We start from the raw sequence: 72089 nt of genomic DNA, 5'->3' as shown, positions 1-72089 counted from the left end.
AGCCAAATAGTGAAAACTCTTTTTTTAAAATGTGTAATAACACACCCAGTAAATTGTTTAAAAGTCAGAATTTGGATTAATTACATAGTCTTTGGATTAGTATTAATGTTTGATCTTAGATGTGTATTCATCTAATTGCTCTGAAATTGGAGATTTTATTGTGATGTGCATGACAACATATTTTATATTCTCTAAGAGCCACTATGGTTAGGTTTGATGGTAAGTATTATTTTTACTTAGCGAGTACAAATGGATGTGTATAGGAAGTGAAGGGAGTTGTCCAATATCACATACAATCACACAAAAGCTATACCACTGGAGATAAGAACATCTAGAACTTACTGTCAAAGCATAGCTAAATAAACACACACTTGTGATCTCATTTTTTTTTTCTGCACTCACATGATTGCTTCACCAAAGAAGCAAGAGAATAAGAGAATCATTTGCTGCCTTCACAGGCCTTCAGGCAAAGGGAGTAAAGTGATAATTACACACAGTTTATATAAAGAGTCAGTCCAGTCTTCCTGGTAGGCAGAGTAGGTGCTCACATATGTTGTGTGATTTGAGAGAGAGAAAAATTTCTCCTTGTTATGTATCCTCTGGGCTGCTTGTATCAAGGGTAGACAGCTTCAACAAAGGGTGAATTCTCTTCACAGTTTTCTATCACTCCTCATTGCAAGTCATCCTGGAGAGCTCTCCAGTCCCCTGCCCCATCGACTCTGCCTTTGTCTGGTTTGGTTTGTTCCTGGCTCTCAGATCAGGTTCTCCTTCCTCACAAGATCTTCTCTTTGCCCTCACTGTGACCTTCAGCAAAAAAAAAAAAATGAGTTTTACATTTTTAAATAGTTGGAAAAAAGGATCAAAAGGTAAACATTTCATGATATATGAAAAGTATAATAAATTCTAAATTCAGTGCCCATAAATAAAATCTTTTGTTTACACATTGTCTATGGCCACTTTTGCTATGTAATGACAAAGTCAAGTAGTTGTGATATTCTGTGTAGCACCAAAGCCTCAAATATTTCCCATCTGGCCCTTTTAAAAAAAAAGAAGTTTGCTGACCTCTGCCCTAGACTCCACAATCAAGTAAACTGATGCCCTTAAGTGCTCATAGCAGGACAGTGGCTAACTGTATATCTTCTCTACTACAGTTTAAGCTTCATGGGGTAAGCTTATTTTGCTCAATATAATATCTCCAGCACTTACAAGAGAATGCCAGAGCATGCAGTAAGTGCTCAATAATGAGATGTCAAATTAACCCTTCCTAAGAATGTTCTAAGAATGACTTTGTAAATAATATGATTTATAATGAGTTATTCCTTTATCAGTCAGTTAAAAATTATTTTGTGGGTAATTCTGTACCTGGTTAAAACAAACAACAAATAAACCAACCAATTACAGATAAAACAGGTGGTAATTTCAAAAAGAGCTATTACCTAGAGTGAATCTATAGCTTATTTCTTATCAATGACCAAGTGAAACAGGGTTAATAGTAGGTATCACCCCTTTTTGAGGATTGAAGGAAGAACTAGAATTTAGTGTTAGAAGTTAGTGTGTATTTCTGGCTATCTTGGAGAGTATTCTAATTAAAATACTGTTTTACCCCTTAATAAACACAGAGATTACAACTTTTCTAGATTCATGACATTGTTACTAACACACAGAAAGAAGATGCATGTGGTCTGTAACTGACTTGTAGGATGGCTAAGTGGCCACAAAACATGAAACCTAAAGGTAGTAGGTACTAACTGTGTTAGTTTGTAAAGGCTGCCATAATGAAGTAACCCAGACCAGATAGTTTCAATAACAGAAATCTATTTTCTTACAGTTATGGAGGCTAGAAATCTGAGATCAAGGTGTGGCAGGGTCAATTTCTTCTCAGGTCTCTCCCCTCACTTTGTAAATGACCATCTCCCTGTGTCCTCACATAGTCCTTCATCTGCATACATATCCTATTCTCTTCTTACAAGGACATTGGTCATATTGGATTAGGGCCCACCCCAACGACACTTTATCTTAACTACCAATTTAATGACCCTCTCTTCAAATACAGTCACATTCTGACATTCTGGGGATTAAGACTTCAGCATATGAATTTGAGGTGGGCACATCTGAGCCGATAATGCCAACTAAAATGTTCAAGAAAATCTTCATCTACAGATGTTTGTCGAGCCCAGAAAAGAGCACACCAGTAAACCACACCCAAACTCTACTACTTGGGATAACAATCCTTCTGATAAAGAAGAAATATATCTTGGACTTTAATGTGCAATACAAAAATCTGTTTACTAATTCAGGTTTAGAGTTTTTGTTCATATTTGCCCTCCTTGCTCAAGTAATTGATTCTTTGATAAGCAGTATCCTAGTAAATGTAATGGTAGCCTATCAACATGCACAGTATCATATCATTTCCAAGTATCTAAGTAACTTTAGTGCCTCAATGAAATACTTTGGTTCAGTATATTCACTCTCTTATTCATCATGACATTTAAATGACATGGTTGTGTGAGGTCACTCAAAGGTATGATTAAGGGAGGGATTTACTGAATAACTCTCTTCAGTGGGACTTTACTTTTGTTGGCATTAGCCCTTTGCCATGTAGATATTTTTCCTAGAGGATGACTTTTCTCTTTTCTCTGCTCTTCAGTCCCTGGGGCTTGGGTCCTGATTTGACTAAATACTATAGTATAAACTCAAAGCATTCTGAACACCTTTTGATTTGCTAGAATTGCTTCCACAAAGTTTACATTGATATCAAGTTGACCTACCTGTTTCCCAAAGTTTGCAGTTAGTTTCAAAGAATGTATAACTAAACTTCAAACTTCTAATAAGGTCCTTTCAAAACCTTGAAATTTAAAGCTTTCTTCTATCTCCTTTCTCAACAAAAAAATCCTTATTTCTTCTCTCTCTTTCAATCTCTCTTCTGTTTGGAGACCTAAAATAGTTCTTAGAAGAATTCTGAGGCTTAGATGTTTTAGTAGGCCTCTAAAATGGACACATTTTCAATTATGCCCAGAAACTACCCACCAATGTGTCAATTATCCAATGATGTTTTCTTCCTTCCTCTTTCCTGTCCTTTTCCTCCTTCTTTTAAACAAATTTATGTTTTTTTAAGAAACCCATGTTTCTCATTTCAGACAATTGTTATTTCATTTACTGATTCTAATATGTAATTAAAATATGTGAAAAGAAGAATTATGGATAGGATACACATGAATACATGCATGGCTAGTACACAGACCGTATTGGAATATTGAAAATTAAATAGCAATGAAGGGTTTGGAAGGGGCTTGAACTCTGTGGCTTTTTAGTTTGTTTTTTTTTGTTTTTTTGTTTGTTGTTTTTTTGTTTTTGTTTTTAATGAGACAGCTCTAACTCAAATACAGCAAAATATGATATCTGTTTAACCTGTGTGCCTATTATATTATGTACTTTTCTCTATACTTGAGTTCTTTTGAGCATGAGAGTTGAACTGCATTCTTCATTATCTTTCCTTGACTTTGGGCCATCTCTAAAATCTCTCCTGTGCCAATGACTGGAGCACCATTCAGTGTTGCTGCTGGACTGAATGAGTGGTCAGTCTATTTGGGCTTTCCTGTGAGTTGTATTTTTTTTTCTTTTGGTCATCAATAATTCTGCCAATGATAACATTGTGTCTTTTAAATGGAGAGAAATGAGTTTGCCAGGAGGGACACAGTGGTTCTAATGAAGGCGGATGAAGCGATTATGTCTCATAGAGTCAGGACTGGCCACCAATAGTTATCTTCAGTTCTCAGGGTGAATCATGAAGGTTTTCTAATATTGACTCAAGAATAATCCTGCTTTGTTACACAATATTTGAGATGGAAACTGTTAGCATGAAGTTCATTCCACAACAAACATTTCTCCCTCCAGTACCTACAGAAGCCCTTCCTTCATGGTCTTAAATGGAACCTTCCTGGCAGTCTTTGTTTCTAGACATGCCACTCTGAACAACTATCTGTGCCCTTTCTTGTCTCCTAACTGTAATGACTATTCTCACCCTGATATAAAGCTGCATTATGTTGTTAACTTATGCCCAACACAAGTCTGTAAGTGGGATGCCAATGATTAGACAAGAAATGTAAACTTTTTTTTTTAATAAATCTGGCATTTTCTTGATTAGCAATGGAGAAAGACTCCAGGCTTTACCACTTGGGCTTAGCACCCTGAACTCTAACTGGCTGATATTCTTAGAGTTATATTATAAATCTTTTATTATTATTATTTTCAATCCTGGGTAGATAGTAGGTCCCTGGTGGTATTTGTTCATTGATAGATTCAATGTCATAAATACATATATTCTTTCTTAAATAATCACCAATATTTCTTTGCTTTGTTCACATACATGTTATCTTAGGATGTTTTACATACAAAATTTAATGTAAAATTTCAAATATTTCAAATAAGATTAAAATAATAGTACTAGTAGCAGACATGGCCTAAAAATAGAATTTGAAATTTTGTTCTTGAATAAGTTTAAGTTGTATAAATGCCATGTTAAGTGTTAAGAGTGAGCAAGTGGGTGGCTTAGTGGTTAAGCATCTGCCTTCAGCCCAGGGCGTGATCCTGGAGTCCCAGGATCGAGTCCTGCATCAGGCTTCCTGCATGGGGCCTGCTTCTCTCTCTGCCTCTCTCTCTCTCTCTCTGTGTGTCTCTCATAAATAAATAAATAAAATCTTAAAAAATAAAGAGTCAGTAAAAGTGAGTAAGTGAACAGGTAGTATAATTTATTTATCTGGAAGTTTTCAATTCAGATGATAATTCTAGAATAAATTTTTCTTTTTATTGGGAAATCAGAAGATTAAATATGAAGAAAATGTGCACTTTTAAACAGTTCTTTTCAAAAAGCATAAGTAAAAAAACTAATACAGATTTTATTATTGCATTTTAAAATATTGACTCATCTGTTGTTAAATCTTATTTTCTCTGAATCAGTCCTCTTGATAGTCTGGCATTAAGATTTGCAACAAAGACTTTAAATTGTTTTGCTTTAAATGGATAGGAATATGGAAACTGAAATAAAAGCCTTTCTTCAAAGCCCATGAAGCATGAAACCATAATAGAATTCAATCTTACTTACTGAACACTCTCAATGCTGATTTATAGGAGCTTACGTTTGTTCAGTTTATAAAATTATGATTTTGGTGAGCCTGAGTTGTCCCAAAGACTTTCAAAATCATTGTTCTTTTGAATGAAAAATTAGTCATATGATTGATATTTCACTTAAATGATTTCTTGGGAGCTTGGGTGACTCAGTGGTTGAGCGTCTGCCTTTGCTCAGGGTGTGATCCCAGAGTCCCTGGATCAAGTCCCACATCAGGCTCCCTGCATGGAGCCTACTTCTCCCTCTGCCTATGTCTCTGCCTCTCTCTCTGTGTCTCTCATGAATAAATAAATAAATAATCTTTTAAAAAATGATTTTTTAATGTTCTTAATGAGTAATTGACACAAGGCTGTCCTATGAGATGTAGTCCTTTTCAGTACTCTTCCTGCCTCATGCATCTAAAATATTCTAATCAATGAGCAAAGTAAAGTCATCTTTATTTTGTTTTTTCTATTGAACTTCAAAATTATGACATACTGGGAAAAAGGGTATTCTAGAGATATATTTAACAAATACTTGTAAACTCACTATTTGGCTTTAACAAACCTTAACATTTAAAAATATTTGCTTCAAGGCCAACAGATCATAAGCCCTCTAAGTTTTTGAGAGGAACATACTGCCAAGAACATAGTGCTAAATCATGGACTATTTCAGATATAAAGCAACCTTTGAGCCCCTAAGAGTCTTCTCGAATGCCAATCTCAGGGGCACCTGGGAGGCTCAGTGGTTGAGCATCTACCTTCGGATCAGGTCACGATCCCAGGGTCTTGGGATTGAGTCCCACACTGGGCTCCCTGTAGGGAGCCTGCTTCTCCCTCTGCCTATGTCTTTGCCTCTTTGTGTCTCTCTAGAATAAATAAATGAATAAAATCTTAAAAAAATAAAAAAAAAATAAAAAATATTTGCTTCAGACCATGTTTCTGATTCCTCATGTTTGTTCTTGGGTTTTATTATTATGTGGACATATACCTAAAAGCAATGCTTTGCAGGTTTTAAAGTTTTATATGAATAGATTTGTATATCTTACTGTAGCCTATTTTTTAATGTACATTTAATAGATACAGTTCTACTTCATTTATCCCCACTTTGTAATATTATACTTATTTTATAGTTCAGATTATTTAATTTATTCTACTGTTGATGAATATTTAAGTAATTTATAATTTTGTGAGTAAATCATTATCATTGTAAAAATTATTTGTACATACCAAGGGTTTTTTGGGAGGGTAGGGTTATAGTGGAGAGTTCTATTCCTAGAAGTGGAATTTACCACCCCCACACACATATCTCCATGTATTAAAAGTTGTCAAATTCTTTACAAAGTAATTATAACAACAACAACAAAGTAATTATAACAGTTTCTATTCTAAGCGATAAACTTTTGAGAATTACCATTTTCAAATATTCTTGACAACATTTGATATTGGTAGGCTTAACATGTTGCCAATTTGAAAGATTGCATCTTCTTATTATTTCCCTATGTATGGGCCTGATTACTTATGACTTTTGAATATACATATTCTCTCTCCATATATAATCAACTTTTTATTTATAAGAATTATAGCTTTTCAAAACTTTGTCCATTTTATCTTTTTTGGTTGTTTTATGTATTCCTTATATATTCATTTTTATGCTTAGAATTATTTTTTCACAATTATTATTTTTACATTTTACTGGTAGCTTATTTTGCTCTTCAAGATATTTTTGTTTCAATGCTATCGAAGTTATCAATAGGAACTCCTGGATGGCTCAGCGGTTGAGCATCTGCCTTCGGCCCAGGGTGTGATCCTAGAGTCCCAGGATTGAGTCCCACATCTTGCATGGAGTCTGCTTCTCTCTCTGCCTATGTCTCTGCCCCTCTCTCTCTGTGTCTTTCATGAATAAATAAATAAAATCTTTGAAAAAAAGTTATCAATACTTTCCTCTGATCTTTGTGCTTTTATGAAATTTGTGTCTAGGAAATCTTTTTCTAGCCCAACATCATATTCAATATTGTCCTATATTTTCTTCTAAAAGATTTAAATTTCAGCTTTTTACATTCATAGGTTAAATTCACTTCAAACTTAATTTTTTATACAGTGTGAAGTAGTGTTTTAATTTACATTTTCCCACATAGAAAAATATTGTCCCAGCACTGTTTATTTAAAAGTTCCCAGTGACTATTAATGCCACGTCTGCCATATATGTCTACTTGTGTGGGTCTATGTCTGAATATTCAAAGGGCGGCTGCTATCAAAATATCTGCTTAGGTCCTTGACATGCCTAAGAATTAATAATTAATTTTCAGATTATTGGTTTATGGCTACATTGCTTGGCATTGACTTCTTCATGTGTTCCTCAATTCCAGCTTATTCTGTTTCAGGTTCATTTTGTCCATGTCATTTTTGAGCTTAGTTAAATTTACTTAATTTTTTTCTTTCATATTTTTGTTCATTACTGTGAGTCAGAAATATTATATAGTTATTGCTTGAACCAAATTATGATCACTTGAGGCTGATCCGAGATGAGTATTGTCATATATTACACCCAGCTTTTTCTGTAAGAACATCTAAAAAATGCACAGGAATGCCACCCTCTTCCCCCTCCCTGCCCTCATCTTACTCCTACACATTCCTCTTGTGGCATCAGCATTTTGCTAGACATGCTGTTCTCTGCTGTTGACTGCCATGGCCCTCACTGCTCTTTGGGGGAAGGTACAAAGTGCTTTTTTCCTGAGCATGCTCAGGTTCTCACTGCATAGCCAAGGTAGTCATGGTTAATACTGTGGAAGTTGGGATCCCTGGGTGGCGCACCGGTTTAGCGCCTGCCTTTGGCCCAGGGCACGATCCTGGAGACCTGGGATGGAATGCCACGTTGGGCTCCCGGTGCATGGAGTCTGCTTCTCCCTCTGCCTATGTCTCTGCCTCTCTCTCTCTCTCTCTCTCTGTGTGTGACTATCATAAATAAATAAGATTTTTAAAAAAAATTTAAAAAATACTCTGGAAGTTTTCAAGAGGATGAAAGAGAACTTCACAAGTCTGTGATCATGGCTTGGGATCTCTCTCTCTCTCTCTCTCTCTCTCTCTCTCTCCTTTTAGAGAGGGAATGAGAGAGGGAGGGGAAAGGTAGAGGGAGAGAGAGAATCTTAATCAGGTTCCACATGCAGCACAGAGCCCAACTCAGGGCTGGATCTCATAACCCTGAGATCATAACCTGGACCAAAATCAAGAGTCAGATGCTTCACAGACTGAGCCACCCAGATGCCCCTTGGGATCTCTTTTCAGGCATTTCTCTGCCTCACTCTGGGTCTAACTCCATGATGCCAGAGCTGCCTTACTTTCCACCATAGAGGTGTTCTGCTTATCTCCATCCCATGGAATTTAAGATAGGAGCTCTGGGGACTCCTAGGAAGATGAGAAATTTGTAATCCAGGCTTATCCCTTTAGTTTCATCTTCCTGCTCCTTAGCTAACTATCCTTTGGTTGATGGTCTTTAGTAACCCTCTACACTTGAAATTGTATAAGTTTCCCTTTGCTGTTGTATCAAACTACATAAAGTTAGTGGCTTAAAACAACATAAATTCATTACATTACAGTACTAGAGGTCAGAAGTCCAAAATGTTTCTCAGTGGGCTCAAATCAAGACATTGCTGGGTGGCATGGCTTCTAGAGTCTCTAGCAGATAATTGGTTTCCTTGTCCTTTCCAGTTTCTAGAAGCTACTTGCATTCTTTGACTTGCAGTACCTTCTTCCATGTCCAAAGCCTACAGTGGTGGGTTGAGTCTCTCTCACGTCATACTGCTCTGACACTGCTTCCATTGTCACATCTTCTTCTCTGGTCCTCTTCTACAATTAAAGGAGCTCTGTAATCTCATCAGATCCACTTTGGCAATCCAGGATAGTTTCCTTAGTTTAAGGTCAGCTGCTTAGCAACCTTAATTCCCCCTCATCATGTAACAAAACATATACATGGGCTCTGGGGATTTGGACCTGGACATTTTTGGGAGCCATTATTTTACCCACTGCAGAGACAAACCGTGCTCTATGCCCAGGATTATAATGTCTGTAAAAAGGTCTGAGAATATGATTGTTTAGTATCAGTACTAAAGTACCTAAATTTAGTATATTTACCAAATTCTATGTTGTTTTAAATATCTTTACATGTGAGACATCCCTAGCTCTGTCCAGGTGAGATGAGTAAATGTCTATAGCTGATGGCCATAGATGAAGGTAACATCAGATCATTAAGTCTTTCAGATTTCAGGGTCTCCTCACCTGTCATCAGTAGGTAGCTGCTTCAGCAAGAGAACCTATACATACCTCCTCAGAGCAAGACACAATACACATGTAGAAGCAGTCTAGATCGCCTTTTAGAAAAGGATATACATGTATCAGAAATAAGATTTGTAGAGAACTACAGCTCCTAACAACACACCCAATTTAGAACTTTAAACTGAACAACCAGCCATTATGTTTGTAGGATTTATATTTGATTTAATTCTTTGTACCTGGCTCTTCCCTAAGGCTATGAATGGTGGTTGTTCATTTTCCTTCTTTCCCTAAACTATCTACTTCCAATGTTATGGGTTTTTTTTACAGTACAATGAAAAAAATCTGTTCCAAAATTATATTCAAGTCTTCATTTTAGAAGAGAGAAGACAACTTACATTTAAATGACAGGTTTTTTTTTTTGCTTAAAAATTATTGAGGTACTATTTACAGTGTACCCAATACATATATATACCTATACATATGTGATAGGTTTTTAAGCCTTCCAAAAATTGTAAATACCTGCTTTCGTTCTCTATCTATGTCTAGACCACAGGCTCTGAACATGTCATCTATTTATATCCTATCTTACATTTCTTTACCTTAAATATTGTTAAAAAGACTTGCCAATGAGTCGACACAATTTCTGTCCTCCTCTTAAAACCCTATCTAGTCTCTCCTCAAGGTTGTATAAGCTTCTTTCATACCCTATAAGGTTTCTCTCTCACTTCCAGCTTTTCCTCAAGTGAGTCCATTTTGCTCATTCAAGCTATTTTTTCCCTTTAATGCCCAGCCTGAGCTGCTATCTTTTGTCATATTAAAACCAATACTGGGAATACGTACCTACCAAGAATACATTTGATCTAGCTGCCTTTCTCTTTTTGCCTCCCACAGAAGCTATAAAGAACAGTTTATCTTAATTGTCTAAAAATATAAATTGCATGAGAGCAAGGATTGCATCCTTTTTACATTCTGTAACCTTCAAACAATTGTGTATAGAAAAATGTTGAAGTGCTCAATTAACAAATGAATCAAAGCACTACCATTTCTTCCTTAATGTCACATATTTTTACACAGCTAAAAATATTTTTCTGTGGTCTTGGCATTTTGTATGTGACATGGCATCTGCTCTAAAAGTAACAATAGAATTATAACAGACCTCTCAACTGCTATTTTCAGTAAACTATTTTGTCATTGTAAAATCTTTTGTTAAAATGCAAGAAAAGATAATTATTCTTTTTTTCTTAATACCATTGTGAATAAAAATGCAGGGTACTTACAATAGAAAAATTATCATTGAACTGTCTAATGAGGTTGAGTGGAGGCATTTTTTTTAATGTGTTAATCCTCTTGGGACTACTTTTTTTTTTTTTTTTTTTTTTGCCCAAGTTACTTCTGCCTCAATAACTTAAACATTGCTGCTCTGACCATAATCTGTCCTTCAGGCTTTTCTTTTAAGGGGCACAAATACAAAATCACTTCCTTTCCTGTGTAAATAGAAACTTGGCACTGCAGATATATCTGAATAACAGATTACCTAAACTGCCCCTGGGAAGCCTGGCACAACAGAATCAGACCCAGGGGCAGACAGTGACATTTGTTGAGGTTTTACAAGATTAAAACCCAGGCCCCCAAGTATTTTAATATTTCAGTTGCAGATCATCAAATTCAGTAAAAATCAAACAATGAAAAGTGATCAACTTCATTTGTATATGATGCCAAATAAATGCCTGGATTGCTTTTACTCCTATAAAACTAATGGGTTGGTTAATTAATTAGTAGGTTGCTTGCCAAATCGTAGAAACACAATACAGTTGATCTCAGAATTATGATTATAGAGATAAGAAAAGTAAATAGAAAATAACTAATTAAACAGGGTAATTATGTGTTTAAAAACTGTGCTGGGAAATCAATCAGTTTCTTACCTGAGTGCTGGGGATGTGTCAGTATCAACTGAGTTTGCCATACAAATCCTTGGTTTCTAGTTTACAAAATACCTCTTCCAATTTTTTCTTTTTATTTATTTTTAATTTTTAATTTAAATTCAATTTGCCAACATATATAGTATGACACCCAGTGCTCATCTGGTCAAGTGCCCTCCTTACTGCCTGTCACCCAGTTACCCTATTCCCCCGCTCTCCTCCCCTTCTGCAGCCCTTTGTTTATTTTCCAGAATTAGGAGTCTCTCATGGTTTGTCTCCCTCTCTAATTTTTCCCTACTTAGTTTCCCCCCTTTCCCTTGTAGCCCTTTCACTATTTCCTATATTCCACATATGAGTGAAACCATATCAGTTTTTCTCTTTTTAAACAGTAAAACTAAAAGTGAGAATCAATAATTCTCATTTTCTCCTTTTCAAAATAACATCTTTCCTTTGATTTATGTAGAAGTGATCTCCCTAAAGTGTTATACACATGAGCATGTGTATTTGTATTGTATCTTCTTCTCCGTTTACTTCATCTTTAAAATCTATGCAAATATTTCACTCTGCTCCATAACTTAATCTTTATTTGTGTTTCCGTGAAAATACTGGTGTTCCCTCAAACTTTGAGTAAATTTGATTCTCCACAATAAAGCCCCTATGCTGTGACCTTGTCTTCTACCATCACAATCTGGGGCAGGTGTCTTCTGGATGGGCTCTTTCTCAGCAGAGCTCTCAGGACAGGAGCCTTCTCTCTCACACCAGGGGGTAGCCAAAATTTGATGGCCTTTGGAAAATGGAGCCATGACAGAGGAGGAGGCTGCAATTGGTTTTATATTTAAAGGTTTACAGATTTCCTTTTGTCTGTTTAACAGATAATTAAAATGATCATTCATATACAAAATAAATTTTTGATTTACCCATTCTTTCAAAAATCTTCTCCTCGCCTAGATTTCTCTGAGTCAGTGGAACTACTCAAGTCTTAGAATCTCTCTTCCCCTGACACCCCACATCCACTCCATCTGCAGAGACTGTCATCTCTGCATCCTACACCCACCCCCTTCTCACCAGCCTCACTACCACTCCTAATCCAGCAACCTGAAATACTTTTCCTCCCTCACTTCACTCCAGTCCATCTCAAACAGTCTTCCTCAGCCACAGCTTCCCTGATTATCTCTCTGAAAAAGGGCCCACGCTCTTTTTCTAAGCTCTCACATTTATTGCTTTTCCTGTTAATAAACAGCTTCCCAGTTCATCTCATTGTTTCCAGTTTTACGCCCTTACAAAACATTGTCTTTTTAGCTTCCACAGTGATCCTCCACCAAATAGAGAGCAAAATCCACAACCCTTGCTGTGTTTTTTACTGAGTTGACTGCTAATCCTGGATTTAGTTTGTTGGTTTCTCAGAGAGGTCTTCTCTGTCTTAAGACACCACTTTAGTGTGTCCTTAAGACACCACTTTATCTATGCCCCAAGTAACTCTGTAATACATCGCCCTGTTTTATTTTCACTAGATCTCAAATCCTAATGCAAATACCTACTACTTTGTTTTGCTTTATTATTCAATTTTGTGGTGTTTGGCTCTCCCAAGAGAATAAAAGCTTTACTTATTTCATTCAGTAATGCAAATCTAATGCCTTGTGTCCCGCTCTATAATAGGTGCTTCATAAATAACTGTTGAATGAATAAATGAGTTGATTATGATTCAGTAAAGCAGGGAGGGTATGCCCTCTAAAAGTGGTTTGGGAACACAAAATGACTCAATCACAGGAGTTAAAAACAAAGCAGAGAAATGGTCTATCGCATGTTTTGGGGTTTTGTGCTTATTTTTTTGTTTTATTTGTTTCACATGGAAATTCTGGAAGTGTATTAAAAGACCACTAAACTCTGTCAGAGATGTATGTATCTTATGACATTAAAAATGAGTAAAGTACTTATATTTAGAGATGACCACACATATAGCTTTTTTATCTGAATGCTGGCAAAAGCTTTGTGTGAGACCGACCAAAAACCCCATTTTACAGGTGAAGAAGGTAGAGATTGGAGAACCACCAAGGACACACAGCCTGTTACAGATCTGAACTGAATCAAACTTTTCTAAAAGCTATATACTTTCCATTACATCATATACCGACCAGATTTTGTTTCTTGCAGCTCTGGGAGAGTCACAACTGCATTGGGCCACAACTTCTTCAACAACAAAGAGTGAAAACTAGCCTTGTTTTACAGGATGGTACAAATTTAATCAAGATGAGGTACCTGCTGTGCACAGTACAGGTTTGACACAATGGGTACAAAATTTCGTTGAAATCCATAAGCTACCAGATATAAAATAGTGATTACTTTAAAAATCAGCAAGATAAGTTAACATTGAAAGTACTATATTATTATCTGACTTAAAGCTGTAATTGAATTTATTGTAAAATCTAGAGTAAAGGCCAATGCAATAAAACATTCCAGAAATAGAAAAGCCAGGCTTTCCTTTTCTTTTTTGGTTTAGATGAATCAGCCTGTATATGCCCAAAAAATCCTTTTGGTTTTGCAGAGGCCAGGGTACCTTATAAATGCCATCTTGGCCCAGTGTCCTAGGGGTTGAATAGGAAACTTGGAGAGTTTTGTGGATGATGTCAAAATATTTCTCTTGTCTGGGAATATTCAGAATCCTTTCATAGTATTCTTAATAAGTTTGGTGGATATTATGATACTGTGTTAAAGATACTTGACTTTGCTGATAGCAATTGAGTATGCACCCTAGAATTTCATTTCATTCCCTTTTAAGAGGTGCACAAAGATATACTTGGTTAGCATGAAAGAAACTCATTTTATTTATTTATTTATTTATTTATTTATTTATTTATTTATTTAAAGATTGTATTTATTTATTCATGAGAGACACAGAGAGAGAGGCAGAGACAGAGGCAGAGGGAGAAGCAGGCTCCCTGCAGGGAGCCTGATGTGGGACTCCATCTCCGTCTCCAGGATCACTCCCTGAAGGTGTCACTAAACCGCTGAGCCACCTGGGCTGCCATTCATTAATAATTTTAACATAATTAATGTTCTTAACTATAAAAGCCACCATTCTTAACTATTCTTAACTAATTATAGCCACCATTTCTTGAACACTTAGTGTGTGCCAGATATTTTACATTTAATATTGCCAACATCCCACCAACCACGCAAGATAGATATTATTAAATGTTAAATGATTTGCTTGAGGCCAGACAGCTAGGAAGATAAGAGAACTATGATTTTAACCCAGTCTTCTCTGATTTCAAAAATCTTATTTTTTCTCTCATTCCACTGTATCTCATTCATTGAACAAGATTAATGCCTATTATGTAGCAGGCACTGCTGGAGATATTGAGTAAAACAAAGTCACTGTTCTTATGGGGCTTATAGTATAGTTGGGCAGAAAAGAAATAAGCCAATATATCACATAATATAAAATCTATAACATAACATAATATAGCATAACATTAGTATGGTATTACATATGTAGTTATATGAGCTATAAATTCAAAACAAAATAAGGGAACAAGCCAGGAAAGTATGTTTGGTAAGCAGGTCAGAGAATGTCCTCAGACTGGCCCCTTTAGGACTTTGTTGGCCACAAAGGGGATCTTGATTTATATATCAAAAGTTGCTTTTAAAAACAGCAACTAATAGACCAGAGAATCCAGACATCTCCAATAATATATTCTGCTTTGGACAGAACTAATTAAATCATTAATTTACATATTCTTTCAGGAAAAGTTTATGCAGAACATTTTATATATCAGGCATAGAGACAGTGCTAGGGCTAAAAAGATGAATGAGACACAATCCCTTTCCTCAAAAGGAAGGCAGAAAGGCAAACAGAAATTCTTGAATAAATTTTATGCAAAACATGAAGTTCATTCAAAAACATTTAATGAGATTCCATTACGCCCCAAATCCAACCACTATGTGAGACATTGAGGAGGTATGACCTCAAGAGAAAGGATTCTGGAGGGAGCTACAGGGCTGTGTTCAGAGAAGACATGTGATGTTACCTTTAAGGAATGAATAAAAGTTTGCACAAAGACTGGTGAGATGGTCTAGGTAGAGAAGATGGCAAATAGGAGAGCAGGGAATTGGTATATACAGGAACAGTGAGAAGACCTGGATGCTGGAGTACAGGGTTCAGGAGGGGGCAGTGATGAGAGATAAAATAGAAGGTGGGAGTTGACCCTGAAAGATACAGTATTTAAAGTGTGGATTCAGTCAGTGGACTATGATGAGGGACACTTTTTAGTCTCCTTCTGTCTTGTTTTCATGGAGAAGAACTTGTCCCATCCTGTCTCTCTATCCCTTTCACACTCTTGGCCAGAAGTGTGTTCATCAGGGGAAGATGAATTTGGGGCTGACTATGCACAGTTCACACTGCTTTTCCACAGGTGTGCTCACAGGAGCGTGCTCTGTCCGCTGCTACTGGCCAGTGGCTGGGTGGGAAAACCTGTCTAATTTAGAGGTAAAGTATTAGAAAAGCCATTTGCCATGAATCTAAAGTCACATCTCGGGGTGCCTGCGTGGCTCAGTCAGTTAAGTGTCTACCTTCAGCCCAGGTCATGATCCTGGGGTCCTGGGATGGAGCCCTGCATCTAGGCTCCCGGCTCATCAGGGAGTCTGCTTCTCCCTCTCCTTCTGTGCCTCCCCCACTTGTGCTCCATCACTCTCTTGCTCTCTCATGTTCTCTCTCTCTCAAATAAATAAATAAAATCTTTAATATAAAAAAAATAAAGTCACATCTCTCAGTCACCTTTATCACCAATAAAGCTGACATTTCTATGCCCTGCACACTCAATTGTTTTCTGTTCTGAGAGAAGAATTTACTTATTAGGTTTCCTAAAACTTCAACACACCTGTGAGCTCAGAAAAATGGTTACCAAAGATGTATTCATCTTAATCCCCTGAACCTGTGAATACATTACCTTACGTGGCAAAGGGAACTTTGCACAAGTGATCAGAATTAAGGATCTTGAGATGGGGAGATTATCCCAGATTATTTTAGATTATTCCAATCTAATCCCATGAGTCATTAAAAGATGAAAGTCTGACAGTTGGGTCAAAGAGAGATGGAGGAATGGTTAGAGAGACACAACATGGGAGGGGTTTGGCCACATGATGCTGGCTTGGAGATGGAGGAAGGGAGCCACAAACCAAGGAATGCACAGCCTGTAGATGCTGAGAACAAACTCTAGGGCCACAGCCAACAAGGAAATGAAGACATTGGTCCTATGACCACAGAAACTGAATTCTGCCAACAAGTCAGATGAACAGCAAACTGACTCTCCCCTAGAGTCTAAAAGAAGGAAAGTAGCCTGGCTCACACCTTAATTTTCCCCCAGTGTGACCTGTGTCAGATTTATGATCTACACAACTGCAAGGTAGCCATCTGTGTTGTTGTTTTAATCCACTCAGTTTGTGGTAATTTGTCATGGCAACCACAGAAAACTAATAAATACAACATCACACGGAGCCAATGGAGGGGGCTGATGGGGGGCTTTTTGTTGGTGGTGGTAGTGTGTTGTTGTTGTTGTTAATTGAGATACAATTGGCATATGACATTGTGTAGATTTGAGGTATGCAATGTGTTGGTTTAATACTTTTATATATTGCAACGTTATTAGTATGGTAGCATTAGCTAATGCTTTAATCACATCACATAATGGTTATTTTGTATTTATGTTGAGAACAGGTAGGATCCAGGCTTAAGGAGCCAGTGAAGATCTTAACACAGGAGTGATGGCATGCTGAGATGAACATGGCAACTCTAATAACCAGTAGAGTCTGAGTTTGGAAATGTTTGTGAGACAGAGTAGGCAGTGTGTGGCACTGGCATGCAGGGCTGGGTGAAAGAGAAAGGGTATTCCAACTTGGGAATTTGATGGACATTCACACCATTCACCAAGATTGAGACTCCAGAAACAGAAACAAGTTTGTAAGAATTAACCATGAACTCAGTATTGATGTATTAAGATGGAGATATTTAAACCCTGTAGGACAGTCAGGAAAACAAATTGACAAGTTGGGAGCAAGTTCCTAAAGGAAAGTAGAGACAGCGAATGCCTTGGCGTGACTGAGATGATGCAAGGTGAGAAACATTTATAGCTATAGATCTAATCATGATTTGGATTGTGATAAAATTATTTTAAACCATTTATGTATTTTTTTCACTACTAAACCAGTCATCTAGAGCTCTCCATAAAGGAAATATGGCCAAGGCAAGTTTAGATAAATATATAAATGACTTTCTAGAGGTCACTCAAGAAGGCTGTTCCATTTCATGCCACATCCTAGACATGGGCCTGACATTTTAATTTTTATCAATATTGTATTTCTAGACCTCCAAATCATCCATAAGAAGTTTAAAACTTTTCACAGAATTCCACTGATAATCCCACCATGTGCCACTCCCAGAATCACACATCTGACACTTTGAATCACATAAGCGTTTAATCAGATCATTGTCCACATTATGTGATTATCTTATTTTAGTTTTTCCTCGAATGCATTCATACCAAGGGAAATGTTAGTAATTCCCTCTTAGCTTAAAAGGCATTGTCCCCCAAACTGCAGTGTAATCCTCACCTTCCATGTTAAATCCCATTGTTGTTAAAGAGTATGTTTAGATAACATCTCTTTTAAACTTAAAGTTGAAAATTATCTTTATTTGCTGTCTGTGAGGCAAAGATAACCAAACTGTGAGCTTCATTTAACAAAAAACATCAATATAAGTCTTACCTCTGAGTTTCACTGTACAGAATTGGTATTGTTGGGCAAAATGATCAGGAGTTCTGAGTCAGAGACCACACTGCAGATTGGCCATATTATTTCTTTTACATAGCTGAATTTGCAAAAGTGACCCAAGACATAAACCTTCTTAAAAAGAGATGAAATTTTTTCTTATTGACATATAACATTATGTGACATAATCAACATATAACATTATATTAATTTCAGGTATACAGCATAACAATTCAATATTTGTGTGTCTTGCAGAATGATCGCCATGCTTAGTTTACTTTACAATTGCCACCGTACATAGTTACAAGGTTTTTTTTTTCTTGTGGTGAGGACTTTTAAGATCTACTCTTAACAGTTTTTCTGTATGCCTACTCTATTGTTGACTATAGTCACCATACTCTGTATTACTTCCCCACGACTTAATTATTTTGATATTTTATAACTTTTAACCCTCTTTACCAATTTCTCCCACCCCCTACCTCTAAAAAAACAGATGAAATTTTTAAAGTTTTTTTTACACTTTTTATTTTGAAAAAATGATAACTCTAGGAGTTGAAAAACAGAGTGGAGAGTTTCCCTATGCCTATCACCTGGCTTTCCCTAGTGACAACATCTTGCATAACTATAATTTTTCAAAGCCAGGAGTTGGCATTAACACAATACAATTAACTAGACTACAGGTTTTACTCAGATTCCAGAGGGTTTTGAACGTACTTATTTTTTGGTACATGTATATATAGTTCTGTACAATTTTACCACAGGTATAGATTCATATGAGCTCCACCACAGTAAATATAGAACTCATCCCAAAGGAGCTTCCTTGTGGTACCCTTTATAGTTATACCTTCTCCTTCTCCAACACCTGGCAAATACCGATCATTCTCCATTCCTATGGATTTATCATTTCAAGAATGATATAAGTAGACTCATACAATATACGACATTTTGATGTTGGCTTTCTTCTAATTCAACATAATTACCTTGAGATTCATTTGTTTCTGCATATAATAATAGTTTGTTCCTTTTTATCGCTGAATAGTGTTTCATGGTATGGATTACTGCAGTGTGTTTATCCTTCACCTATTGAAGGACATTTGAGTTGTTACAAGTTTGAGGCTATGATAATTAAAGTCATTATAAACATTATGGATAGGTTTTTGCATGAACATAATTTTAATTTCTCTAGAATAAAACTCCAAGAGTATGATCGTTGGGTCACATGGTAAATATATGTTTAATTTTATAAGAAACTGACAAATTTCTAGAGTGGTTGTGACATTTTATACTCCCATCAGCAATTTATGAGAGGTCCAGTTTCTCCACATCCTTGCCAGCATCTGGTACTGTCAGTACTTTTCTAAAAAAATTTTTGTCATTTTAATAGGTGTGTTGTGAAAAAACAGATGGATTATTAATAGTATTGGCTTTTTAAAAGATGTATTATTTGAGAGAGAGTGAGCAGGATCTGGGGGAGGGTAGAGGGAGAGAAAGAGAAGTAGACTCCCTGCTGGACACAGGGCTCAATCCCACGACCCTGAGATCGTGATCCTAAGATGATGACTGAGCTGAATTCAAGAGTCCGAAGCTTAACCAACTGAGCCACCGAGGTGCTCCTATTACTGATATTTTTGGAGCTCTGTATAGACACTTGAATGGGTTCTCTAAAGAGCACAATTTCTTATTCCCATATATGAGTAGAGTGTTTTAGATAACAAGTAAAAGAACAGGAAGTTGGATCTTAGCCTTCCATATTTGCAAGTGAAAATTAACACAAGAGTGTAGAAATTTAAGACCATGGACAGCCACAAAGATCTGTTTATTTATAACAGACTCCCTGTTGGAATCCTTGTGGCCAGGCTCAGGGGAGAGCACAATAGAAGTCATAGCTTGATACCTACCTTAATGATCCTTTTTTTTTTTTTTTTTTTTTTTTGAGAGAGAGAGAGAGCCTATGTGTGAGAGAGAATCTTAAGCAGGCTCTACGCCCAGCAAGAGCCACATTCAGGGCTCTATCTCACAATCCTGAGATCATGATCTGAGCTGAAATCAGGAGTCCAATGCTTAACTGACTGAGCCACCCGGGCCCCCCTTAATGATTTAATTCTTGATGTTCAAATGATAATGAGCCCTTAGAGACCGTTCCAAAGAGTTCAGCATGCTTGCATTGAAAATGGTTAAGATCTAGAAGGTCTTCTTGGTCTGAAAACTCTGTTACTTATTTGCCAAAAAACAAAAATAGCTATTGGAAAATGCAGTTGAATACTGCCAGTTTTCTTTATTAAGGAATAATTAGAGTAATGAACTCAAAGGTTATGAATTTTTAGATATTCTGTCTCTTTTAAACACATATATCCTATTTCTTTTTTTGTTTATCCACAAAATTAATGAGCACTTCAACCATTATAGCCCACAAAAATATTTCCACTTGCAAATGATTACACCAAAATTTCCCAATGCCTGTTCTAAGAAGCAATAGTTACAGGCAAAGTTAACAAGCCAAAGAAGAATTTCATGACCAAAACAAATTAGTTACTTTACAACAGATTTTCTCAAAGTCACTATTAAATAGATGAATAGAGGTACAATATGAAACTCCAGAGGTCAATGGAGTACTGAGAACTTCCCTAAAACTTATTTCCACAGAACCTTTAATGACACTGACTAGTGCAAATGACACTGACTAGTGCAAATTGAGACCTGAGTAATATTGATTCAAAATGTGATTAATACACAAATTATTTACATATCACTTATATTGTTGGAAGGGAACCATCAGAGATACTTTAATTCTTTTTTTTTTTTAAAGATTTATTTATTTGAGAGAGAGGAAGTGGCAGTGGAGGGTACAGAGGGAGAGAGAGAGTCTAAGTGGACTTCATGCTGATCAAAGAGCCTGATGCAGGGCTCGATCTCATGACCTTGATCATGACCTGAGACAAAAACAGGAGTCAGTCGCTTAACCAGCTGCACCACCCAGGCACCCTTGCTTTAATTTATATATATATAGTTTTTTTTTTACGTGGTCAACTTCTAAATAAGTCTAGTTCAGATTAGACTGTTCCCATTTTTTATGATTCAATAATTGTTCATTTGATTGCATTAGATGTTGAGCAATATTGTTTATGAAAGCTATAGTAGGAAAACCAATAATGCTATATGGCTTTTAGCTATTTAGTTGAAAATTTCAAAACAAGTCAAGATTTTCTTCCTTTGGGAAAAGAAAATTTTAGGAAGAGAAAAGGGAAAAAAGCAGAAGTCAAATAAGCCAGGGTGATGGAAGCCTGGATGCCTTTTCTTTTGACACATAATAGTTAAGAGAATAAATTTAATCACAAAGTTGCACTCAAAAACTCAAGCAAGATAGTGATTTAAGAATAATATTAGAAAAAAAAAAGAATAATATTAGAAATTTAAAATTATCAGAAAACATAAAAATAATCAACATATTGAAAATAGAACTGTCATTTTATTTAAGAGGCATTAAAAATAAAAGACAAGGAAATCTGTGCTATTTCTTCCTCTAAGCTGTGAGTGGAAATTCAGAACTTGTATGCACTAATTGTGGGGAGTCTCAATGCTCCTTAACGAACCACATGGAATTGAAGAGAACTGTTGAAGTCCTTGCAGCAGTAGGAGCTTTTGCAAGTCAAGATAAAAACATTTGTCTTTAAGAGGTCTAAAAGCATTAAGGAGTATATAAATGTAAGTTTTCTCCTTCTTGTGGAAAATGATACAATATAGTGGAGAGGATATGAGCTTTGGATCTATACAGACCAGAGATGGGGTAGTTTAAACTCACTGTGCTTTTAGTTTACTCATTTGTACAATAGGTATAATGATATCTATGTGAGAAGATATTTAGAAGATTAAATGAGATGATAAAACAAAAGCTATTAGCATAGTGCCTAGAAAATAGAAGATATACAAAAATGTTTGTTTCCTTTCCTTTTCTTCATGGTGTGCTAAGAGTATGCTATCAGCAATTTTCTGAATACCCTGACATGCATGCTTTCTCATTTGATACAACCATTAGTCATATAAGTGGCTTCAAGTTTGGTTATCTATTTTAAAATGATGTAACTTAGGGGTCCCTGGGTGGCTCAGTCAGTTAAACATCTGCCTTTGGCTCAGTTCATGATCCTGGAGTCCTGGAATTGAGCCCCCAGTCTGGGCTCTCTGCTTAGTGGGGGGCTTGCCTCTTCCTCTCCCTTAGTTCCTCCCCGCAGCTTTCACTTGCTCTCTCTGTCTCACTTGTTCTCTCTCTCTCAAATAAATAGATAAAATCTTTTAAAAGATAAAATGATGTAACTTAAATGACATTAAACTAGCAGAGTTTAAAATTTGAGCTTAGTTTCCATCTTCCTTCTAAATCTGTTACATATTTGGAGACCTTTTCCAACCACTGGGAGTTAATAAGGTTAGTGCAACTGTGGAGTGCATCAAACTTGAAGCCACCAATTAGAGTTTGTGATATGTTCAGATTACATCCACTTTGGCTGCACTTCTTGCTGTACAATGAGGAAGGGAAATAGAATGTGTGAATGTATATATAGAGAATTGATCCTCAGAGAGAAATGATAACAACAGAAAATATTAGTCATTTTTAACATTAATCATAGACACACAGCAACAAAATGCTTTTATGCTAGATTTTACCATAGATTTATGAAGAGAGTAGAAATGATTTAAAAGTGTTATATGAGCTTATACTCTGTATATATGCTGTTATGGACCATCAATATATAAATGTAAATATACTGTTCTTAAGTGAGCCTGACTACTTACCTAATGTCAGTTTTGAGCTTTGACTTGCTTCTGACTATAGTGATGGATTATAAATGATTCTTAACCTACACGGAGCCCAAATAGCATGCCACGTCTCAGGATCAGTTTGGGGAAAGAAAGGAAGAAAACTTTACTACTGTTACTAAGGAAGTGATATTCAGATTGCAAGGGAGATCATTCGAAGGTAGGTACACTAGAGATAATGATGGGAAAAGTCAATATGTGTCACCTAAGAGGGCCAAGTGTCTCCATGGAAGGCCATATTGGTTTGTACTACTAGAGCCTTGGGAACTTGCTGGATATGATGTACCAGGAGCCAGCATGCTGGTCCTATACTTTCCAGATATTTTCCTTTATAAACCACCTTCAAATACAGCTGAATCTCTTCCGTGAGAAACTTACAGGCCAAGGAGCCAATGCAAATCTTTGGAGGTCTGTGTACAGCAACAGACATATCTTTGTAAAGAATCCTTTTGAAATTGGAATGTAAGCCCCTTTTTCTCCAAATTTAACTGAATCACAAATATAGTATTATTTGGGAATTTGAATTCTTCATATCAATAGTTTCTGTTTTTAACTTTTAATTTTGTTCTTCCTAATTTTACTAGTATTATGAAGTATAATTGACATGTAATATTTCCTATTAGTTTCAGGTGTATCTCATGTAATCTATTTATAGATTACAAAATGATGCCTACAATAAGCCTTGTTACTGTCTATCACCATACAAAATTATTACATTATTATTGACAGTAATCCCTATGCTTTACATTATATACCCATGACCTATTTATTTCACAAAAGGAAGTTTGTATATCTTTAACTCCTTCTCTTTCACTCATTCTTCAACCCACTCTGAAAACCAACAATTTGTTTTCTGTATCCATGAGTCTGTTTCCATTTTATTTTGTTTATTCATTTGCTTGGCTTATTTTTAGATTCCACAGGTAAGTGAAATTATACAGTATTTTTCTTCTCTAACTTATTTTGCTTGGTCCAATACCATCTAGTCCATCCATGTTGTCTCAAGTGGCAAGATTCCATTCTTTTTATGGCTGAGTAATATTCTATTGTGTGTGTATGGTGTATGTGTGTGTTTGTAGTGATACCACATCTTCTTTACTCATTCATCCATTGATAGATGCTTAAGTTGCTTCCATGTCTTGGCTATTGTAGATAATGCTGCAGTTAATATTGGGGTACATAATGTCTTTTCAAATTGATATATTTATTTTCTTCCAAGAAACACCCAGAAGTGGAATTGCTGGATCATATGGTACTTCTATTTTTTTAAAAAAAGGTTTTATTTCTTTATTTGACAGAGAGATCATGTTCACAAGCAGGGTGAGTGGCAGGCAGAAGGACAAGGAGAAGCAGGCTCCCCACTGAGCAGAGAGCCAATGTGAGGCTTGATCCCAGGACCCTGGAGTCATGATCCGAGCTGAAATCAGATGCCTAACCAATGGAACCACCACAGACACCCCTGATAGTTCTATTTTTACTTTTTTTAGGAACCTCCATACTGCTTTCCACAGTGGCTGCACCAATTTTCATTCCCACCAGTAGTGTATGAGGGTCTTCTTTTTTCTACAACCTCACCAACATTTGTTATGTTTCTGTCTTTTTAATTCTGGCCAATCTCACAAATGTGAGATAATATCTCATTGTGGTTTTGTTTCCATTTTTCTGATAACTATAAGAAAAGATGTTGGATATCTTTTCAAGTGCCTGTTGGCCATTTGTACATCTTCTTTGGAAAAATATTTTTACTATTAAAGGAAAAGAATTATGTAAATGTAGTCAGAATGTATATATGGATATATGTAATGACTAATATGCAAATGTATTGAATATATGTTTTTAAATATTTTATAAATATAATTGAATATGTACCATCAAAAAAGAATAATGGAGGGACCCACAGATTAGTTTGGAAGTCTCAAGAGATTGAATGGGCTTCTATTAGATTTACTTATGCAAACATTCCCAAGGATGCATTTGTTGCTTTGAACAGGAGCTGTGTTAAACTAGAGAATTTATTTGGACATTCATTATTGTGGACATTAAAGGCCATAATGATACTCAATGTTTTTTATCTTTTCCCAATAGGAAATTAGAGTAAGAGACATATAGAACTCTCTTTTCTTAAAACCAGAAGTTTGCCTTTTAATTTTCACTGCTTCTTAGCCATTTAGCCATGTCTCATCTGTATTTCTCAGTAACAGGAGGATGACCCAAATCCAATAAAAAAAAGTGATTCTTTGAAGAAAAAATATGTACATGTTTGTTGCTTTATAAACAAGATTTTGAGAATTAGTCAAGAAAGGTTGTATTGGGTTAGGAAAGCACCATTTGCCTCAACCACAATGGAACCTCCTTTTGGAGGCAGTTTCAGACTCTAAGTCTAGTCTGGTTTTTAATACTGTGGCATCTGGAAGTCTACAGTGTGAATTTCTCAGGTTTCATACTCAGCCTCATCTATGAACTACATATTTTAAATAGGAAGCTAATGACCCCCAAGTTTATCACAACCATTCAGGTAATAAAAAGGTATAGATACTTTCTGTTATGTTCTACTTTATTCATCAATATAGCTTTAGTTTAGCTACAACAGGACATTTCTTCTTCCATAAAATATGAAAGATGTAAATATTGGCACTTAAGCACAGATGGATTTGAATTTAAGAAGCTTTTATATACAGTATAATACACATTTGAGTTTAATATACTTTTATATACAGTAACATTATAATCATCCAACATTAGCAAAGGGCAATGGCTTGCATTTTGTTCAAGCAATATTATATACATTATACATATATAAGCAAAACATATATATAGAGAGAGAGAGAGAGAGAGAAATAGATTAGAAAACAGTTACTCTACAACATGTTGGAAATATTTTTCATTTGTCCAATGTATTAAATTTCATCAGAGCTATAATCAGATGAATCCCATAAATTTTCTCAGGAAATGTTTTTATTAGTATTTAACTTTACAGATGTCAAGTAGATAACTGTTCTGTCAAGTAAATATATTCATTTTCTGAGATAGAGAGGTAAATGAACACATAATTATGTGCCAAAAAGAGCATTTTACTTTTCATACATACTATTAATCATGACCACCTTTACACATATGGTACTTGGGAAATATTTCACTTTGTCCCCAAGTCATCTCACAGGACTGATTTTTTTAAGTATTACATTATTTTTTTTACAGAGGAAAAGGCTTGATCCAGTTTATAGTTCTTTTCCGTTTAATCCCTGGTCTTTTTCCACGTTTGGTTCCTTTAGTGCTTATAACACATTTTTCTTCTTTTTTAATCTGGGAAAATTTAGCTTTGGAGCACCATCTGTTTCCTAGTGAAGTGCTTGTATTCAGCTTCCCAGATGGGTTGAATAAGAAAAAAAGGTTAAATGATTTAACTTGAATCCATACTGTGAGTCATCTGCCCTCAGCTCAGTCCTGACAAAGTGAGAGATTTTCAAGGGGTTTTCTTCTTCATTACACTAACTTGAAGATCACACAACTTTCAGCAGAGCTTTCTTGGAGCAGAGTAGCAAATATACTCAATATTGTTGAACAATAATTTGGATTAACTATTTCTAACGTACAGCTTTTCAAAACTTGAAAAAGTAAATGTTTCCTTTCACAAGAAATTAAAACTTCGCTTTTTCAGTTATCAGTGCCTTCTAGCTGTCATCCTGATCTCATTTCTCTCCCTTCCCAGCACATCTTGTAAGCTTCTCCCATATTAATCTTGTAACAACACCCTCTTCCCCCCATCTCTCCTGAAGAGTAGGCAGTTTCTTCCTACCAACAGTGCACAGAAACTAGCTTTCCAAAGAGTGCCTGAAATCCATATTCTTTAGTACTTTTCTAATTTGAAGTGTTAGTATTTCGATATAGTTTCAGAGTTTGTAGAGCAAAAGAGTCCTGGTATAGAGTTTGGCTAGCAGAGGATGCCTGTATGGGTAAAAGAATGAATATTTATTAAATTTATTGCATTTGGATAGTATGAAAAGAGGGTCAAAATTGATTTATTTAACTGGGGCCAAGTTTCATCTGGTGTAATATTCTAGTCCGGAGGCTATGATGAAGTTCAAAAGAAGTAGAGATGAGAGCTGGCCTTCAGGAATTTATTTTCTAGTAGGAGCCATAATCAAGATGTGTCCCCACTTAGGGCAGACACAGATTATTTCATTAATGAACTAAAATCTGTGACAATCAACTAACCAAAATCTGATGAACTAATTTTTTTTTTTTTACTGAATTGTTCCTCATAACAATTGATTCAGTTGTGCATTTCAACGTGATCAAAAAATGGGAAGTCATTTTGCTCTTAATGTTTTGTGGCAAGATGTCCTGGTTTCTTATCAGTTTAACATAAAGTTACTATTTCTACTTTATTAATATGTGGACATATTTTAGTATTACATAGGGGAAGCTATAATGATTCAATATAACTTATCTCCCTCTTAAAGACCCTGAAATAAAATATTATCTTTGGTATTAATTTAAGTTTGAAAAAAAATAACTTCATAACTTCACCATAGAGGGTTTGCAAATGCATCATAAAGTAATACACATATACAACCTAGCACTAGGCTTAGCCCATAATTCAGTAACTGTTCATCATTTTCACAAGAAATGTGAAGTAGAATAGATCCCTCCAATGATTCTACAAAGCTAGAAAAGTAATCTGAATATTTACATCATCTAAGACATAATTATTAATAATAGCAATAATATTAAAAGACTTCCAAATTATTTTTGACTACATGAGATTTCCAGATGTAGTTATCTCCCCACTGAGTATCAATTTTAAGTGTAATTAGTTGCCCAATTTTTTTTCTTCCCAATTAGATTGTAATCTATATAGGGCAAAAATAGTCTCTGCTTATTCAAGACTATATCTACAGGCCTTAGACTAGTGTCCAGAATATTGTAATAATATTTTGTTGTACTGAATTGCATTGGGAGAGGCAATATTTTAAAAAATAATTTTAAACAAAGTAAATAAGCATTTTTATACCAACATGAATAGAGTTGTACAAGCATGCAGAGCTGGGGTTACAGAGAATCACTAAGGAAACAGCATGTGACTTGGGTCTTGATGGACGACTGGGGCCATCCAGGTGGAAGGGTGGGCAAGGTATTCCAGGCTGAGGGAACAGATTTGATTTTCAATAAATGGAAATGAAAAAATTATCTCCTTTACCTTGTTATCTTTATCATTTGGCCAAAGAGTTGCAAAATGTTGAATACATTTCTTTCAATCACATGCAATTTAGAAAGATGCCAGCATGACCAGATGGATAGTTTTCAGATTCACACTTTGGAAACACATGGTGCTTCTCTGAGGCAATTGTGTACTGTTTCTTTTTAAATAGCAGAAAGCATATGGGAACAGGATTGGATCTGTCAGCTACTATCAAAAGAATGGTGAAGCTTCTAAAATAAATTAAATCAAAACCTATAAAGTGACAAAAATTTTTATCATATTTTGAAATTCTAAAGTTTCACATTTATAGATACATGGATATTGAAAAAGAAAAAAAAACTACTTTTCTTAAAAACCATAATCCCTGACACAGCTGCCAAATCTGAGGGAAAAAAGAGAGACAAGGTCAGTGTAATGAGATTCTGAAAGAATTTCATTGATCAAGGATTAAGTATTTCTACTCTTCACCAGTTTACAAATTTCTCTTCCTAAGTGAAGCATTGCCTATTTTCTGCCAATGTCTCTTTCTTAACACAAGCATAAAAACACAAAAAAATAATTACAATATCAAACATCATATATATGAAAAAGCCTGCTTTGATTTAACTAACTTAGGAGTTATGGTTGTCCATTGCTTTGTGCAAAGGCCTCTCTATGTCCTGTTGGTATCTTCAAGTTTCGAGTGAGTGAATTCACACCAATTCTAACCACAGTGCTTCCATGGATAAGTTTTATAACCAGGTCAAATCTTCCTAATGCTAGACTTATAATTCTACCATATTCTGCCTTTTCTATGGTGATTTATCTTTCCCTAAATTATTATTATGGGATTTGGGATGATTAAACTTCAAGGAGAATGATTTCATAGGGCTGAACCCAAGGAATTAAAGGAGCTTTAGATAGCAAACCTCTATTTTAGGAAAACATTTGTTTTCAAGGAGTAGGACTTCCTTTGCCTTTTATCCTTGCAGAGTCCTTGATCCCAGATAAAGTAAATGGTCTGCTGGTGGCTTTGAAGTCATCAGCTATCCTTCATTCATTCAGGAATGTGCATTACTCTTCTTGGCCCCCATGTGCATAAAACTTTGCTTCCAAAATCTGTTACATGCCAAGATGAATTTGTCAACTTTAATTCTAGAATGGTGATACAAAAATAGCACCATCCGTTATTCTTATTTATCCATTCCATAAACATTTACTGACTTCTGGGATAGGTGTTATGGAGCATTCAAAGATAGATTAGGTGTATATCATGACTTCAAAGAGTATACAGGCTGTTGGGGAAACTAAGATACAAAGAGCTTTAACACAAGGAATAAATTGCTAAGTATTGTAAGAAGGTACAAACGAAGTGTTTTGTGAGTTCAGAAAAGCAACAGGTGGTCATAGATGTATAATAGTCATAGACATTTGGCTGATTTTTCTTTTTGGCAAATTCAGAAAAATCCTTTGACACAGTCAAAATGTTTAAGTCAGGATATCAAATGTGCACAGCTAGCATGAGATTTTATATTTCTGCATGATACTAAATCATCATCATCATCCCAGCTTATTGGCAATTCCTTCTTAGACTTTATCAAAACCTCAGGCTGAAACTAGAAAGTGATTACCAGATGACATGTTCTTTATTTTATTTTATTAAATGGGGTGGCCTACATTTCATATACTATTTTTAAATATCTAACACTCTAATAAAAACTATTTTTAAAAAAATCGGTGTTTGATATTGGCCTCAACTTTAGAGACACAGTGTCCTCAACATGTCTGATTATTAACAGTATTTGGGTCTTACTGGATAAGCTCCATTTATGTTTTCGAATTTACTCTTTAAACTGCTTCAGAAATTAAAGCCCAAAATCTAGTGAGTTAAGAAGCTTCCTAGCTCTTATGTTAATATGACTGAAAAATACTGAAAACATGTTTGTTAATTTCTGTATATTGTGGCGAATTGAGATGTTTCCTAAAGCAGTACTGAGCAGGAATAAAGCAACATAACTATTGCCAAAGGAACTGAGAAAATAGTTAAAGAAATGGGCCTTGAGACTGGATGACCAAGTAAGGAGAGGAAGAATCAAGCCTCCAGGTGAGTAGTAAAAATGATGAGAGGAGCAAAATTTCATTCGGCAACAGATTGAGAAGACAGTTCAAGGGTAGGAGGGGTCTGAAGAGTTTCTTCACATGCTGTCTGGTTCGTGTTGCTTGGGTAGACATAGTAACTTAAAGAAGTTGCAACTTGGGATCTATCTTCATTTAGTTTTTGAATGACTATATCTCAGATAGTTCTGCCACCAAATATTTATGTCATACATATTTGTCATCACCCATGCCATTTCAATTTCAAACCATTCAGCATATTTCAAGAAAGAGTGAATGATCATGGAGTACTGGAGCCAGGCTTAGCCAGCTGTTACTCTCTCACCATGACTTTTCGAAGATATCACCCCCATTTCCAAAGCTTCCAAATCAAATCATTGTAACTAGTGAATTTGCTAAGTCAAAGGTACTTGCAAAAAAATTAAATTAGTATTAGATCAATAGAAGACTTTATATCTAAATTCCAATATGAAATAATACATGGCCCTCAGAAAACAATAACTTCCAGCATATGCTTTGTTAGTAGAAAAAGGAGCATTTAAACTCCAAGTTTGGCTATGCCAAAAAACAGTTCAGCTGTGCATATTCTATTATAATATATACAAAATACAATACCATTAAGCAAACACAGACAACTCGAGTATCTTTGTATCATACTATCAGCTAAATCTGTTGGAAAGATGCTCCAAGTCAGAACCGAGAGTTGAGAAACTTGTTTGCCATAAGTAATACTTTAATTATCTGAGAAATAGATGAACTCACATTTAATAAATTTACTTTAACATCAGTGATTTCTTTGTTAACCATTCTGTTGTTGACCAGAGCATTGTCACATTCCATAGGTTTAAGCTCCCACCCTAAAACACAACCAGAAAGCCAAATGTCTTTGCTTCCAAGAATATTGGCCTCTAGGTAATTTAATAATAATAATAATAATAATAATAATAATAATAATAATAATAATAAAGCTTTTTATTAATAGCAAAGTTAATACAGACTTTCTGTGTCAAATGCCTTTCTCCCTTCCTCCCACTTGATCATCCCAAAATCACTCACGAGCTTTGATGGAAAGCCACCAGCATTACTCCCTGCTGCTGAGATTTCTGTGCTGGGATAGAGCCATGGACACCCAGCAGTGCATACCAAGCAGTGAGTTTGCTGTGTCTACACATCAATCTCATCTATAAACTTGTCTCATTTTGCACTTCCAGATGGTTGTTGCATCTCCAATATAATATATTACATCACCTTAAGTAGTAAAATCAATTTGAATTTCTTTCATTGAACTGACTTTCTTGAGGGCCAACTTTTTGTTGTTGTTGTTGCTTTTAAAGATTTATTTATTCGGAGAGACACACAGAGAAAGGCAGAGGTATGCAGAGGGTGAAGCAGGCTCTATGCAGGGAGCCTGATGTGAGACTCAATCCCAGGACCACAGGATCATGCCCTTAGCAAAGGCAGATGCTCAACCACTGAGCTACCCAGGTGTCCCAAGGGCCAACTTTGTTTTATCTTCTTATCCCCAAGATTCCTAGGACAGTGCCTTCCATACTATAATTAAAGAGAGGGAGTTGCTAAATTCAAATAAATTCTATAAGCATTCCAACAATAGTGTTGGAATGTCATGTGAAAGAAAAACTATCTGTCTGCAATCCAGCCTCATGATATGAACTTATTGAATCTCTCATATATTCTTGTAAGCTCAAGAAGCTGACTTTGTCTCATGGACACAGAGCTACGTTAACCTTGCCCAAGAAAGCAATGAGTGAAATCAAAATGTCCATGTATTACTTTGCACTGAGAAATGTGGACACATCCTTCTCAGCTCACATTTCGGAGTTGGAGCATCTTTAGATTTAGCTATACAGAATTAGCCTATAGCATGATAGAGACATACTCAAGTTGAATTTACTAGCACAAGTGGCACTAATAGGAAGAGGCAACACATTACTATAATTCAAGTTTAAACTACATGTTTTCCAGTAACCTAACTAGTCTTAGGATTGTTTCCAAGGAGACAGTATCAATTATGGTTTGAAGGAAAAAAAGTATTTCCAAAAAAGAAATAAGTTTTATAGGAATTTAGAATTTACTCTTTCGGTCACTTTTTGCATAACACTCTACCTAAATTAGTAACATTTGTCTTTTCTTATTTGTTGCTTAGCTGAGATTTTATTCTATTTGGAGAAAAAGCCTCCTAGTTTTAATATAATTACCTGGAGAGTAGACAACTTTCCCAACATACTAATGACATATAGGCTTTTATCTTCAGATAAATGAAAAATTATTAGAGTTTTGAGCAGCTAGATAAGAAAACCTTGGGAGAGTGATGCACCTTTGTACATTGATTCTTATTGAGTCTACTCTGCAGCTTGGATCAAAGCCCTTATGCTATCAGCAACTAGAGCACAGAAATATTTTTAAATTTCTGCAACTTAACTATATTAAAAAAATATGGGCTATATAGACATACAATCTTAACCACTAAATTAATCAAGTACATGCTTAAACAATACCCCTACCCATGCCCTAGACTGAACAATGGCTTCAGCAACAACTTTTTCCAATATAGTTATTAGAAATATTCCATACTATTAAGACTATAAGTCACCTTTTACTTTTTTTTTTTTTTTTAAGTTTTTATGTATATATGTAATCTCTACATGCAAGATGGGGCTGTAACTCAGGACCCTGAGATCAAGAGTCTCACACGTTTTCTTTCTTTTTTTTTTTTTTTCCCACACTTTTTCCTATTAAGCCAGCCTGGTGACCCTAGTAGCACATGTTTTATTTTATTACTATTTATTTTATTTTATTTTATTTTATTTATTATTTTATTTTATTATTTTATTTTATTTATTTATTTTATTTATTTTTCTAAGTGACCTTTAATAAGTAGCTTGAAAAGGGGAATTTTTATCCACTGCCCCCATCACTTCCTCATATGATAATAATCAAAGGATTTAAGATTAAGACTTAAGGGAAAGGCCAAAAAATATGGTTTTTACCAGTGTTCAAGACAGGAACCTCACAAAAGTTATTTCTAAGATAAATGGATAAATGTTATGGACTGAATTGTGTTCCTACCCACCCAGTCTCCATGAAATTCAGAAAGTGAAACCCTAATCCACATGTAACTATATTTAGAGATAGGGCCTTTAGGAAGTAATTTAGGTTGAAAGAGGTCATAAGGGTGGAGCCCTAATCCAATAGGACTGGTATCCTTATAAGAAGAGGAGGAGACACCAGGAGAAAAAAAAAAAAAAAGAAAAAAGAAAAGACCTCATTAGGACACAGCAAAAAAGCAGCCATCTGTAAGCCAGAGAGAAGCCTCAGGAGAGGCTTGCCAGTGCACTGATCTTAGACTTTCAGCCTCCAGAACAGTGAGAAGATAGGTTTCTATTGTCTAACCCACCTAATCTGTAGTGTTTTATTATAGCAGCCCTAGCAAACTAATAAAATAATGTAGTAAGGACTTTCTAAGGGATCTGTTCAGTCATGCCTCCCCCTTTGCTAAGAACTATCCACAGACAGAATGGATCCCTAAAACTTCATATGTTGTGAAAGATGTTGGCCTCATGGTTACAGAGACTCAGTTTTGTGGAGGATCCCAAGCACAAGTTAGGGCCAATCATAGTTTCTCTCCTCAGAAATTGAAAATGGGCATCAGAAGTGTTCATCAACCTCTATAGGACTTGAACTCGGTGATATAAAGCAGAGGTGGTGTTGGCCATGTGCACAGATTACCCCACATGTCAGAGATCCATACAACAGGAACCACCACGCCCACCTGTTTCTTTTTACTTTTTTTCCAATGAGTACTTTCTAGATGCTAGGTGGTGTCATAAGAGTTTTACATATATTAACTCATTTAATCCTTATAACAGCCTTCTGGGAGATAGGTTTTACAGATGAACAAACTCAGTCACAGAGAAGTTAAATAATTTGCCTAAGACTAAACAGCTGGCAAGTGGAAGAGTGAGGTTCAAATCAGGCATCCTAACTCCAAAGTCCAAGTTCCTCCCCTCACCATCTATGCTACCTCTCCCTTTAAAAGGGGAAGAAGGAGGAATGGGAGGAAGGTGAGAAGGGAAAGAAGAAATTTACCCAACTTTTCTAGTCCTGACCAGGGCTCAAGTGAATTGTGTAATGTGGCAGTGCCTGCAGGCCCCCTGAATGTTTACCTTAGAGCAGTTCCCTGATCTTCTAGGTCTTATTACTGTAAAACCTTTTCCTCTGTGCAACAAACATCAACTCAGAGACATGATTTTGAGAATGCTGGACAGGAGGCTGCATTTGCGACATGAGGATAAACGTAAGAAACATGTCATTGTGAATGAAAACGCAAGTCAGCAGAAAGCCAGGAGGGAGTATCCAGACATTTTTTGTGCTTGGGAATTTGGCAAATTGAGATCGTTTCCAGACAATATTTCTGGAATGTCCCGAGTCTTCCTAAGGTTTATCTGATTAATTAAATTAGCTTTGAATGCTTGGTATTTGGAGTTCCTTACTTCCAGACTCACTTCTTTCAACTGAGAGTTTGGCAAAATTTATATATGGGAAACCCCAAAGTGCCTTAAGATGTACTCATTTTTTGCACATTTTTAAAACTCATTTCACATTTGAAGCATTTTACTAAAAAAGAGAAAAAATGTAAATGACATAAAAACCAGATCTAAGTATCTTTCTAAGAGTATGTAGAATTTAATTTCAGAGACATGATAACATTATATTAAGATAGATGTCTTTGTTTAGACATTTTATTGTACTCAGTAATTTTATGACTTTATGTTGAGGGACTAGAGTAATGTGACAAAGGACACTCACACAATGCTTTTGACAGGAACGAGTAACAAATCTGTAAACTAAGAAACGTCTGACCATGAAAAATGGTTGCCTTCCAACATGTACCAACATCAGCATACTAAATTTGAAGTAAAAACAAAAACAAACAAAACAAAACAACATATTTATAGGATACACATGTCTAAATTAAGGGTCCTTATGTGTCAGGACAAAAAATAAGAGGGATCTTTCACCATCTTCCCTAAAAAATCTTAGATCATTCATTCTTTGCCTGACACAATGAAAATGCCAAGTAGACCAACTCATGGGTCTCATAGTTCATCAAGAGTCTGGATACATTTCCATCTTCCTTATAGAGCTGGAAGGAGGCAGCAGACAGAGAAAATGGAAGTGTCTTGATATTATTTAAAGAAAGAAGAAAAGAATAAAGGTAGGCTCAGAACCCAAAAATTCTTTGTCAGAGTAGGATAGTCCTCTGTCAGGCTTTTCCATTATAAAAAGCTTACAGATTTCTTCAGGCTATTGGAAAAGAGCAATTTCTTATTTGTTTCTTTGATTATCTCTAAAGCTGTGAGATATGCTATACACTGAGAGCTTCTTTGTTTCACATGACTACAAAGCTCACTTGAATTTTTTCAGTTTATAGAGGGGCATACTTTATGCCCCTCAAAGTAGAGAGCAGTTTTGAAACTAACAATGAGAATCATGGATCATGCAACCATGGGTATATTTAGATCTTGCTTGAACTATATTTTGTACCAGTTGACCTCTTAAGTACCCCCGAACCATCTATGTTTCAAATGATATTACATTGCAGCTACTCCACAGAATATTTTATGAGACTACCCCAGTATATTTTCAAGTTGGAATTTTAGTATCCCAAGATAGAAGTTACCTGTACTGAAAAGGGATTGTTTGCCTTCGTATACAACACACTCATTTAAATTTTTACCACCAGATTCCTATCTTCTTGCTGATGCATTTCCCATAAATTGAGCTTAACCAGCTTACTTTCCTAAATGGGATAAATCACTAATGATGAAATATGTTTGTAGTGTCACAGAAATGACTACTAGATTGATTTTAATTTTGCACATGCTTGTCATCTAAAAAGAGCAAGTTCGAGGGAAATAATGAAAACTCAAAGCTGTTGTTAATTCCACATTTTAAAGTCTTCCTTCCAGACCATACCTGGAGTTCTAAAAAGCCCCTAGTTTGACACGTCACTTTCTTGAGTTACAGACAGTTGCATTCCTTAAAACCAGTGACTGTCACAATGAAAGAGAAAAGGCCCTCAAGAGGAAGTAGCTGTCAAGGATGGCTAGACTGGAAATTGTACTTATCTTGACAGCGGTTTTGACTGTAATGGATTAACCCTGGGATTAGCGCTTGCCTACTTTCGCCTTTTCCTACCTCCCCCTCTTATAAGCAAATGTCTGGATCCTGTGATGTTGTTCTATTGTCTGGAGACATTTTTGTTTGTCACAAGTGAGAGGGGTGGTGCCATTGGCATCTACTGAGTGAAAGTCAGGAATGATACTAAGCATCTTACAATGTTCAGGACAGCCTTCCCCCTAAAAACAAATTATCTGGCCCAACATGTCAAAGGTGCCAAGGCTGAGTAGCCCAGTTTTAGTCTTACTTTACAAATATCAGAGCATATGTGTTAATTCAGAGCACTACTCTCTTTTGCCTCAATTTGTTTTTTTTTTTTTTCATCATTGATCTCCTTCATCATGAGATAAATGGGCACTATATCTTCCATAAAAGAAATATCCTTCTGTGCTTAAAATATTATCCTCTTGAGCTGTAAAAACTACAATTTAGTGTAGCTGACTCAGGTATGAGGTCAGTGGATGAAAACTGCTTGCCACTGTTGAATAATAGTAATTTGGACTCAACTAAGTCATTCTCAGCCCTGGCTGCACAATTATAATCACCTGGGGAGGCTTTCAGATGTATTGGTGCCAGGGCTCCACCCCTTAGAGATACTGGTTTAATTGGTCTCAGTTTGGGTCTGGACTCTGGTGGCTGGCAAAGCTCACCAGGTGGCTGTAATGCACAGCCAGGGTTGAGAACGATTGGTTCCAGCCTGTGGGGCACCACTGGTATGCCAGCAGATTCAGAAAATTCACTGGAGGGTTCAGATTGGGATTCATTTTGGCAAGGACCTGGGTAAGTAAAACAGTTTCAGAAATTCAATTGTTCTAATGATCTCATCAGTGTTCTCTGGATGGCCAAGGGTTAGAGTGAACCCCAAGATGTTCCTAAAGTCCGTCACTACCTGCTAATAACCATCTGAAGTTCTCCCAGAGAGAAACTAAATCATTTGAATATATAAGCAATGCCATCCGTGAGTGCTAAATGAGCACACCATGCTAACTTTCCATGCATGTTTATCCTTTCCTTGCATTGTTCTCTGTATACCACATGAAGTAGAGGGAACCATTACAGCTCTTGCTTATTGAATGCTATCTCAAATAATACATTTTCTTCTTTTGGGGTTGGGAAAGGGGCAGAAGCAAAGGGAGAGAGACAGTCTTAAGTGGGCTCCACGCCCTGAGCAAGCCACACTCGGGGCTTGATCTCATAACCCTGAGGTCATGGCCTGAGCTGAAACCAAGAGAAGGATGCCTAACTGACTGAGCCATCCAGGTGCCCCATAAACGATGCATTTTCAACAGTGAAGATGGAATGATAATAAAAATAAAAATAGTAGGTAATACAAATATATTTCTAAAGGCTAATGTTTCTTCTCTTCCCATCCATAATCCCCTGGAATGAAAAGGATGGCTTTTCCCTTTTACACAACTTCCCTTCTTCCAAATATCTCCCTCCTCCAGGCTAAGCCTTAAACAGTAAACATAGATATTTTCTCTACAAATCTGGAGGACCCAGTGGTGGAGGTCTTCCTGTTATTGTTGTTGAAATGTTAAGACTAGTATGTGTATGTGTGCAGAGAGGAGTACTGTAGAAGGAATTAGGTAAAGCAGGGTCTGCTCAAGAGATTTAGCAATTCCTAGCCTTGCCTTCCACCAAACCTGTCTCTCAAGTGCATTGCTTTGTTATAGGATCAGGTCCCTGTTCCATCCAGTCATGAAGTGATAGGCTATGGCCCAGCCTTGAAGCTGTGCCAAAGAAATTTTATATAAGAGTAACAACTTAAATGAATTAATATTTGCAAAAATATTATTCCTATAATAAAAGCATGTATGTTTATTGAAGTTGAATCAGTCAAATTCAAAAGATGTAGACAAACATTATTGTTCAATATCAATATGGAGAACACCAGAGTATTCGGTAATAGCTCTTTTATTTGAAGGATGATTTATATCAAGTGCAAGGTATAACATATGCAAATCTGTTATGAAAAAACACAGAAATATTCCTGACTCTTGACAACCCCAAAGAGTGTGGTTATTCATTTAGACTACCCTATCAAGGCTTTCATATCATCTCAGGATATACTGAGAGTTGAGGAAGCCAGTAGAACCAAACCAACGAGAGTAAGTAGTTCTCTAATGGCCAGCTGACTCTTCCCAGTATATCTTCTGTTAGTTTTGAGGCAACTCTCATCAGGAACCTTTGGAGAAATGAGATTGTGTGAAGAATTCTATATTGTCATCAAGCACTTTTATTTCTTCAAATAATAGTGCTAGTTATGCCTTATGGAAGATTCAGCTAGAAGAGGTAGTCAGTGCAGAATACATACTTGCACTGAACAAAGGGGTTTGAGAAAATGCTAGTCTATACCTCTGACTTAGCTCTCATACATCCAAAAGAGAGTAATGATTGTCTCAGCTCATTCTCAAGATCTAGAGAATAAGGTACATATGTACTCCTCCAATAATCCAGTCTTTTGACAAACTTTTAAATATGATGCATTTGGGTCCTTATAGTTTTTTATTTGCTAATACCTGCCTCTAAACTATGATAAATGAGAGTACTAGAAAATCACTAAAACTATCAGAGAATAATATGAGCAATTATTTAAAAAAAAACACAAAAGTTTTAGGGTCAGATCTGAGTTTAAATAACAATTCTGGCCCTTCCTAGCTATTATCTTTGGCATGTTTTTAACCTCTCTGAACCTCAAGCTCGAAATAAGGAATTGGATACCAGCCATCAGCATTGCTGTGAGAATTAGAGGCAAGGCACCTGGCACAAACTTGACCCCAGAGTAAGCCTTCAATAAATAGAGGCTGTTGTCATGACCTGCATTGCATTCTTGCCCCAAGTTTTACTTCTTTTACCTCCCTACCAAGACTCTTCAAATCTTCTGCTTTAATGATGGAAATGTGGTTTGAACATGCAGAAATAGAATTGGGTCAAATGACCCAGAAAGTCTGAGAACAATCACTAGGGACACTGGGAAGTAAGTCTTCATTCATGAGGATAAATAAAATAAGAGGGATGGGAACCTCAGATTATGGTGCTAACATTATATTCACACTTAATCCTTAGCTTTCTTTGTTCATTCTATGATAGGACAGTTTCATAATTCCAATTTCGAAGTCTCAGAGGAAAACAATGTTGATCTTTAGATAAATATACCTTTAGAATTTCTTGAGAATTCTCCCTCTGATTGGATTTCACTTTCTAATTTTATGTTTCAATATTGTGTGATACGTGATGAAAAGTGACCTTTATCTGTTAAAAAGTGAATAAATCTCCTTTGTCATTGATCAAATTTGAGATGACTGATCTTCCAGACTTTACTAATTACACCTTTTATTTGTAATTCATAGAATTAGGTGACAATACCTACCCAAAAGAATTATTGTAAGATTTAAATATTTAAGTGTAAGTAAAGCTTGGCACATAAGATGTGCTCAATAAATGGTCATTTACTTCCATCTTCATATAGTGGTTACTCAACTAAATGTTTTTACTAGCTGCAAATGATTTTGGGGGGCGGGGAAGCAGAAGGGTATTAATATCTCTTCAAATTCACAGTCTAAATTGTTGGTTTCTTTATCTTGTAGACCTCCCTATAACGTAGAGGCACCATTAACTTAAAAGAAATTCTCTGAGACATGAAGCTAAAACTTAGTGCTTTGCAAGTACAATATGCCTCAGCATTTGGGATTTGCTTTCTCAGTTAGTTCTGACTAAATGTATGGAAACCTATTAACATTTGGTGTGGTTTCTGCAAAGAGAAACAATTTTCAGAACTACAGAAACCTTCTAAATTATATCTATTCTGGAGCAAGAACAAAATCTAGGTAAGCCTGGATTTTATTCTAAAAGGCAGCTTTCATCCATCCTTTAATTTAAGCCTCATTGGTATCAAACCTAAGGTCAATTTAGAGGAACTCTGCTTGGAAATAAGCTGCATGCCATGCTTTGGAAACAGGCAGTAGCCTCCATGGGCTCCCACCCCTATGGACTGAGCTACCACAGTGTTTTAACCCCGAGTGGGCATTGTTCTGAGAAGAGGGAAAGGACCTACCTTATACCAAAGGCATGTTTAATATTTGAAGTGAATTCAATGCCATATTTCTATGCAAACACTCACAACATAACTTTTATTCTGTGTTAAATAAGAGAAAGGCAGAGGCATTGTTGGTGAGACACAGTGGAGTTACTGTTCAGAATGTATAATGGCTCCGGGGCTGATTAGGAGGACATTTGTCCAGGAACCCAGAAAAGATAATGGTCATCAAAAGTAGTTCCAGATGTCCCACATAAACAAAATGCATCTAAACACAGGTACTGTAGGGAGTGGGAGGGGAAGTGGGCAAATGTAAATGTCATGCCTTCACTTTTAAATTCATCTTGACATCTAAAGGCAGTAAATCAGTAAGGGCTCATGCGTTTGGAAAGAGTATTAATAGGGTTAAGTACATTATAAGGCTAAGGGATTGGGAATAATTCTTTTCTAGTTCTGTGGAAAATTCAATTGCCAGAATATTTATTTTAAATACAAAAGTTAATGAGTTAAGCATAAGAATAATAGCATATAATTTTCCTTTCAGTTTTTATTAGAAACAGATTAAGTATAATTGTTAACAAATAAATTCATCTCAAAAATAGAGCAGTCAACTACTGCTTTTAGCGTGAACATGTACCTATTCCAAAATTGCCCTGTTAATTGAAATTGCAAAATAAGTATTTTGCAGCTTTCAACTTACGTATAAGGAAGGATTGAATAACATGATAAATGTTGGCTGAAAATAGTAAACTGAAATTCTACATATGGTTAAGGTCTCAAAAGTCTATTTTTAAATATGTTGGAAGAAGACTGGAAGAAAATAAACTGAACTGTTCATAATGGTTGCCTTCAAATGGTGGTATCATGGTCGAATTTGTTCGGTTTTCTGTTTCTATTTCTGTATTTTATAGAATCTATATGTTTTATTTTTACAATCTTTGGGAGAATAAAACAAACTTTCTATGATATCATAATATAGAAATATCATGCATATTTCTGTTTCAGTGGAGATGGCATTCACATACCAAGAGTTGGCAAGCTTTCTGTCTTTTTCTTTTTTACATGCTAAATTAATCAAATCATGCCAGGATATTTTTCATTTCTTCTGAATCTCAATGAGGATTTTGCTTTGAGACAAGGACCTCAATTTTTTTTTTTTTTTTTTTTTTTTTTGGTCTACCCTCACACAGTGCTTGTGCTTTTTCTGGAATCCAAATTAGATGCCTTCAACCAACTAATCTCAAAGGCTATAGAAAAACAGCCTCAGTAGAGCCCCAGCCAGCACAGTCCCTGTTACTTTAAGACTAGCATTCCACCTCCCCCTCACACCCACATACTTGTCCTCTCTTTGCACAGCAAGTGCCAAGCAGTGACATCTACTATAGTTTCTAGGACACGATGGTCTCTGCTCTACAGGGAAAAAAAGGGAGAGCGAGCGAGAGAAAGAAGGCGGGTGGCGAGGGACAGAGAACACAAATCCAGCTATGTTCCCAGAGGATGAGTCACTTCCTCGCAATAATCCTGAGATGCTGTTTATGGCTGGGCTGCTGATACGCAGCCCAGCTCCATTTCTCAGCGGAGCTGCAGGACGCAGCCTCCCCCTGGCTGTCCATTAATCATGAGGGGCTGTTACCCAGTGTACACAGAGTGGGAGTTCTGCCTATGAGTGGCCTCTAGCTGTCTCCAGCTCAATGAAATGACCCTGTGTGAAAACTTGTTTTATGAGAGATTGGTTTATTTGTAACTAAACTACTTCCTCCGTTATTTGATAAGCTCAAATATTTGCTACTGATAGTCTGAGAGTGTCACATTTATTATCCTATTTCAGTGCTTGCCCAACTTCTTTGGATGTGGCTCCATTAACCCTTGGAGGGAGAGCAGTAGCTGTTAATAAACCAGCTTCTATTTTCTTCCAGCAAATCCAAGGCCATCTCGTAGGCAATCTGCATTACTTTAGATCATTACTTGACATGTGAATCCAAAAGAGACCTTTATATTCCAAAACAGAACGTAGACAACTATAGAAACGGGGCTCTGTAGAACTCCTGGGATGTTCTGAAGCCACCATAAAAATGCAGGGAAGGCATTCTCACTCATTAACATAGATCTAAGATGTTCTGCACATATTAGTATTTCTGAAAAGGCAAATTTTAAATACGTTGCAATGACTTTCTATAGTTTCTTAGACCCCCAAATATTTGGTATTTGTGCAGGGCATGCTGTCTTAAATACTGTAGCATTCTGCATTTTGAAACTTTGCCTTTTGGAGTCTGGGCTCATTTGCATTTGGCAGAACTAGATTTCCTGCTTCTACAGAGGGGGGGGGGCAGTGGTGAAAGCCTTTACAGTGCTCCCTCAAAGGGCTTTCTCAACATATTAAACTATGTTTCCAAGAGTTAAGTGAACCAGAATGAGGCAGATTTCATTTGAAATGAAAAAGAAATACAAGCTTTGTTACACGCAATACATTTGAAAACCTAAATTGAAATATCCTTCCTGACAAACCCATATTGGGACTATTTTTCAGTTCTCTTGCTCTATGACTGGCTACACAGAACTCTCAGTGAATGCAGAAGAGGCTAAGGAAATAACCACTTATGTGTGGCAAAATGTTCCAGCCTTGCAGAGATTTTCCCAAAATCATTAGACCCACCAAAACGCTTTCCACTGGCCAGGTCCACACCTTCTTCATCATATTTTCCACACTTCTCCAGACTTCAAGTTCTGTCCATCTGTATTTCCTAAGAGAGCTAGTCATTTGTAGCCGAAAATGTAACAGAGTTTATGCTCATAAACCAAAGATCGCCTTGATTGTCAATCAAAAAAAAAGGGGGGGGGGACGGGGGGAGGGGAGAAGAAAAGAAAGGAAGAAAGAAAAGACAGAAAAAGCTTCCCTCCTAATTCATTTTAAGAAAGTCATAATGTGATTTTTGAGAGGAAAGTCATACAGACTCACCCCCCACCACACCCCAAAAAAGGAGGTGAATTTAGGGCACCTACACTCTGAGGGCGTATAGAGATGAGCACGAAAGTTGCCAGCTAAACCTACCCCACTGGGATGGCAAATGGGAGAGGGGTGAGTGTTAATGGCATGGATCCCACCTCTGATCACTTTTAGCCTCTGCTCTCACCATGTGGCCTTCTGAATCATCACCCCAACTGCCTATCAGCGGAACAAAGAGTGGACCTGAGTGATAATCAGAATCGTCATCTGCAGGGAATCTGTATTCAGAAATAATCTACTTATATAATGGGAAAAAAAAGAATAGTCTACTAACAAGTTGAATAGATTTTATATTTTAGAGCTCCCATCCCTTCCTTTATCTTGTTTGTTTGTTTATTGTGGTAAAGAACACATGAGATCTACCCTTTCAACAAATATTTTAATGTACAGTATTGTTAACTACGAGCCCAATGTTAGCTATAAGCAGATCTCTAGAATTTTTTTTCATCTCACATGACTTAAACTGTATACTCTCCCCCCAGCCTCTGGCAACCACCATTCTACTTTTTGCTTCAGTGAGTTTGACAACTTTAGATACCTCATATAAGTGGAATCATGCAGTATTTGTCCTTTTGTGACTGGTTTATTTCATTTAGCATAATGTGGGCTAGGATTTCCCTTTTTTATGGCTAAATGATACTTGTGTGTGAGATATATACATATATTCTCTTTATCCATTCATCTATTGATGGGTATTTAGTTCGTTTCCTCCTCTTAGCTATTATAAATAATGCTGCATTGGACACGACAGTGAAAATATCATATATCTTTTTTTAAAAGATTTTTAAATTTATTTATTCATGAGAGACACACAGAGAGAGGCAGAAACATAGGCAGAGGGAGAAGCAGGCTCCTTGCAGGGAGTCCAATGCAGGACTGGATCCCCAGGCCCTGGGATCACGCCCTGAGACAAAGGCGGGTGCTCAACCACTGAGCCACCCAGGCATCCCACAAATATCATATATCTGATAAGTAGTTAATATCCAAACTATATAAGGAACTCCAACAACTCAATGGCAAAAAAAAAAGCAAATAACCTGTTTTAAAAATGGGCAAAAGACATGAGTAGACATTTCTCCAAGAAGGCATACAAATTGCCAACAGGTATGCATAAAGATGTCCAACATCACTAATTATTAAAGAAATGCACATCAAAACCACAATGAGAGATCACCTCATACCTGTTGGGATGGTCTTTATTAAAAAATAAAAAGCAATATGAAGCACCTGGGTGTTTCAGTCCGTTAAGTGTCCGACTCTTGATCTCAGTTTAGGTTTTCATCTCAGGGTTGTGAGTTCAAGCCCCATGTTGGGCTATGCACTGAGTATGGAGCCCTACCTAAAAATATAATAAATAAACAAACAAACAAATAAATAAATAAATAAATAAATAAATAAATAAAGTAGCAAGTGTTGGTGGAGAGGTGGAGAAATTGGAATGCTGAAACACTGGAAGTGGGGATGTAAAATGATGCAACCACTATAGAGGATAGTTTAAAAACTTAAAAATAGAACTACCATATAATCTGGCAATCCCGCTTCTGGATATTTATCCAGAAAAAATTGAAAGCAGGACCTCAAACAAATATCTGCACCCCCAGTTCATTGCAGCATCTTGGGCTTTTGTTAGTTTGTTTGTTTATTTAGAAATTCTTCCCATGCAAACTTTATATTGTGTCAATTAAAAGGACGTGATGATGGAAAAGGAAGGAATTCAGTCTAGGCACCTAGGCTTCAGTTCTCACTTCAACTTTACTGTCAATATGACCTCTGGTAGGTCACTTAAATTGCTTGGGTCTTGATTTTCTTTTCTCTCAAAGGATTATGATGCCCTCTACCTAAGGCCTGTTATGAGAATTAAATGTGGTAACTAGGGTAGGAGTTGTATAAACTGTAGAGTACCATCCAAATGTTCGTTGTTGTAATGTGAATGAGCAAAACAAAATTCTGCTTATCCCTTTCCTCTTGGCAAAATAGAAAAAAAATCCAATGTAGAATTTGAGTTCTCTAGTCTTCATCAATTCTGTATTATTAACTGGATAATAACTAACTTTTCATGTCTCTTTTGCCATGTACATACAAAAATATTTTATTCTTTATATAAATTTCTTAAATATTTATTTATTTGAGAGAGAGAGAGAGAGAGTGTGTGTGTGTGTGTGAGTGAGGGGAGGAGAAGAGGGAGAAAAACAAGCAGACTCCCACTGAGTGTGGAGCCCCAGGCAAACTCAATCCCACAACCCCGACACCCCAGCCAAAATCATGAGTCAGACACTTATCGAGTGAGCCATCCAGGCACCCCACAAGTATTTTATTCTTAAAAAAAAAGGATCACAAAGTATATGTATGTACATAATATATTAACATATTAAGCTTTCTTGTATGAAACAATCCAAAACTGTGTGATCTCCTTATGTAATAAATATATTTTCAGGCAAGGTAATTTTAAAAATATATTTCTATGTTAAAAACATACCTGATAATTACTGTTACTTATGCTCAGCCAGTGAGTCACAGGTTCCAGGATAAAGGACTAATAACTGAAGTTGAAATAACTATGACATGGAGCCGGAAGTTCTCCTAGTCAGGGTCTCCAGCACTAACTTTCCACCACAAGCATCTGTGCTAGGGAAGGATCAGAAAGGTGATTTGGCCTCCCACATGGTGCCCTTTATTTTACCCTCTACCTTCTGAAGTTCTCTTGCATTACCCATTCCATCACATTGCTTTCTGTAGCTCAACATACCAAATCAGTCCCAGTGGTACAACAATGCTTACTGGAATGTTGGAACACAGGGATGAGCTATATACAGCTGAAGCTGACTTCTGCACAAGGTCATATTGCTTCGTTATCTTGTTAGTTCCTTCCAAGCATTCCCAGTTTTTCCTTCACTCTTTTTAGTTCATAGTGTCTGATGTGTATTAGATACTCACATTGAAGAAGTTTTCATTATTCTTCTTGCACTTAACCCTGGAGATGAACTTGACTCATCGATAGCACATCTCGATTCTTGTGCCACCCTCAACTGTGTGCTTTCTGGTCCATGCTATTATACAGACTCAGAACAATAGTTAAGATTTGGCATTAAACTTTTATCTGGATTCAAATACTATTTTTTTTTAATCTATAGCACAGTGACCTTGAATAAATTATTTAATCTCACTAAGCCTCAGGTTCCTTATATGTAAAATGGCAATAATATTACCAACTGCAAAATGTTTTTGTTAAATTTTATGTAAAGAGGCATGTAGAATATGCTTATTATTTGCTTTTTTCTGCAGCATGCCTTTTTCATTATTAAAAGATATCACAGATATTATGGAGAAGGATGCAAAATTCCCACCAAGTTTAAGAAAAAAATGGGAGATTTGAAAGAATTTTTATACGTACTTTGAGTTTCTCTGAGCTATACTTTCAAGTTACCACATATTCATCTTCTTTTCCTCTGCCATTTCGGGGGAAATTTTTGAGAAACACTATTCATGGGTTGAGATTTACCTAGTGCAAATGACAGAAGCATCAACTTAAATGGACATAAGTAGAAAATGGGATTTAGTCATTCACATCGCTAAAATTATACAGGTGTAGAATTCAGCTGTAGTTGAATCCAGATTCAAAGAATACTATAAAATAAAATGTTAATAAGCCTTTGTTATCAAATATTTTTTCATTCGTTATTTCTCTGATCTGGATCAACTTATTTTCCTTCTCTCTGCCTTTCTCTTATTTTTTCTTCTGAGTCTATGTTTTCACTAAGAAATCCTATAGGGTTTGAGTAACTCTGATTCCTAAGTGTTATCTTTTTCAAGTTTGGTTTGAATCTAAACTTTATTCTGAATGGGACTGCTTGTTCCATTTTCATCAAGCTAGCACTAACATCAAAGCACATGAGAATGTTGAATAAAAACTTTATACTGACAGTGTAGTCACTGCAGTGTTATGTGGCAGATGTAAGTCTAAATCTTCAATCAAGAAAATAAGAAAGAACCTAGACTCCTGCTATTCCTTTCCTTCTGCTCTGGGATAATGAATAAAAGGTAGGTCACAATCTTAAAATATCACCCTACTTGATCTAAAATACTTCACCTGCACACATTTGCAGATATTTACATTTTATTTATATTTTGCCAGCATTACCTGCTTGTTTTCCTGACTATAGAAAGAGCTCCCCAAGGGAACAGAGTGTCTTTCTTATTTTTACATTTATTTCTAAAACTTAGCTGGTATGTAGTAGCAGGTCATAAAATGTGAATACATTTTATTTTACTCTCAAATCATAAGTAATATACTTGATCAGGTTTAATTACACATTTTCAAAGCTAATTTCCTAAAATGATGCTCTCTTGGTTGCATGACATGTATAAATTAAGACATGGAATGTAAAAATACAGAAGTTTTATTCTGCAAAGAAAACAGCAGTAAGTTTTTTAACTTTGCAGGTCATATGATCCATTGTAACTTACCCTTGTAGTGGGAAAGCAGCAATAAACAATACATAAGTGAATGAATATTGCTGTATTCCAGAAGAACTTTCTTTACAAAAACAGGCTATCGGTTGATTTGGCTCAAGGGCCATAGTTTGCTGACCCTTGTTCTAAAACAAAACAAAAGGTTGTAAGGTAAACTTAGATTTTTGAGAGTGACCAATAATTCAGGTTGCCAAGTGCTGAGAGTTTCCCAGGATAAGGGAAACTGTTTCCTTTTCAGTTTGAAAACAGGACACTCCCAGGAAAACTGAAATGAGCTGGTCACTCTACTTGCCTCAGATCCTAACATCATTCATTCATTTGTTCATTTAACAATGAGTACCTACTAACATTAAATCAATACTCAAAGTTTCGAATTAAAACAAAGCACTCACAGTGTTCTGCATTATTGGTGATCATATAACATATAATCCTGAAACTGATTGTAAAAGACGTTACTTTTACTTTATTCATTATTTAAATTTCGGCAGCTTTAGAATGAACATATGGCAGTAATTATCAAAATAAAATAAGATAAAAGGATATTAAAAGAAAAATCCCTCATAATCTAACAATATAAACTTTTTTCTATTTACATCATATAGAAGTTCTTAATCTGTTTCACTAACATATATTTTATTCAAGCAATAAATGATGTCTTCCTGTAATAAAAATCCAAAATTAGACTTTTTTATAGGCAAGAAATTTGAAGAGGTTGCCAAACATGCTTAGGAAAATCCCAGTGACTTCATGATTCATCATTTGTATTGAAAATTAGAAGGTGAGAAAATTGAGAGGAAAAAAAAATCTCACTAATAAGGATTAAAAACAAATGATTCATTTCTTAAACTTTTTCAGAGAAGCAAATTATAGCCAAATTATAGGCCTGACAAACCATAATTAAGGCATAAGAGGAATTATGGGGGATTGAGAGGTGAAGAAGGCCATGTTTCAACTTAAATATCAATTTCATTTAGCATCGTTAAAATTAGCTCTTTCCTGCTACAAATTCTTTTAGTTTCTGAAGTCACTACTTAATGAAAAGGGAAATGGAATATTAGAGCCTAGCTATATAAATCAAATGGGATGAAGCATGGAGAGGAATTTATATAAAGTTTTAAATAATGTTCATACACAGACATGGATAGTATTTTTACCTGGAATTTAGAAAAGAGTCTTCAAATCCAAAAGCCAAGGACACAATGAAGTGCACACAATTTTCTTCTCCTCCTTTGCAATGTGAGTGCTTCAAGAGAGTTTCTGAAATTATCATGGCTCTGAGCAGTTTCTCTTTAGATAGTTTTAAAATTTGGAGGAGAAAAAGAGTGATTTCTGATTTTCAATCCAAGCATTCATACAGCAGAAATATAAAATTAAGAACTCAATTTATTGGAATATCTTGAGGATGGATAGAATTACCTTAAAATAAATGTTTGTCTAGCTGATTATTAATCAGGAGCGTATTTTGTTTTTCTACTTTCCATTTTATTTCATACTGTATTAAAATGACATAGGAGAACCATATTTTGCCTTCCATAATTCAATAATAACCACAAAAGAACCTTTCAACTGAATAGCATTTTTATATCATTGCGTATTATGAATAGATACTGTGTACAAAATCTAGATGCTTTAGGTGTGCATTAAATGAGGGCAAGAGGGTTTGGTTTTTTGCTTTAGAATTTTAATTGCATTCATTTGTAATCCGGTAGAGGAAGTAAACAGCATACTAGTAACATTCATCAATGCGAATAGGGTAAAAAGTGATTTCAATAGAGTCTGGCTGCGTGAGCCTAATCAAATGAGGCCAGCAGTGTTAATACGCTCTTCCATTCTCTCAGTAATAACAGTTCATTCATGAAAAACTTTATAATCATTTTATTAGCCATCCTTGTCAGAGGTCTAGTAACTTTAATTTAAGGGTCTTTGACTGAGGAAGAAATGGAAGTATAAAAATGTAAAGAGGGCACTTGTGGTCTGAATGTGGTCCATGCAGTTAGCATATCCCCCTTTTCCTGCTGGAGAACTTCCAAAAGCAACAAGGAGAATGGGAAACAAAAATGCAAACTCCATTTTCAGCAGAAGTAAGAGACAGCTCAAATCTCCAGAGCCCAAAATAGGTGTAAGGGCTGCCAAAAGCCGTGGAGACGGAGCAGGGCAGAGCAGGGGCTGTGTGGGAGGAAGCTGAGAGAAAATGCCTGGGGAGTGAATTCCCTAGCAGCAGGCAGGGGGCCAGCTTCTGCAGATATCAGAAAGAGCAAGATGACAACCCTTCGACATGAGCAGTGCACCGTGGTTGTTAAATCTAGATCCTTGTTTGCCACGCAGGATTTGGGTGGCACTGACTGGCAGAAGCAGCAACCCTGGACCTGAATTGATTTTGAGACACTGAAGGGAGAGATCTAAAAAAGAATCACTCATAAAGCAGCCATATGTCCAGGAAAGCAGCTTATCCTCTGACTACAGAGTTCAAGATGGTCTTTGCGCTATCTTGCACCCATACTGGTACCATTGACTGGGGAGCAGTGGTAGCTATGCCAACCAATGTGCAAAAATGCCATAGCCTGTGCCTCAGCTCTGGCAACTCCTCCACATCTGAAAGTCCTGCAGTCATTGGTCCAGAAACATGCAACTTTTCAATGATGAGTGAACAAGGAAAACAAAAAATGAGGTACTACAAGAAAAAAAATGAAAACAGAAACAGGAAACAATAAATTACAAAGAGCATGCACCTGGAGGGCAGCATAGCTTAGTCATGAATAGAATGGAGTCTGGAAGCAGAGTGCCTATTTACAAATCTCTAGAGTAAGTTAATTCATATCTTAGTGTCTCATTTTCCTCAGTCTGTAGAACAGAGTTCAGGTAAGACCTATTACTTGGGGTTATTCTGATGACTGAATGAACAATATTTATAAAATGCTTAGAATAGTGCCAATATATACAGAGTAAATTGTACTTTGATTTAAAAAATAATAACTTAGGGTGCCTGGGTAAGAGTCTGATTTCAGCTTCAGTCATGAATCCGGGGTCCTGGGATCCAGCCCTGTAGCAGGGTACTCCTCAGTGGGGTAGTCTGCTTCTCCCTCTCCTGTAGCCCCTCCCCCTGGTCATGCAATCTCTCTCTCTCACATAAATAAATAAAATCTTTAAAAATAAATAAATAAGTAAAAAATTTAATGGTATAATCACAACTGTGAAGCAAGACTACAAAATAGAAATACAAGAATTAAAAGAAATGGTGAGATATTAGGAGGAAAGAAAAAATGAATTAGGATTGTTCAAGAAAAGGATAGGAAAAAATATCTAAAAATAAAGGTGACAATGGACAGATTGCAAGGGAGAAAGACACTGTCAAAAATACAGTGGGTTTACAAAGTATAAGAATTATTAAAATGACAAAATTAAAATAGATTTTATTTTTAATTTTATTTTGGATTTCCTACAGTTGGGTGGGATGTCAGGTGACTGAGGAGATCTGATCAGTCAAGTGAAGTGTGACATCACAGGCATGTAAGAGGCAAATAGAAAAAAAAAGTCTGAGTCTCAGAGAAATTAAATGATGCCCTCAACTTGGGAGAATCTGAGACCATCCCGTTGGACTCCAGTGGCCATGCTTTGAATGATTGTGATCCATAATATCATCTCTGTCTCACAGGCTTTCTGTAAGGATCAGATAAGAACAATTTTTCCATAGCACTTAAGTAACTGTAAATGTGATACAAATATGTGTTATTATATAACACAGCTACTGCATATGAGGCTTCCCTGTAGAGGAAGAGAAGAAGTCAGAATAGGTACAGCTGATCAGAATGCAATTAAATTTTTCCTCTTTCTGTCTTCTTGAAGACAAAAAGCATTTCAGCTCAGAATGATTCACTTATAGTCAACAAATGCGCTCAAAGTCCATGCCTCTTTCTGCCTGAAGTGCTCTACACCTCAAACCTCCTAGTCTCTCTCAATCATATTCACCCAGTGAAATGGACTTCAAATGTCACCTCCCCTGGGAATCTTCTCTTAACCCGTCTAGAAACTTAATGGTCAGACTACCACTCAGCTGCGTTTATATCTCTAACCTGATGTATTGAAATGTGCCTTTACCCTTCACTAGCCTATGCTATCCTTTGAGTACAGGCACCAAGTCCAATTCTTCATTGAATAGCCAGGCTAGCACAATGATTAAAAACCTATTTGGCCCTCGGTATTGGCAGAACAGACGCATGACTTTGCCTAGATTATTAGAGTACATATAGTTGCCTCATGGTTATTTAGCTGGAAGAAACCAGACACTGATCCTCTAAATTTTAAGATTTATTAGTTAATACTATACTGAGACCAAGATTGCTAAGCATTTGTTAACCATTTCTATTCATTTCTAATTTTATCTTTGTTCATGTCAACTATTAAAAACCATAAATTGATGTATATTTCCTTTTATTGGGCAAAGGAGTTGAGTAAAGTGATAGCCTATCCAGGGCTAGAGTATGGGATGACAAGAAGAGAAGGCAGGTAGAAATGAAAAGAGATTTCAGGGCTCTGGGTTGGAGGTAGGTTGAGACCAGAGGAAGAGTCGTGTGACCAGAGTTAAGACTCAGGAAAATGATGCAGTTGGTCCCAGGCAGGAGGCCTGGCAGTTCAGTGGGTGATAAGGAGTCTTCTCTCTGTCTTGCATGCCACAATTGCTGATGCTACTCATATGGAACCTAATCCAATCACCACTGAATAATTTTACCAGAAGACAGATTACAGTTTACAGAACATTTAAGAGACCAGTAATATGGTTTCTCAAGAAAAAAATCATAAAAATAGTTAAAAGAAAAACTGAATGTGAGAATAATTCCAGGAAATGTGAAAGCTGAATGAACGATGCCAAAACTGAAATACATCATTTATCAGACATTATTGTTTGATCTTTAAACCCCAAATTCTATATTCACTGAGATATTCCAGGAATATTTTAACCACAAATTCAAAATGTTTTATAAATATTTTCTCATGATATTTCACAAAAGCCCTTTGCAGGAAGGAGCGCAATTTGTAGTCATGCCCATTTTTTTTTTTTTAAGCCTAATCTTTTTTTTTTTTTTTAAATTTATGATAGTCACAGAGAGAGAGAGAGAGAGAGAGGCAGAGACACAGGCAGAGGGAGAAGCAGGCTCCATGCACTGGGAGCCTGACGTGGGATTCCATTCCAGGTCTCCAGGATCGCGCCCTGGGCCAAAGGCAGGCACTAAACTGCTGCGCCACCCAGGGATCCCAGCAGAGTACAATAAATGAAAGGTTTTAGCATTCATAGTGCCTAAAGGGTAGGAAGAATAAACAAGTAAGTAAATAAAATACATATTATGATAAATGCTGTAAGCAAAATAATAGAACAAGATAATATCATTGGAAGTGATCAGGTGAGTGACTACTTCAATAAATGATTAGGAGAGGCCTCCATAAGGAGGTACTACTTGAACGGAGGTCTGAGTGTAGAGAGAACCTTGCAAACATTGGTGAGGAACACTCTATGCATAGGGATTAGCAAGTACAAAGGGTCTGAGATGGAAAACAGCCTGTGCTCAAGATACAGAAAGAAATCAATGAGGATTGAGGTTATCGTTCTTGGTAATTATGATACAGAATGATGTTGGAGTGTTGGAGATGGAAGTAGAATTCATGTGAAGTTTTATAAGCCATAATTAGATTAGGTTTTCTAGTTATAGCATCAACTGTATGCTTGTCTACAGGAGATTTGAATGTCATGTTTGGTAGCATCTGGGTGGGCCACAGTAACCAGTTCTCACTGGTGGAATGTGAACTGAAATGCTCTGTGTCACTTCTAGGCCAAGGTAATAGAAGACTGTGCCTTCTCCACCATCCCTATTCCCTCCTTTGCTGGAAGTAGAGGACTCTCGTGTACCTAGCATGTCAGTGCTACTTGATGAAATTAGCCTAGAGGAAAGCTTCTCATTAACTAGGAACACAGGCAAGAAATAAACTTCTATTGTCTTAAACCACTATAATGTTTGGTTTTGTTAGAACAAATTATATAATGCAACTGATGCAGATATGATGTGACTTGCATTTACAAGTAATGACTCTGGCACTGTGGTCATAAAGAACATAGGGCTCAAGCATAAAAGCAGGGAGGCCATTGAGGTTGTTGCAGGTGTCTTGATGAACAATGATGCTCATTTGGTTTAGGAAGTAGACATGAAGATGTGGAAGGCTATGGACCACTTTAGGACATATTTTGAAATTAGACCCACTAAAGCTACTGATGAGAGAGAAAGAAAGTAAAGAATATCACTGATGCAAATTTTATGATATCTCAAAAGAGATTTACACTTGAACAATTTTCATTTCCCTCTTTTCACAGGTATCATAGGGACCGGCTTTGCCCTGAAAGTTCTTATAAAGTTTTTATTGGTTTTACTCATATTTAATAATCTTGGAAGAATTATTGAAATTGACATCAATATGAAAACTGTTAACATAACCTAATCTTTTCAATAATGGCTTATGTCTTGACCTCAAGAAAATACAATAAAGGTACAGTCTTCTTTAGTTTGGAGAATGCACTTCTATTTGGGTAGCCTAAATTTACAATTATTTTCCTCAGGAACCACATTATATTGCTCTCTCATCTTGAGCCAATACTTAATATGTTTTTTCAAATCTTTTTTTCTTTTTCCTCTTAAATTACTTGAGAATAAGTTCATCCATAAGTAGAAAAATCCAACTACAAGTTTCTTTGTTTGTTTCTACTTTTCCTTGAATAATTAGATACCCCAAGGTTGTGAGTCCAGGATTGTTCTCAGGAACAAAGCCTTGCCTGATTCAAATTCATGAATCAGTGTTTTAGTTAAATGTGTGTCCATTTGTTACATTGATAACCTAAAATGTCATATGTAATATTGATAACATTGATTCATTACTTGATAACCTGGAATGCTAAAGCCTAACAATATCTTAGCCATTGTGAGATGAAAACTATGAATTTTCCATAGGGAATTGGCTACAACAATAGTATCATAAATGGTTCTCAGGCAGGAAAATGATGAAAGGGGGAAAACATGACATATGCTAGTCTAGTCTATCTTTTTTTATCAGGAAAACAATATTTCCTTGAAGCCCCTCCCATAAATAGTCCAGTCATATCTTATGGCCAAAAATGGATCTTATGGCCACTATTGTTGCAAGGGGGTCTGAGGAGGTAATGAATTTTAATTGAACACGTTATCATCCCAAACAAAATTGGTCATATTTAAGGAAAAAAGAGAGTATATTAATTAGGGTACAAGCTAGTGTCTATAATATAAAACTCCCATACTATAGATGCCTTACCATCCATAAATTCAGTGGATATTCTAAGGCTACTAAATATCTCTGTCATCTTCTATGAGGCCTCACTTGTAGACCTAAGATTGAACTCCAGTTGCACCATTTCCCAGGTATCTGCAAGGGGAGAAGGGCCTAAAGGAGCTCACCTTCAGTTATTTTAAGGGTATACCCCAAAATGGCACCCATTAATCCTATCCTCAAATTATTGGCCAGAACTTAGTCATATGGGTATAACTAGCTGCAAGGGAGGCTGGAAAACGTACTGGCTAGCTGAGCATCAATACATCTAGCTGTAACTATTAATTTGGAAGAAGGAAAAAATGGAGATCAAACAGGGTGGGGAGAAATGCAATAAGAAGTTTACCAAAAACATCTCTTTCCCCTTCAGATTCCCAGGGATCCTTCAGGCAACTACCTCTGGACAAAATTATTTAGCCATCCAAAGCATGCTACTTATGTCAACACCTAGCTTATCGTTCTCCATCTTATACTAATCTATAATTAATGAAGAAAGGACAGGTTCGTTCACTCCTTTTTCCAAACATTGAACAAATACTTACTGAGAATCAAGTCCCTAGCTGGAACTAAGATCCAAAGAGAGGAACAGTGCAAAAAGATGAGCAGAAATAGTACAAGAGGGCAGAAAGATCATGTATGCTCAGAGAAGGATAAGATTAGTTTGACAGGCTCTTCTCACATAGGACAGCAATAAGAGAAAAGGTTGGATGTACACTGAAGCAAGATGCCAGCCTGTAGAGTTAGAATTTATTTCTTTAACAGTGCAAAGCTATGAAAATGTTGTAAATAAGGATACAGCATTATCTGAGATTTTTTTTGGAAGATTACCCTGGCTGCAGCACAAGTATTTGCTGCTCTGTGGAAGTGAAATTGAGCAGGGATTCATAGCATTGGAATAGTCCACATGGGAGATGATGCAGGATGTCACTTGGGAGGAAGAGAGCAAATGCAAGAGAAGCAGATGTAACAACTCTCTGTATTTGAGGAAACAAGAGAAAGGATGAAGTGCATCAGACCGGCTAATCTGTATGACTAGGGGTCTGGTACTAAAATTAGCTGGAAGGTAGAAATGCAGAAAGAAGAACACATGTGGGCAAAACATAGAGAACTTAGTTTCAGACTTCATTTTGAGATCTCATTCCAGAAGGCAGTGGGGAGATGCAGTAACTATGATATGTGACTAATAAAAATAAGCATTTTGTGCTTTGCAACAGTTTGTACTATGGATATTCTCATATTTTTCTGGGAACCTCTCCCAACTCAACATTTGGCTGCAGTCATTATAAGCCCTTGAGAGTCATTCAGGAAATTCCATGCACGTATGACTCCACTTTGAAAGTGCACACCCAGGAAAAGACACAAGGAGTTATGATGCACTCTGTAGAGTCAGGACTATACTATGCTAACAATAGACCTGCAGAAGCCTGGAGCCCTCTAGGGACTTGCTCTAGGAAACACCATATGTGAGGTTAGATTCCATGGGTGATGCAGATCTAAAGGCAGACTTGAAGCTTGCACTCAGCAGGACAGGATAAAGTGGCCGACAGTTAAAAAAAAAAAAAAGAAAAAAAAGAAAGAAAGAAAGAAAGAAAGAAAGAAAGAAAGAAAGAAAGAAAGAAAGAAAGAAAGGAGAAAGGGGGAGAAAGGGACATAGAGACAGAGAAAGAAAGGAAAGGAAAGGAGGAAAGGAAGGAAAGGAAAGAAAGGAAAGGAAAGGAAAGAGGAAAGGAAAGGAAAGGGGGGGAGGAAGAATGCTAAATCAAAAGAGCCAGCTGAGTCACTGGGAACCCAGTAGATAGTTTTATAATAATATGGCATCAAATGTCATTAAGTTAAGATTCACAAATCATCAATAATTTTTCATGTGATGCTGCCATTTGAGACGTAATCAAGGCAGGCAACATGGCTTATACATAAAAGTATACTTTAACAGATGACTGCTGTCAGGGGAGATCTGTCCTAAATCAAACTCTCTCTTCATTCCTGTGTCTTCATATACCACATCTTGGCCTCCTTACACTCTCTAATCTATTTTTCTGGCCTCCCCTTTTTTCCTATTTCTTTCCCACTTGGCATTTCCAAATTTTTCTTACTTACTGCTGGAATCCTGTTTAAGCTCATCCTGGTTCTCTTTTTGTCTAGATTGCTGCATTTGTAAGATCTTGCAGAAATTGACCTCTGGCTATGTTCTGAAACTCTTCTCTTAAAAATTCTCAAGTGCCTGGGTGGCACAGTTGGCTAGGCATTGACTCTTGGTTTTGGCTAAGGTCTTGATCTTGGGGTTGTAGGATCGAGCTCAGCCCAAAGTCTGCTTAAGACTCTTCCTCTGCCCTTCCCCTCCATTCTCTCTCTGAAATAAATAAAAAAATCTTTTTAAAAATGCTCCCAAGGGCACCCCATTGTGGCAATGTCCATTCCAGCACCAACCAAATTGGAAGTAGCAATATGGGGAAGCCTGGGTGAGTCAGTGATTGAGCATATGCTTTTGGCTCAGGGTATGATTCCAGAGTCCTGGGATCAGGTCCCACATCGGGCTCCTTGCATGGGACCTGCTTCTCCCTCTGCCTGTGCCTCTGCCTCTCTCTCTCTGTTTCTCTCATGAACATATAAATAATAAGAAGAAGAATAAAAGAAAGTAACAATGTGTACTTGGATACCTGTGCACTCCAATTTTTAATGTTTTTCACCTCTAAGTTTGGAACTAATTTTGTCTATAAAGTATTACAGTCATATTTTATAGTTAGATTCATCACCAATAGGTCTGCGAGGTATATTCTATCTTATTCAACAGATTTTATGCTTAGGATCCAGGAATGGTGTTGGACAATGAGATCACATTGATAAAAAGACGCCAGCATCTGTCGACAAAGTTAAGTCAATCTTAGCAGTTAAGACAATAAAAAAATTTTTATTACAATGTACAATGTTAAGTTCTGTGAGAGTTTGCATATTTTTTCTCACCTTGCTGCATATTTCTATATCTACATACCTAGAGAGCCTCACTCACCCAGATAGCTAACAGCAGAACCACTTACAAAAGCATAATCATCAACAAGTGAGCTTTTTAGTTATAACTGACTATGCAGACTTGATAAATGAAAAAATCCAAGCATACTGATTTCCATTAACTTTATTTATATTGAACAAATATGTTTGCTGGTAAAACATTCATTATACTATAGCAATGACAAGAACAGCAATTTTCAGAATTCATCCAGAAAATCCTGGGGAGGGAAGGGGTATCTCCCAAATATTTCAGAGGATCTGCAAGGTCAACACTGTCTTCATAATTCCACTAAGACATTTTATGATATTTTCCCTCTCTTTCTCTCGTTAGCACTGAGAATTTTCTCAGAGGTCATATGAGATAAGATGTTACAGACTGAATGCAAAAGCACATATGAGACGTTGTCTATTAGCTAGACATTAAAGAGTTTTTAAAAAATGGTAAACAATACAATTACATTTTCTCACTGCATTTTTGCTTTAGAAAATATTTTCCTGGATACATTATTGATTTGAACAAGTAATGGATTTATTTTTAATGAATTAATAAACAAATACTTTAATGCGTTTCCCAGCTTTAAGATTTAATAAGTTAAATATTGATAGATATGTCATGCCATATTGTCAAAAGTGCTTTGGGATGCTCAGTAATTTTTATTGTGTACAGGGTCTTGAAAACAGCTTAAGAACTGCTGCCTTAGATTGGTTAATGGTTATTGGAAATATATGGGATGATTTTTGCTTTTTTAACAAAGAAAAGATGAGCATCCGAAGGTTTGAAATAGAAAATAAAAATTCATTTTAGAGAATTTCACATAACATTGTTGAATAAGGAAAGCATTGTTTTCACATAAGGGAAGGAGAGAGGATAAAATTACGCTTCTTGGCAATCTTGAAGAGCTTCAAGGAGGAGGTGAGGACTGGATCCACTTAACCCTTAGAAAATCAATAACTATATATTTAGTTTATATCTACTTCTTTGGGAACAACATAACTTGAGAAGCTTCCAAAATATGAAGCCAGAATCAGATAGATATTCCTTTAAGTTTAATAGTCAAAGAGAAAGTAAGATGTCAATACTGACTCCCCAGGCAAGGCTCCACTGAGATGCCTTTGATCTGAACAATAACTCTATTGTCATTAACACAAATGTTGCGTATATTCCTTCCTCAATTTATGGGCCCAGATCTCATGGAGCCAAAGGGACTTCAGTGTATGTCTCACAGAAATATCAGCTGGAGTATGAGCAAATATTGATCAAAACCTACATTTTTACAAAGGGCTCTATGATTTTTAAAAAATTTATATCACTTTCCAATTTTGTATTTCAAATATATTTTATTCTCACATATCTATAATAAGAAATGTTACAAATTCTTTTGAAATGAAGCTGAATATTGACAGCATTCAGAGAAGTGCTATATGTATTAACTCCATGTTTGGTCCCAAGAAATCGATAAACAAAATTGCTCTTACATGAAACAGAAATTTCCTGTGAAAGCTAGAGCTATTTTAACATCTGAATCAGAAAACTTTATATTAAATGGCATTTTACAATTTAAATAGCACTTTGGGTTTATAGGAAATCTTGTACACAGATATTCATAGCAGGTATATTCACAATAGCCAAAACCAGGAAATAATCTTAATGTCCATCAACAAGTGAATAGATAAAGTTCATACCCATACAATGGAATACTACTCAGCAACAAAAAGAAATGATTCACTGTTACAACAAATGAAGGAATTTCAGAATTGTCATACTACTTGAAAGAAGCCAGAGGCAAATAGTACTTGTTGTATGATTTTATTTACATAAAATACTAGAAAATACAAACAAATCTATATTGAGAGGAAGCAGAGAGAGTTTTCAGAACAGGGTAGAGGGGCTCAGGAGAAGGAGGAGGAGGAAGGATGGACTGCAAAGGAGTACAGAGATTCTTCTAGAGAGATGAAAATATTCTGTAATTTGATTGTGGCAATGGTTTCTCAGGCACATACCCTGTCAAAACTTTTAAAATTGTACACTTTAAAATGGATTCAGTTTATTGGATGTAAAATTATACCTCAATAAAGTTGATTCTTAAAATGCACTGTAACACAAATAACCTAATTAGATGGTCTCAAGGATCCTGTGACATAGTAGAGAAAATTGTGATCTCATTTTGCAGTTGAAGAAACCGGAGCTCAAGAGATACAGTGACCTTCCCAGAGCCAGGAACTCCCAGAGCTTGAGAAAGATAAAGAAGATTCTTTACTATTGTAAAGAATAGTGACTTTGAACCTTTTTCCTGTGATTTTTTTTGTCAAGTGCCATATTCTGCAGATCTCCATTGTAGGAAACCATAAATGCTGGGATGCTGGGATTGGGTCTGAGTGCGGGCCAGAAGGGGTGGTGGTGAGGCAAGGCAAAGACATGTCTACGGAACCCCAGGGCTCTGGCACAGCTTGACTACCTGAAAGTGCTGGCGAACATGGATGCCAAACAGCAAACATCTCCCTTCAGACCTCTGTGGCTCTATCATTTACTAGCTGTCATTCACTTCGGTCATTTTTTTTTTAAATGAGCATTATTAGTCTAATAAGCAGAAAAATACAAATAAAAATGAATCATGATTAGTAAAGCCTTTCATAATCACTTTAACATTTCTGAACATAATGAATGATGGGTATAGCTTGAATTTATCTGTCCTTATTTGTATAGATGAATGAAATAACCAATAGGTCTACTATCACAGATAAAGAGCATTATCAGTGTTTTCACTTGGTCATAACTTCCCTTCCAAACTCTGCTGCTGCCTCTAGGCGCAGTGTGATACCTCATGGATAAGATCCAACTCACGTGGCCAGGTGAGTGTCAGACACTCACCTGGTGTCACCTGGCTGCCATGCCCACCAGTGCCAGAGCAGACACAGCAACTATAGGAAAAGGAAGGCCCAGATTCTCAAAGGACTCATCTACCCTTGCCAGACCAATCCCTCTGAAGATTCACTGACCACCAGGTTTCTCTCCAAACTGAAGGTTTATAGAAGTAGCCAAGATGCTCACCTGGAGAGAAACAGGGACATCCTCTGGCACAGAGAATGGAGGTAAAGGGGGATCAGAACATCTCTGGATTTAGAAGGAGGATTGCCCCAAGGACAGGACGTTTGCACACGAGGTTGCTATATAGTCAGATTCAGTTACATAGAATTTTTCAGTGTGCTTATGCCCCTTAACATTTCAAATAGTTTATCTCTTACATTTTGGGTTTCTGTTAATTTGCTTACTAACTATGCAAGAATATCTGGGTGTCTAATATTTTGAATACTCTCAAGAGTGCAGAGGATGAAGAAGATTCCATATGATAATGTTCCACAAAATTAATTACCTGGGAGAATTCATGAACTTTGTTAGATTTGTGACAGCAGGGAAGTGACTAGGCAAAACCTAAGCCTTATTCTTGACTACGATCTCTCTCACATCTCTCAGTCACTGCCACAGTTTTCCTGACTGATTCTCATTTGAATAACATTTCTTCACCATGAATGGTCACCACCATAATTCAGAAAGACCAACATCCTTCTCTCCTTTATGACCACAGAAGTCCAGCTTCAATCCCCATCCAATGTATTCCATGCAATGTGATAGAAACATTCATTACAAAAGTGCAATCAATCCCCACCAGTTCTCTGTACCCAGTCCTCTCATGGTTCCCCATTTCCTTTAGGAAAATGTCCAAATTCCTTTTTAGGGGTTACAAAGTCCTAATGAACTGCATTCTACTTATCTCTCAGCAACGTCTTCTACCACATGAAATCCTAAACTCTACCCTTCAGGTAAATGAAAGTTTTCCAGTTTCTCAAACACAGAGTGCTGGGCTCTCAAACACGCTACCACTTACTCTTCCAGAACATCCTTCCTCCCTCGTTTTCATCTGACACATGTTCATACCTCATTTTAGCTCTCACTTCTTTTAAGCCCTCCTTTATGGCCTCCATCTTGGTCACATGCCCTTTCTAGAGCTGAGTGTTCCCATTAGAGTGGTTATCACAGTATTATAATGAACTAGTTGTGTGTATATTACCTCAGAATCATAAACTCTCAGACACACGAGTATCTTGCTTTTTTTTTTTTACCATTTTCTCTCCAGTTTCTAGCGTAGTGCCTGCCAAAGAGTAAGGACTTAAGACATATTTCTTGAATGAATTGACTGAATAAGCCATCTTAACAAAAGATTAGAGTGCATGGCCCTGGACTGCTGGATGGCACCAGTTTAAGATAATATATTGGCTGCAGATGGGAAACATTGCTTTCTTCCAAAACTAAGGTAACAGCTAGTGTGGGTTCATGAGTCAACATCTCTCCTGGCTGAATATTATCTGATACAGTTGAATTTAGTTGAAAACCAAAGTTTTTCATCTCTGTAGGAAGAATATGCAGAAACACTGTCATTTTCCAACATACTATTCTTTCCTTGGCAAGAAGGATCCTCTAGTATTTTAATCCATAAAGCATTTCCATGATTAGGTTTAAGGTTTGCCGTAGGTATAAGTGCCCTGTCCAATGAGACTAATGCACCAAGGTTAAAGAGGAAAAATACTGGTAAGCTTTAAGCATGTTTAAGATAATTGGGCCCAACATGCGTAAATTGCTTTCAGATGAAAGGCTCTAAGCAATTGTTAAATTATAAACACTGAAAAAAATTCTCTGCATCCAATCTAGAGAAGAAAAGGTTTCCATTTGTACAGCAAATTAGATTCAGGTATTCCTGTAGGTCAGCATTTTTTTTTTTTTTTAAAGGCAAGGGAAGCTCTTCTGGCGCTTGCCATGTCTGACTCAGAGACGGAAGGACCTGGTAACTGCGGAAGCCTTTTCGCCTTGCACTTGTGCCACAGCAATTACATTGGAAGGGGTCCTAGACTTGTGGGGTGTGGGATGTGGGATAAATTTGGAGAAAGACCACAATATGTAAACAAAACCTGCCAGTTTTCCAAAATACCTAACCACAAGACTTCACATTTTGGCAACTTAGAAAGAGTCAAATGTGCTTTATTCTGACAACAAGTTTTATTCTCAGCAGGGAGAGTTATGAATCCCAGTTAAAGCAAGCAACTACCAATAACCAAAGTTAGAGGAATTTTTAAATATAGCCTATGTAATAAAACTTAGCAAGCACATGTTCAGAGATAATATGCATCAAAAGACCAAGGACATCAGGGGAATCTTTGAAGTGTATGCATGTTTTCAAAATCCTTTAGATTAAAAAATCCTACAGAAGGAGAGTTATTTCTGAAGACAGATTAATAGCATTAAACTGCTCACTTTATGTTAACTAGATCTTCTGGCTGGCGATATTATCAAACATAATAGTGTTTGAATGTTAGATAAATTTTATTATGACTTCTCAGTTTCCAATGTCCTAAAAGTGCTATATTTTATATTGTTGTTATTTGGCTTTGTCTAACTAGCATATACTTTAAAGCAATCAGAAAGTCAAAGGAGGGGGATCCCTGGGTGGCTCAGCGGTTTAGCACCTCTCTTTGGTCCAGGGTGTGATCCTGGAGTCCTGGGATCAAGTCCCACAATGGGCTCCCTGCATGGAGCCTGCTTCTCCTCTGCCTCTCTCTCTCTTCTCTCTCTGTCTCTCATGAATAAATAAATAAGTAAAATCTTAAAAAAAAAAAAAAAAGAAAGAAAGAAAGAAAGTCAAAGGATAGATAATCCATCTCCAAGCATTGTTGTATTTTCCCAGAATTTCAATATTGTTGTTGGTCAGAGAAAACAACTGCTTCAAATCCCAAATAGTTCTAAACTTGTACCATATCCATTGCCAACTCACATTTAAACATGCCCCAGGGTGCTGTTCATCTTCCCCACCTTCTGGAAAGAAATGGGCTGCAGGCTTTCTCCCTCCTCAGCCAGAGGCTTCTCCCTCTCCAGAGCCTGGACTTATCAAGTCTGGAGCGTAACGAAGGGTGAACAGCTTAGTTGCCTTTAAGAATGCTGATGACATTGCCGTGATCAGTTTCCAGGGGAAAAGAGAAGCATAGACTAAGTGGTCTATGGTACCTTTGCTAAAGTCTGAGGTTCAAAAGTAGGGATGGTGGGAGGTTGGAAACCCCATGAAATAAGAAGAGGATAGGAACATTCCAGATACTGTCTCAGAAGGGAGTTAGGAACAGTAGTTTAGGACTAATTTTTTTTAATTTAAAAAACCTTATTTTTCTTTTAATATTCCTTGGATTCCCCTAAAGTTGTGATTTTATTAACTGGATTATTTTTTTGTTTTTGTTTTGTTTCTCAAGGTTACTTTTTTTTAATGTTTCAAGTTCTTACTTAAATTCTAGTTAACATAACGTGTAATATTAGTTTCAATAGTAGAATTTAGATTCATCACTTACATACAACACCGAGTGCTCTTCACAAGTGCCCTCCCTAATCTTTATCATCCATTTACTCCTCCCCACCAACCTCCCTCCAGCAACCCTCAACTTGTTGTCTATAATTAAGAGTCTGTTTTATGGTTTGCCCCTTTCCCTCTTGTTTTCTTTCCTCTATGTTCATCCGTTAAATTAAATTCCACATATGAGTGGAATCATATGGTATTTGTCCTTCTCTGACTGACCTTTTTTGCTTAGCACAATACACTCCAGCTCCATCTATTTTGTTGCCAATGGCAAGATTTCATTCTTTTTGATGGCTGAGTAATATTTAGTGTACTTCTTCTTTATCCATTCATTAGTAGGTGGACATTTGGGCTCTTTCCATAATTTGATTATTGTTGATAGTGCTGCTATAGACACTGGGGTATACATATTCCTTCAAATCAGTATTTTGTATACTTTGGGTAAATATCTAGTAATTATAATTGTTCTGTCATAGGGTGGTTCTATTTTTAACTTTTTGGGGAACCTCCTTACGTTTTTCCAGAGTGGCTGCACCAGCTTGCATTCCCACGAACAGTGTAAGGGGGTTCTCCTTTCTCCACATCCTTGCCCACATCTGTTATTTCCTGTGTTGTTAATTTTAGCCATTCTGACAGATGTGAGGTGGTATCTCATCAGGGTTTTGCTTTGTGTTTCCCTGATGCAGAGACATGTTGATCATCTTTTCATGTATCTGTTAGCCCTCTGATTTCTTCTTCAGGAAAAAAATGTCTATTCATGTCTTAGAAGTTGTAGATTAGGACCGAGTAGTTTAGATTTATTAAAATCCTATAGTGATTAGAAATAAAATACTTTTTTTAAAAGACACATTCATTCATTTATTTTCCCATTCATCTAGGAAATATTTGCTGACTTACTCTACACTTGTTTGGTATGAACTCTGCCTGGTACTGAAGATATAACAGTGAATGTAAATGGAACACTCTCTACTGCTTACAGAACTTCCTATCTGGCAGGTGTATAATATATGTGCTTGCGTGCATGCATGCGTGTGTGTGTGTGTGTGTGTGTGTGTGTGTGTGTGTAGGTAAAAATATAGAGATGAAGAAATATAAAATTTAGAAATAAAATACCCTTTTAATTTTTTTTTGCAAGACACCCCAAAGAGTTGGAGCAGGGAGAGAGGGACTTGCTTCCCAACTCCCCATTGTGGAAGTTAATGAAAGAGACATCTTCCTTTCCCATCTTCCAGCAGTTAGGACCATGCTCTAACCCAGGAATGTGAACATGATAATGGCTCAGAAACAATAAGAAATTAATCAGGAACACCATCCAGGAGTGTCCTGAATTCAGCAGTGTAGCAGAAGTTTCAGTGGTGAGGTTCTAAGCACACATGGTGTGATTTGAACCACTTAGCTGCCCAGCTTTAGACTTCCTACCAATTTCCTTTCCCAGGTTTTTCTGTGATCTTATCAATCTGTCTCCTATACCTTTTATTGCTCCAGTTGAACAGAGTTCATGTCTGATGCTTGTCACAAAAAATAGAGACCGGCTGAAGGGGAGACATTAAACAACTAGGACTGTCATTGTCAATTAATTACAATCATGGTTAAGTGATATGAAGAAAAGATATATTTGTCCTTTTGGGTAGAAAGCAAAGAAAATAATTAGGAAGGCTGAGACCCATGTCACGTGAAGACTGGAGAAAAAGTTTCCCAAAAAATGAATAGAATGCTAGAGTCACTAGAGAGGAAAGCCTGCTGAATCCCAGGACCCACAGCAAAGGAAGAGAAGGCTGTACTGGAGTCCTACATGAATCTGTGAAAATAAACAACAGTAAGACCTCTGTAGGATTTTGACATTCCCATTAGGGTCACTTTTGCACTCTTAAACAGAAACTAAAGAAAATCCTCAGAAATGATTTGCATTCCTCTCGGCACTTCACACAATTCCTATATTCAAATGCTGACAGCTTTATGTCTGTTCCACTCACACTAGAATGGTCCAGTGCAAGTCCTCTAGACCTCTCCTAGGTTCTTGTGCTCCACCCGTCAGATGTCTCCTTGTCTTGGCCATCCAGGTGATTGCTTTAAAATGTTACATGATTATGGGAATTCTCTTTCTTAAAATCCTTCTAGGCCAACATCCCATCACCAAAAGGATGAAGCATATGTTCCTTAACAGACATAAAATCTCTCTCTAATGTGGTCCTGACAATCTTTCCAGCCTTACTCCCACCACTCACTCCCCTCAACTTTGTGTTCTAGCAACACTGCACTACTTATAATTCTCCAAACATAGTAGTAGGTTCTTTGCCTCTGTACCTTTGCTTACCTACTAAATTCTCTAAGCCTGAGACACAATTTTCCCTATCCCTTACTTCTCTACCTTCTCTTAATTTTAATTCATATTTATGAATGAGCTCAGATATCATCCTTTCCTTCAGAAACTTTCCTGGAACTTCTGGATTGGATGAAGAGCTCCTGTAACAACTATATAGAGATAGATATTGTCATGATATTCTGAAGACTGGGAGTCCAAAATCAAAGTGCCATCTAGTTAAGTTCCTGTTGAAGGCCCTCTTCCTGACATATAAGTCTATCTCCTCATTGTATCCTCTTATGGCAGGGGAAGATAGGTCATCTCTCTCATGGTCCTTCTTCTAAGGACACCAATGCCATTCACAAGGACTGCACCTCATGTCCTTATTACTACCAAAGGACTACCTTCTAACATATAATTTTGAGGATGATAAAAACATTCAGTCCTTAATACCTGAAAAGGTTTGCGTCTTATTTATTTTGATATCCCTAACCTCTAGAATGGTTTCAGCCAAAATTAGGTTCTCAAAAAATATGTTGAATAAATTCATGTATATAATGTTCTCATTAATATAAGTAACAAAATTATAACCTCTGATTTTACTGAAGACTTTGACTTATTTAACGTGATTTGTTTCTCCAAGAACTATGTCCTCTACCTTACTCTCTGATAACTTCAATAATCAATAATCTTCCTAGAAAAGTGAAAAGACAGAGTTGATGGAGAAAATAGCAAGGCAAGAAAAAGAAATGTGAAGGAGTAGTGTTGCTGCAAAGATGATGAGTCACAGAGACATTTGCAAAATGAAGAAGGAAAGAGTGGGAAATGAGAAGTCTCAATTATGGTGCGTGATTCAGCCACAGATTAGTATGCTGTATCTTAGTTCCAGTTTCCTTCACATCTATTTTAACTGTACAGATCTGACTTCCTGAAGTAATCTATTTCTAGTAACATATATTCAGCCTTGACATGTGTAATTCCTGTCATGGGCCACATCAACCTGTGAAAGATAAAATTCAGATTCCTGACAATGCTTGGTGTAGGAGCCCTTACTTAATCTCTGAGCTGCTTGGGAATTAAGTATGGCTAAGGCCTTGGTGGAGAAGGATGTCCACACACCCCCCTTGGCAATCACAAGTCCCCAAGAGTGTTGGCCTTTTCCCTTTTTGCACAAACTCCACTAATATTCCTCTATCTTCAACTGAGGTTGAAGAAGGATCAAAAAGCTGAAAGCAGAGGGTTTAGATGATAGACAGTCCTGGATTAACCCCCAATTCTATCATTTCCCATTTTTGTATGACCTTAGGTTTATTAACTTCTCCAAGCTCAGTTTCCTCAGAAATGGGGACATAATAGTGCCTGACTCACGGGGTTTTGGTGACAAGTAAGCGCTGATAATGTATCTGTGACACTCGTAGCACTATGCCGAGAACACAGTGAGTATATTCAATAAATGATGCATACATTAATTCTTTCCAGCTGAAAGAAATACATTTTGGCCCATGATGACTCACTGGGTCATGTAATATGAGGCCAGACACCACCTCCTTTTGGGTGGCTTCTGCTGTGTCTTCCAGGTAACTGAGTTTGCAGCAAACTCTGCCTTAAGGGCCCTAGTTATCTTCTTCAGAAACTATGAATCTCTCATTCTCTGGCCTGATGTATCACTGCTTCTTTGGAGGACTGGGACAATCCTGTTGCCATCCTTCTTTAAGGCATGCTAGACTCATGGCATTTGCACTTTCAATCTTTGAGAGTTTGGCCATATATTAGGTGTGCTGCCAGGTGGTTCCTGTGGAGAAGCAAGTACTTAGCCAGTGAGTAAGACTGACTGATTATTCAGTCTTCGTATCTTAATTAGTATGTGTGAATTTAGGTATTCTGGAACATCTCAAGATGTTTCCTTTGCAAATGTCAAGGGTGTACCATATACATAAAGGCCCATTTCCGAGAAAAGCATCATGCACCAACTAGAAATAGATGTATTTTGTTGGGGTTGTGTGTGTGTGTGTGTGTGTGTGTGTGTGTGTGTTTAGAGAGATGAAGAGAGAGTGCAAGTAGAGTGAGGAGGAGCAGAGAAAGAGGGAGACAGAATCCTAAACAGGCTCCATGCTCAGTGCAGAGCCTGGCATGAGGCTCAATCTCATGACTCTGAGATTATGACCTGAGATGAAATCAAGAGTCAGAAGCTTAACCAACTGAGCCGCCCAGGCACCCCTGCAAATAGATGTATCTTAACTAAATGCAGCTTGGAAAGTCCTATGTAACATTTCCTCAAATGGGTAATAGACCTACCCTTTAAGGTACACATCAAATGTCATCTCCTCTTCTGTGAAGTCCTCTTTGACTTTTCTCAAATATGTTTGCTATTTCTTCTTCTTTGCTTCATAGTATTGTGTGCATAACCCATATAACATTTGCCACTTCACAGTTGGTCTCCTTTACTACCCATAGTTACTTGAGAGCAGAGACTCTATCTTTATACTCCAAGTACTTACCTATTACAGTTTCTAACACGTAGTTATCTCTCAATAATTTTTTTCCTATAAGAATGAGCCATGGAAGGTCATACTCATTCTGTGGTGGCAGCTCTACAAATCATATCCCTATGGAATTGGGTTACACCTGCTAATTCCACTAGACTTAAGGTAGATTGATCTGTCTTTACTTTAGCTGTGCAATGTTTTCCTGGGAACTTCTGCTATCTAGACTATCCTAGTATACCTTAGATTGGTATCTCCCAAGGTCTTGGCTCCACTGGCAAAGTTTACCCATGAGAAACCCATGAGCAACCCATGATTAAACCTCTCTGTGCCTACTATCATTTACCAACGATAGTAGAAATGCCATAGAAATCTAACCAACATGCAAGCAACACACTACCAAGATTGCCAGAGCTGGCTTTACAAGAGAAATTTTCAGAGATAGTAATAATAGCAGGTGTGCAATTTTCCCACTGCCGGTAGCATCCTGGAGCAATAGACAGGGTCTCAAGAAGGTCTGGTTGTCAGGCTCCAGAAGAGAAACCTCAGACCTTTGAACTGAGTGACCAGGAAATAATAGCTCCTCCCCTGGCACAGTCAGGGACTGAGATCCAATAGAGAGTTAATGGATGAAACCTTCGTTCTAGCCCTGATTCATTAGTCAAGCACTCATGGTCAGGGAAGCAAACATTTTGGGGTCCACACTGTATGGTTGCATCTATGTTATATGGCTGGCTGGTGCCATGGCTTGTACCTCAGCATTCATGGTTGGGGTAACACCAGCCCTTCCCTGGCATAATCAGGGGATGTTGAGGTTGCAGCTTTCATGACATGGGAGATGGATGACAATTTTCACCATGTCAGCCCTCTATCAGGATCCGGGGCCTGAATTACTCAGCTATAGCTGCTTTTATGGAGCTTTGCAGGGAAAAACCTGTAGGCCATTAGTACAGGACAAGTTAAAACATGATGTTTCAATGAATTTAATCTTTATATGGCTCTAACTCATTAGCATCTGCTAGGCCTAAGTAAAATTGGTGAGTTAAATTCAACCAGATTGACTTACTTCCTTCTTATAGACAAAGTCACTAACACTCCTCTCTCTAAAATAAAAATGATTGTTAAGCCCACAAGTATAGGACCTCCATCTAATGCAACCCTAGTGCTTGCACTACTACTCTTGTTGAGTGAATAAATGAATGAACCTCAGTTACGGGATTTAAACTTCATTGTTGGTTGACTTTGACATGAAAGGGGATTGAAATGTGTTCGTTATTTGTTTATTGTTATTGAAGTCATTGTAAAACCATAATAAGGGCTAGTACTATTTAACAGAGTCGTTCTTTTTATACTCTATCTCTCTACAGCAGCTGTTACATACTTCCCTAATATCTACTTGCTGCCTTTGGATATTTTTATGAAGTTCCTTTGGAAAGCACAGTCACCAATTTGGTGAGAATTTAAGAAGTAACAGCAGTATGAAGGGGCTAACTAAGTGCTGGCTGGACTTAGTGGCTGACTTAGTAAATAAAATATGAAAAGGGAAAAATAGTAGTCTTGCAGTGGAGAAACCTGGCACACATTTTCTTAACCAAGTGAAGGTAAACATCAAGGTAAACATGATAGAGCACTTTGATGTCACATAGTCTCTGATATTCCTCTGTGACATTCTTTTCAAAACACATAATTCTACTGTACAACAAAAACTTCAGATAAACCAACATTGAAGAACATTCTACAAAACCCTTTCCAGTTCTCATAAAAAAATGTCAAGGTCATTAAAAACAAGGAAAATCTAAAAAAAAAAAAAAAAAAAAAAAAAAACAAGGAAAATCTGAGCAACTGTCACAGACAAAAGAAGCCCAAGAGACATGATGACTACATGTAATATGGTATCCTGAGTGAGATCCTGAAACAATAAAAAAGTTTTAGGGAAAACAAGTGAAATCAGACAAAGTGTGGAGTCTAGTTAATAGTAATGTATGAATATTGGGTCCTTAGATGTAACAAATGTACCACAGCAATGGCAGATATTAACAATGGGGAAACTGAATGAAAGCTATACGGGAACTCTGTCATTTCAGCTCTTCTGCAGACCTAAAACTATTATACATTTTTTTAAAAATGAATGATACTTGATGTAAATGATACTTTATGTAAAGGTGTTTAGAGCCACTTGATTGAAGGCCAGTAAGAATACAATGACTAAAACTGGGTCTGGCACACAGTGAGCAGTCGACAATCTCATTTGAATAAATTTAATGGCTATAAAATATTTTTGCATCCTATGAGCTATTTATTTGCAATTAAAAAGAGTTTTAAAAATCCTTAAATTGTAAAGTTATGGGAGAGGTTACTCAAATGGAGGAAAAACAATGTTTTCATTTACTGAAAGTTTCCAAAAGATATTCAAACCAGGGATAATTTAAGGAAAGTTCCAGAGGAGGTGGCATGTGCAATCGGTTAGCAAGCTGCCCAGCCAAATGGAACATTGCTGTAAGGGAAAATGGAGAGGATCTGATTAAAAGTAGGTATGTTTTCTTATGTGAACTTTAAAAATTGATACCATTTCCTCTTCTGCCTTTTGTTTGTTGTGGTGAGCTCTAGTCTTCTTGCTTTCTCTTGTTTTTATATACATTTTTTTTCTTGTGGCCTTTCTCACATTTCATTTTTTCTTCTTTCTTACTCCCCT

This window comes from Vulpes lagopus, chromosome 16, assembly GCF_018345385.1.
Source record: "Vulpes lagopus strain Blue_001 chromosome 16, ASM1834538v1, whole genome shotgun sequence".
Classification (NCBI taxonomy): domain Eukaryota; kingdom Metazoa; phylum Chordata; class Mammalia; order Carnivora; family Canidae; genus Vulpes; species Vulpes lagopus.
The sequence above is the reverse complement of the archived record's forward strand: the minus strand, read 5'-3'. Positions refer to the sequence as shown.